The sequence below is a fragment of the Amborella trichopoda genome, chromosome 13, assembly GCF_054954075.1.
Source record: "Amborella trichopoda isolate Santa Cruz 75 chromosome 13, AtrichopodaSantaCruz75HAP2 v2.0, whole genome shotgun sequence".
Classification (NCBI taxonomy): domain Eukaryota; kingdom Viridiplantae; phylum Streptophyta; class Magnoliopsida; order Amborellales; family Amborellaceae; genus Amborella; species Amborella trichopoda.
Window position 1 is genome coordinate 41465154 of NC_142348.1, and position 72089 is coordinate 41537242.

Here is a 72089-nt window from a genome sequence, read left to right on the forward strand (position 1 = left end):
GAAGGTTCCTCAGATTCCTCAGATATGAATGCCACAAACTAATTTTTTTAAAAGAGTGATAGAGAGTGGGGAAAATCAAATTTTGATTTGAGGCCAGATCTACTCAGAAATGAGTAGATCAGCTTTCAAATCAGTGGCAGAGCCAGCATTGATCCAAAAAACATGAAATAATAAAATAAATATAAAATCCTAGATCTAACAAAATAACTAAAAAATAAAAGAAAAAAGAATGAGAAAAATAACTGGCCATACCAGTTGGTCTGGCAAACCAGAGGCTTCGAGGCCTCGCCTGTATCATAACCGATTGATTTTATGTCGTGCATCCTCTTTTGTCTCTCTTCAGGTTTTGACCAAGCATTGACTTGGTTGGATTTTTTGAACTAAGGGTGGCTTAAAGCTAGGGTTTGCTAACCGGTTTTTTCTCTCTCTAGGCTCTCTAACTTTCTCCCTCTCCGTCTCTTTCTTTTTCTAGCCTCCAACGTCCCACCTTCTTTTATTTTTAGCCTACACGTCCCACACAAAAGATTTTCTAAAAAGAGGTATGATATATTTTTTTTTCATAAACTCCAAAGGGTTGTGTAGCATGGATAACTACTAAAACCTGTAAGAATTCTTAGGTGTACAATGAATAATTACTAAAGACTCTAAGGGTTAGGTGTAGAATAGATAACTACTAAAACCTATGGGATTTGCTAGGTGTGTAATGGATAACTACTAAAAGCTACAAGATTTGCTAGGTGTGGATCATAGGATGAGACCATGGATTATGATGGTCTATGGTTTAGAGGTCTACTGAAATAGTTTAGTCCTATGGGTTTTCTAATATTAGGAAAATCATAAAATTTGCCAGTTTTTAAAAATGAGGTGTCTACCGACCTCTCACGTTATGCCATTAAAGGAAAATTACATTCATCATGTAAAACTCAAAATTACATAAGAAAGACATGGAAGAACCATACATACGGAATATGAAACAACGCATACCTTGTCTCAAGTTACCTCCAAGAACTCCATACACCCAAACCGGGTCTCCTGCACCTATGGCGCATGATATCCTGGTTCAAGAACACTCCTCACAAATAAGTAAGCCTTAGAGAGCATCACATGGGATTTCCTTGACCAAAGCTCAACGCATGAGCATGAGGCAAGAACCTAGAGCTAGGGCTTGTGTGGCTTGGGCGTGCCATCCCCCTTATGGTTAAACTCTTTCCTAAGCCCTAATTTGGATGAGAGAAGAAGAGAGAGAAGGCTTGAGTGGGGTGTGCCCCCTTTGGTTGCTTAGGGAGAGAGAGATATGAAATAGAACCCCCATAGCTAGTATTCATAGATAAGAGTCTAGGATATCTAGAATTAGGGTTTTTCCATCATCAGGAGGTTTAATATTGATTTTTTATCTTTGAGACATATGGGGTGAAGAGATCTCAATCATTCATTCCCTAAATCAGCCATCATGATTAAATGAATGATGTGAAACATTATCCCTCGGTTTCCATAACTCCACTCCCATCAAGTATTTTGTTTAAAGAAAATAATCAATCAATTCTTTACACATTCTTATTTTGAAATCAACCACAATCAATTTTTTATACCATCATATTTTGAAATCAATCACAATTAATTTCTTACACCTTCCTATTTTAAAATCAATCAAAATCTTTACACAAAAATGTTTCTTAAAATATTATGTCCACATATGGCATAATTGCCATCTTTTATTTTAAGAAAGTATGGAGGAGGTGGGTGGCCTCACACCTCCACAATATGGTGGGCCTAATGAGCTTAATCCCAATACCTTAAACATAATTTCCCGATAATAAAATAATTTTGATGAAACCTCCAAAAATTTTATTTTTCTTTATGATTAAAATAAATTCAGAAAATTGATTTTTCTCTTTTTAAAATCATATTTCAATAAAATAAAATACCTAGAAAGGTCTAAAAATTCATTTTAATTATCTAAAAAATAATTAAAACATGTATAATGGGAATTGGATCCATGGAGTTGGAATTATGACAAAAACACTGAGAACTCCATCCTCTATAGAGACCGCATTTCACTGCACTTTCTCCAACTGACCCAACCGATCCCATAACCCATAACCCATCGTACGGGTTCGACTATCAAAGCCAACCAATAAGTGGAGAATATATGATCCTAGACCATGGATTGCAAGTCCCTCATTGAGGACAAGTCCAAGACCCATTTTAGCAGTTTGCTCAATGGGTCATTCCAACACAATCTAGTGTTACAAGGAGTCATCTATTTTGCACACACACATCCTTATCCAAATGGTCACTTCCTGGATGGCTATCTAGTGTACATGTCATATGATGGTAATAATGAGGATTTAGGCCCTTGTCCTCTCAAGCCATCCATCACACACAATGGGTCAAATCCATGTCTCCTGGCCAACTTTCATGGGGATATCTCTGACCTCATCTAGGGATAACCCCACATCAAAATCCTTATTGATTATAGTTACATGATGCCCAGGACTATGGGTGTTAGACCCATATTGAGTCATAACTAGCCAAACGCATGTTAGTCTAAGACATTGTTAATGCCTTACAGCCCAAGTTGGACCATACTCCCACTAGAGTCAGTAATTCATTATATATTTTTAGTACATACTATTATAAAGCCTTTAAATGGTACAAAACCCCAACAGAGCTTTTCTCAACCCTGAGAGAGTGATGCAAATACCAATATATATATATATATATTTTTTTTTTTTTAATTTTTAATTTTTAATTTTTTTATAAGACTTAGAATATATTTTATTTGGATTTTTAGTTTCCTTAGGGTTATTCTTGATTTTTTTACTTGTAGAGATTTATGGGATAGAATAGAAAGTTCATTTTTTGTAAATAAAAGATGGATATTGATAGGGACTACCATAATTGGGCTAGTTAGGATATATTAGACTGGTTTTTAAGAGATAACAGAGAGATTAAGTTTAGTTTTTTATTTTGGGCAAGCTTTCTATGCTTCCCCTATAACATAGAAGTTTTATCCTCCCTCTTATCCAACCGTCCATTTTGAATGGAGGCCTAAGATTGTCCCAATCACAATGTCATGTCTTTATAGTATTTTATTTTTTATTTTTTTTTCTATAAACTATTTTGAAACCAAAGTTTGGAAATCCATTCCTCTATTAAACTTGCACTAGCAAAAAATATAAAAAAATATTTTCAATAAAATAAAATGACCAAAATAGCCCTGAAAATTTCAAGGGGTATTTTGGTCATTATATTTTATAGAAAAAATATTTATAATATTTTTTTATAGGTGTGCCCCATTGAGAAGATGACACTTACCAAATTTTATATTCATATAATTTGTAAAAAAAAACTAAAAAAAAAATACTTTGAGATGTCGGATCTAAAATCAAACGGTGAGTGGCTCTCTTGATCAAAATTAGACAGCTGGATGGTAAGGGGAGGATAGAACTTCTATGTTGTTGGGAAAGCATAGACACTTTTCCCTTTTATTTTTATTTTATTTATTGTTCCTTTTAGTTTGTATTTAAAGAGAAGATGCTCATTTTTTGTAGATAGTGATTGGTGATTGAGTAAAAAGTTTGACTTTGTAAAAAGATGTTGAGATGGACTCCTTTGCAGATCCAGAGATATGATATAATCTCTCAAACCCTTATTTTATTTTGTCAAAGAAAATAAAGAGCTTGAAAACAATGCGCAATTATGAAGTCTCCAAGAAAGTTTCATGCCCCACATCGAGAGACTTGAAAGCAATACGCAATAACCATGTCTCCAAGAGAGTTTCATGCCCCAAATTGAGAGAGAAAGTACCTTTAGCAAGTTCACCCAATGTGATTGTTTAATGCATTTAAAAGATGAAGAGTTGTCATACTTGCATGACCTTCTCTCCCAGTAGTTGTGTGAACACAATAAAAGAGGATAATCATGTATTCAAGGATGATTTCTCTTGTTCCGTTCTCTGATATGGGAAGGATACTACAAAACTACATTTTTCAAATAACATTTTCTCAAAGACCAAGATTTACAGAAAAACTATTTGGAATAACACGTAAATTTTTTTTTTTATATATATATATAATAAGGCTATTTTCTTTTAGTATAAGGAGGTCACTAATTTTACTAAGAGTTAGATATGAAATTCGGTGGTTGAAGATATTGCCAATAGACATAAAGACTAACATAAAATAGCTTAAACTTTGTGACACACCTCAAGCCATCATGTTTCACATTTGGCTAGGATTGATTAAGACCACCATCTACTAAAATACAATTGTCTTAAGATACAATCTAGCACAAAAACACTTACATGTTCCTCTTTGTTTCTATGAAACCCATTTAATGCCTACGACGTCATTAAAAATGCTACAAAAAGCCACTAAAAATTCTCAAGCCTCATTGCTGGCCTGCTCAAAATCCTGCAATAAAGCCATTGCTGCTCTATAATTATAATAAAGGAGAATGCAAATAAATTAATGGAGTTCTAGAATTTTTGGAGCCTTAAATCAATTCACCATTCCTTTCGTTTCAATTATGGTTATCAAATTAAGCTAAGCCCTGCTGATAAGACACTGAGATAAGGAGCAAGCCACGAGCGAGCTTCAAATTCAGAGAGAGAAATGTTGGGGACGATCGGTGAAAAATCAGTAAGGGTTTATAACATTCATAACTATTGTGTATTCGTATAAATATCAACAAGCAATGAAAACTACACAATATCAAAGCAAGAACATGGAATGAAAAATCCAATAACATGCTTTTACAGAGCACAACAATTTAATATGGTGAACGGTCACAAATCGTGACTTACATCTATGGGAAAATGGTGCGATGATTTATTTATTTATTTGAGAAGATTACAACATAAAATCGAGCTCAAAACATCAAATTCCAGCAACCCTTTATCACTCTAAATAGAGCAAAAAAACAGAACACCAAGAACACCAAAAAATGAGTTCTCTTTGATATTTTTTTTCACTAAACATGGCACAAATCAAACCCACAATGGAGTTCAAGTCTTTTGCTCACTTTCTCTTTCTAAAATAGAGCATACTAATTCCTCAAAAGAAAACCCAATTGCAGCTCAATCTCTCCATCTTTTTCTCACTCTTTCTATCTTTAAACAAAATAGTTTTAATCCATTTAAAAGAGTAAAGTTCCTACAACACTACAACCATTGTATGAGATGCAATTCAATGGCCAAAAATAAAAGAGATAAAAGTCAAATAAAATACTCACATATGTGATTTGTCTTTACATATATAGCAATCTCCTACTTGAAGACAAATCACAAAGTCTATGAAATAATCATCAATGCATCACTCTCCATCCACTCGAGGTGATGTTTCCTCCAACCCTGAAAGTCTTCTACACATTGTATTCTTTTCAGTTGAGACAACCTTTATAATTACATCAACAAGGTTCTTCTTAGTGTGAATCTTTTCCACCTGTAAATCTCTATGCTCGAGAGCCAACATAATAAAATGGTATCTGACCTATATATACTTTGTGTTTGAGTGATAAACTGCATTTTTAGCTAGATAAATAGCACTTTGATTATCACAATATACAACATATTTATCTTGTTTCACCCCAAACTGGCCAAGTAACCTTCGCAACTAAATCATTTCCTTCGCTGCCTCAGTCAATGCCACATACTCAGCTTCAGTTGATGACAAGGTAACAATATCCTACAACATTAACAGCCATGGCTGCACCATCACCAACATTAAAAACGTATCCAATAGTAAACCTTATAGTATTGTGGCATCCTACATAATCGCATCTACATAACCAAGAACTTCAATTATGAATTTTCGAAACACAAGCATACATTTTGTGTTCCCTCCAAATATTGAAGGATCCACTTAACTGCTTGTCAATGTTCCCAACCTGGATTAAGCATAAATCTGAAAACAACTCCCACTGTATGGGCAATATCAAGTATAATATAAACCATTGCACGCATCAAACTACCCACTGCAGAAGTTTATAGAACATTCTTCATCATACTTTTATCTATCTCGTTCATTGGACAGTCTTTATTAGACAGCTTAAAATGTGTAACTAATGACGTAGAAACAGACTTACAATCAATCATATTAAGGCACTCAAGAACTTTAGAAAAATACTTAGATTGACTTAATCAAGGCTTACCTTGCTTTTTATCTCTATGGATTTGCGTACAAAATCTTTTTGGCTTTATCCAAATCCTTGGTGGTAAAATGCTTGGAAGTTTGAAACGCTTGATTTTACTCAAATCATTGCAAACAACAAGTATATCATCAACATAAAACAATAAACTGTAAAAGAATCATATGTTGAACCTTTGAAGTACACACAATGATCAAATTCGCATCTAGAATAAAATTCACCCAGGATCAAATTCTTATACCACTGTTTAGATACTTGTTTCAAACCATACAATCCCTTTTTCAACTTGCAAACCCAGTTATCATTGATTTTGTTCTCAAAACCTTCAGGTTGATACATATAAATTTATTCATTAAGATCACCATGTAAGAATGCATTTTTAATATCAAGTTATTTTAGCTCCAAATTAAAGTTAGCAACCAAAGATAAAATAACTCTAATAGAGCTATCCTTAACAACAGAAGCAAAAATTTCATTAAAATTAACACCTGTTTTTTTCCCATAAACTTTCATCACAAGTCTAGCCTTATATCGCATAAGACCATTTGCCTCCCACTTAATATCATATACCCACATATTTTTTAATGCTTTCTTCCCATGTGGAGGTTCCACCAACTCTCATGTATCATTTTTATACGAAGCATCAATCTCCTCTATTGCCTTATGCCACTTTTCAACATTAGGGTAATAAATAGCATCCTAAAAAAACTGAAGTTCATCACTATCAGTATACAAAACATAATGCAAGGAAGAAGAATACCTTTGTGTGGGCTTGTGAGGGCATGTAGATTTTTTTAATTCTGGCTTAGGTGTAACTGATAGTCCTTCTTCATCTTGAATTACCCTTGCAGAATCAGGAATCCCGAATATCGAAATCCCACTTAAGATCGTGTACATGATTGACTAAATATGAAGTAGATGAATACAACTATAATTGTGCGAGAAATAAATCAAACATAAAAAGCACACACCACACCACACGAGTTACGTGGTTCAGTCCGTAGAACTACATTTACAACCTCGCCAAGTTGAAATCCACTATCACAATGAAAAATACAGTTTTGGATTACAAGAGATAATACCTATCTCTAAACGTCGGTAAAAGATCATAATCGATTTTCCCTTCTAAACTCGCTCTCTCGACCGAGTAACATCGTCGATCAATACCTTATTTTCTACCACAAAATTGCGGCTGGAGAGATAACCTCGAGAGCAACTGCAAGATTTTCTCTCTATAGAAGTGAAAGCCTTACCAACCCAAAGCTCATGGGAATATCGCCTCTTTCTTGGAGGCCATGTCTCCCTCTCTTGGAGACCAATCTTCATCTTTGGAGATCTGTTCCCATAACCCTAAAGGGGTGACCCTCAAAAGGATGATATTATGTCTTCGTTGATTCTCTTTTATGGAGATCACGTTGAGCTTCTTTTTTGCTTCCCAATAAACCCCTTTTTTTTTTTTTTTCATAATACCCTTAATCTTTTAATGAAAACATAGGTATGGTAATTTTGACTATCACCAAACCGAACAATAAACATGCCAAAAGCCAAGGACTAGCTTCTATAAAAAATGATATCCAAAGAAACGTAAACCACAAAATAATTTGAAAAACACTTTCCAACGCCTGTAGGTAAAGTGAGTAGTATTTTCGCCCCTGCTGTTGTGGTTTAACATAAAAAATCGACCGCCATGGACCTATTATGTCTGTGGCGCCACAAACATAATAGGCCCACGGCGGTCAATTATTTCCCACCGTCCAAAAAATCAGACGATGGCTAGTAGGGCTTTCCAAATAATTTTAATATTGAAAACCCCATCATGAAACATTTACTCAAAAAAAAAGAAAAAGAAAATGTAAAAAAGAAAAATAGATTCATATTTGTATCCAAACAAGAAGTTGCAATGAAAGAAGTGTTCGTTAGAACCCATTCTATGAAGGGTAGGTTTATGAGTCCATGCCGATATAAATCACCTTTAAAAATTTATTTTTGAGATGGATTTTTGGACCTAATTTATAAAGACAAAATCTCCAATATGGAGATCATGAATATAAAAATTAAAAAAAATTTAAAAACTAAAAATAATAATTATATTAAAAAAACATTTAGACTGTCAGTTTGAATTGTTTTTAAATGAATCACCTATTTGCATCAATCTTTTAAGATGGATGCTTTATACGTTGCGATTGCACTTGTATACGGCATACGGTCCCCGCTGCATGAAACAATTTTCCATTTAAGAAGCTGCGGCTTAATTAGCGAAATCTGTTCAATGCACTAGGACTTTACTTCATAGCCGTAACATTCATCCACATCGTCAATATCAACAAGAGACGGATAGATTATGTCCCTTTGGGCTTGTTTCAACGGCGTCCACACACCTGTCCTAGAAATCGACGATCCCTACAAAGCTGATGCTGAAATCAAGCGGTCGATGAGATTCTTTACTACTGTAGGAAGGTTTGGTTGGGCGCCTATGATCTCCCGGATTACCTCTACCAGTAGATAAGGTACCGTGCTTTGAACTTTGAAGCAGCCAAAGCCGGGCTAGATAACAAGTGTCACGGCTCACGCTGGTAGCACTTGGATTTGCTTTGGGTTTTAGGGTTAGGGCTTCAGCTTCAAATCTCATCGCTTTTTAACAGAGTGTCCATGAAGGTAAGTTTCCTCATCATCATTTAGTTGATGTATTTAGTGAGATTCATAGACAAGCCTATGGCTGGTTGGTGTTTTCTGAGGCCCATTTTCAATCTATTCATAGAAAGACTCTAACCAGGCCATTGCTACGCTATGATCATTTAATATTCTCTCTCTCTGTTTTTAGTCGAGAGTTGTGAGTAAAGTTAATTGAGGGGTTATAAATGGATTCCGAGGCTGTTTTTGATGTATTGTCTCCTGGATTTCATGTATTGAAAACAACATATTATATTGTATGCGAGATAGTGGGTCTTTTTTGGAAGTTGTAATGTGACGCAAGTAAGAGTTATGGTTCTTGCTAAATCAACACCACAGTTCATACAAACTTAGCAAATTAACAAGCCTTATGGGAAAACCAGAGTAGAGAATGAATAAAATTGGCTAAGTAAGGAGGAAGCCACCTCCAATTTTTATTAACTCAAAAGGTTTTTTTATTGGGGTAGTGGAGAAATTCAGTAGCAAGAATTAACTCAAAGTTGTTAAACAAAAAGTAGCAGACTAGCCCTGAACCCTTAATAACAGCTAATTAAGCAAATTCTAAACCTTGAAATCCTAGCCATCCATTATTAAATAAAAATAAACAGACCAAGGAAAAACCCAACTCTGTCCATCAGTTTTTTTTTGGGTAAATTAGTGGGGGGTGAGGCCCCATACCCGGGTTTTCATTAATAAAAGATAAGAAAAATTAGATCTTACTATTTTACAACCCTACAATGGGGTAATTGTGCCACATCATGAAGTAAAGAAAGAGAAAGAAAATCTGGAGGCCTAGAACGCCAAATGGTGGCATCTGAAAAAATTGTAGCCTTTTTGGCAAGTGCATCAGCCACCATATTAACCTCACTATAAACATGGCAGATAGACGATGAACGATTTGCAAGTCTAAATTGGCAATTAGCAGCTATAGTATGAAGTGCCCAAGGAGATTTGCAGCAGCCCTAAATAACTTGTACAAGAAGAGAGGTATCACTTTCAATCTGTAAGGAAAAGCAATCCATTTGGATAGCTAAGTCAACATCCGCTTTGAAAGCACGAAGTTCCACATAGTTATTCGATGCAACAATATGAGGGATGGGAAATGTAGTAACAAAAACACCATCATCTCTTCTAATGACTCCTCCACAATCTGCTATTCCTAGATCTTGAAAAGAAGATCCATCAATATTGAGCTCGAAATGTTGAGAATGAGGAAATGACCACACAATTGAAATGGTGGGCTTGATCCATCTGTGCTTGCATCAGCCTCCTCTAGTTGGAGAAAATGTGTCCTCCAGCTAAAATGAGTTCTAAGTGATATATACAACTCTCTTCAGCACTATTCTTTGTTGGCTCTCCAAGTATGAATGGTTGCGAAAATACCTGAGGAAATGGATCGAGATGCATAGAAGGGTGAATTAATGCAAACACATTAAAGTCAACGAACTTTTCATTGTTTATGGGTTTACCATCGATCCTTTCCTTCTCAAAATCCAACACTCACTTGAAATTAGGTTTTTCACAACATGGAGCTCACTATGCAACATGGAGTCCACTATGAAACTTGGGAATATCAATTTTCATTCCAATCTCCCTCTCCTTTTCAAACAATCAAAATGTTCACGGCTGCCCGATGCTTGTTAGGAACAGGATGAAAGTCACTTCCATCACCATCATTACTTTGATTTTTAATGCTGGTCTTTGGAATTTTTTATGTCGAAGCTCACTGGCCTCCTGCATGCATTTATCTACTCTCTCCATTAGGCTTGAACTATTTAGTCAAGTGGTTCACTTCTTTGTGGGTTGCCGCTTTTGGAGGAATCATAACTCACTCTATTACTGTTTGATTAATATTAGGGTTTTGATTATTCTCAAATCAGCACCGCAAAAAACTAAAACCCTCGAAAATAACTGGCCTTAATGGCAAACAAGAGTAGAGAAGGAAGAAAATGAGCAAGTAATGAGGAATCCACCTCCAGATTTTGTTAATTCAAAGTTCTCAAACAAGAGGTTGTAGACTAGCTTTGAAACTTCAATGTGAACTATTTAACCAAACCATAAACCCTAAAAGATCCTAGGAAATCCTAGCGTTTATTTTCTTTTAATCCTAGCCATCCAATATTAACTTAAAATAACAGACTAGCCCTGCCTCCAACAAAAACCAGAATAATAAACAACTAAAATGGAAAAAGGGAAATATACTTTTTGAATTCATATTTCCCAATTGCATATAGTATAAAAATACCAAAAATAGGCTCTAATCCCCAAAACGCTTCTATTAATCCCCTCAATCAAGATCCAAAGGGAAATCCAAATTTGTCCATCTTGTGCCTGCATCATAATGATTCTAGGGATCTTTTTTCAAATGATGTTTTTTTTAATTAAGTTTGGTTTCACTATGATGACATTCAAAGTCATTATTTTCTAATTACCATGCAATATAAAAAACTTGGGATGTTTGCTTTAGTTTCCTATTGTCAGAGAAATACCGTGTGATGAAAATATTTAAGTTTAACTTTTTCAAATATTACCTTTCGTTTTTTTGTTTGAACTAGGCATCATAAGACTCTTTTAGGACTGAATTGGGCTTGTAAAACCCATAACGAGTAATTTTTGATGCAAACTCATTTTTTTTCTACAAACATAAACATCATCAATGGAAAAGAAAGAAGTACCATGAAATTCATATATTATAATATCCTTATTTGATTTTTTTCCACTCATTCTTTGAGATATATAGGATTTTATAATAATATGCAAGGTTACAAAAGACATTGTGTGAGCCTTGGGTGCCCGGGGGGGTGGAGGGCGCCCAACACCTTGGCGGGTGCCTAGAACCTTATGTGTTCTGAGATATAAGATATATACATATATGCATCTTTGTGTTGTCCAAACACATATATATATCCACTATATATGTGTTAAATATCCATATCCATGCATTTATATGTATTCTAACTATTTACTCTATGGAAATACATGCTCATGAATGTTGAAACATGTTCAAATCATTGAAAATTTTGATTCTTTGAATAATTGATATAGTGAAAAACTCTAGAAGACACTGCTGTGTCGGCCACCCTTTGATGGCCGTCATGAACCCATTGTATTCAGGTCTCAAGCCTCTCGTGATGATACGTCTCATTCAGTGATCCGGGATTTCGGATCGAGTTTGGAGATCTCGTGGCAGAGAGATTTTACTTTTGAAAAATATTTGGCTAATGGACATCATACCTTGATACACGGATCCGAGCTCGTTTTCCAGGAACTGCAGCCCAGCATCATTTGTCTTGGCAAACAATGTTGCTAGCGCGTCCCAGGCTTTCTTCGAGGTAGTGGCTTCTCATATGTGGTCCAACAGTTCCTTTTGATTGTTGTTTTTAGCACGAACATGGCCTTCTCGGCCTTGATGCGCCATCGTCGCAGTGCCTCGAAATTCTCTCGTGCTGGTGCAGCAGTTTCGTTGTCGCCGATGACCTCTCAGATGTCATGTCCTTGCAGGTATGATTCTACGCACGAGCACCAGTCGTCGTAGTTGTGGTGGTTTAGTTTTTTGAGCCCTCTAGTTGCATTCGCAAAATCCGCCATTGTGATTGGTGTGATCGCAGGTCGATCTCAACACCAAGAAGCTCAGACTCTGACTGAGCTGCTTCACAACATAAAAACAAGTCCATAGTTTGTTAGTGATGTAGTGTCAAATACCCCACACTCCATATCCCACACTTCATAAAATGATACTCCTGGACTATTAAGTCTCCTATAAGACGAAATGACCAATATAAAACACAAGAAAGAGGAGAATTCAATTCTTCTTGTCATTGATTCAAGTTGCAAATAAGATTGGTAAGGTTTAATATTATTAAACTAACTTTTCAAAATTTTCTCAATTAAAAAAATCACAAAATAAATCCATTTTATGTGTTTCTAAGACATAGGAAGAGTATTTTTGCCTTGGGGATTAGAATACCCCCTCCCCCTTTTTCATGGGTCAAAATGATCAACAATGCCACCCAGAAAGAGTTTTTCCCCGCCAATTTTATGGCGGTTTTTAGGCCCCCTTTTGAGATTGGATGTTGTGCCTCTAGCCCCCTGAGCAGGCGCCCAAGAACTTCCACTCAGAAAGACCCGCCTAGGCTTATGGCCTTCTAGGCAGCCCCTCTTCTTGGGTGCCTAGGTGAACTCCTAGGCACTTGGGGGGCCGTTTTTTGAAACCTTGTTAGTATGTAAAGTTAAAACTTTTTAATTGCATTTACTTTTTTTTTTTCCAAGGGAAAAGTATACAAAAAGACCATTTACCTTTGGCAAAAGGAGGTTACAACCACTCTTGCTCATTAGATTTGAAATCAGGAGGCTCGGAGTGTGCCATTATCCTTGTGAAACATCCAAAGTTGTTGGTCTGACATTCTAAGGGCTGGGAGTGATTGTGACCTCCTAATACCAAAGTAAATGGTCTTATAGCACACAATCCCTCTTTTATATTGTAACTTCTGGATTATATTTACCCAAAAACCTCTAATTTTATCCATAGATCACTCTATTAGACTTCAAACAACACCACATATATGTACCATATGTCAGACTCAATATCATTGTCTGCATCACTTGGGACCCTTATAATTGGGGCACACTTCACTGGTCCTTAAAACTTAGTCGCTACACAATCATCATCATCATTGCCCCCCAACTTTTACCAAGCTCCTTTCTCTGATCTCATCATCATCACTGTTTATCAATATTGTTATTTCATTCGTTTTTTTACGTCTATTGTTAGTTATTCTTCAAAAGTATTGGTTTTGTCTATGTTCTCATTCATTATTTCTTCCACATTCATTGACAAACAAGAAGCACAAAAAACAATATGGACTTCATGTTTTTGTCAACAACTAGCAACCCCCATCCATAGTGTGTACCTATTGATCCTTTGAGTGATGGTATTTTAAATTCTCATATTCTTTGTCATCGCACTCAAATTTTTATGGGATTGAAAATTTGTGTGTTTATGATTGAGCTGTTCTTAGCTTCATATGTCTAATATGTTAATTCATATTGAGAAATGATAATTGCATTATTTGGGGCCTTTTGCGCAATCAAAGTTAGAACTTTTTGAAACAATCCAGTCTTCCATGAATCCTGTCTCTACTTGTTTTGATGATCACATGAAAAATAGGTTCTGAAACAAATTTTCTTCATTACATTTTTGCCCGAACCTGAAGATTGCAATCGAAGGTTGTATGCATGGTGAACTTGATAATGTCTACTCAACTCTATTGTATATCGAGAAAGTGGAGAACACAAAGATTGACTTGCTTATATGCTGTGGAGACTTTCAGGTATGGTTTCAAACTAACAATCCAAGATAGCTTCTTGCACTACTTTTTACAAGTGTTACGTGTGCGAATCTTTCTCTAAATTTCTTCATACTTGTTATATGTCATTTCCTTCATATGAATTGTTATCTATGAAAAAGAAGTGTCTGCATATGTTGGATTTTAATTTGTGATTGTTGGACGTAAATGATCTTTTTATGCTCATAAATTTCCTTGAATGTGTGCAAAGGTAGGCATGATATAATAATCAAATGTTCCATCTTTTCCCTTTTTAATTCATGTGGTATATGCTACCTTATTTCCATTTATTCTAGGATCATCATTTCTTTACTACCGATCAGAAAACTGTTCCATGTTATGGTTTTGTGCTGTAGATATCCTTGACTGCAGGGAGATACCTCTAGATATATAGGTTTGTCATATTTGTTTATTTTGTACTCAATATGTAATATTTGATGTTGCCGTGATGTATTGTTAACAATGCACACGCACACGCACACAAGGACGTCTAAGATCTGTTGCAGATTCAGCTACTCTGCTTCTCTACTAGTCCATATTCTCTATCCTCTTCTTCTTTCTCTCATGGTATCACAACTGGTTGGTTCGGCATTGGCCTAAGGGGCTTTCATCAAAAGGCGACACTAAACCCTACTTCTATTTCTTTCTTTTCTTGAATTATAAATTTTTCTCCTCAAATTGTAGGACGAAAATGATCCTTTCATGCTTATACATTTCCTTGAATGTGTGTAAAAGGTAGGCATGATAAAAAACTCAAATGTTCCATCTTTTCCCTTTTTAATTCATGCGGCATATGCTACCATCATTTCTTTACTACCTATCAGAAAAATGTTCCATGTTATGGTTTTGTGCTGTAGATATCAAGGATATAACTGCAGGGAGATACCTCTAGATATTTAGGTCTGTCATATTTGTTTATTTTGTACTCATATGTAATATTTGATATTACCATGATGTATTGTTAACAATACACACACACACACAGACACATCAGGACGTGTAAGATTTGTTGCAGATTCAGCTACTCTCCTTCTCTACTGGTCCATATTCTCTATCCTCTTCTTCTTTATTTCATGGTATCAAACTTGTTGGTTTGACATTGGCCTAAGAGGCTTTCATCAAAAGTCGAGACTAAACCCTACTTCTATTTCTTTCTTTTCTTGAATTATAACTTTTTCTCCTCAAATCTAAACTCTAATTGTACGCCTTTTTCTTCTTGATAAACCCTAAGTCTACTTTCTATTCTTGATTTTAATTCTTTTCTCTTTTACAAATCCTGATGTTCTAAACCCTAATTATATTTCTTTATCTTCCTGATTCTAATATTTTCTCTTCTCAAATTTTAACCCTAGTTCTCATATATTTTGTTTACAAACTTGTCTTCCAAGATTCACTCTCTCTTAGTTGGTAATGTTGTGAAATGATATCTCAGTTGTGTTTGATAGTTCTGTATTGCATTTTCTTCCGATGTACGGTTAAATTTATTTCTAAGGCCTTTGTTTTAATTTCTACATGTCACTAAATTTTCCTCAAATTTTTTTTTTTTTATCTTATTATCCTATAACTTGCCACGGGTACATTAGAGGGATAGTTTGTAGTGAGTGCGTTACGGACAGAGCATTATCTACTATTTTGTAAGCAATGCATTCAGCGGTACTGCTTGGAAAAAGTCTTGCTATATAAACTACTGATGACTTTATCTTTTCGATTGAATGTTTTAGCCTTACTAAATTTCTTTATTTGACAGGCCATTAGGAATAAGGATGATCTAAAAAGCGTAAATGTCAAACCCAAGTATTGGGACAACTGTATGAACAGCTTCTGGAAATATTACTCTGGAAAAGAAACAGCTCCTATTCCAACTATTTTTGTTGGTGGAAATCACGAGGCATCAAATTATCTGTGGGAACTGTAAGTGATGTTCATCTATTGTCATTTGCATTAGTTTTCTGTGAGTGGTGGAGAAGTAAACAAAACATTAGTGCATACTTCTCAAACTTTATTATGTTTTCTTTTTTGGGGTAACTTTATAATCCTATTACTTGAAAATTTTTGAGTAATATTTGATGCTTAAATGATTGGCTAGTGCATTGCTTCGTGAATTAGGTCTAAATTATGTCCTTCAAGATATTATGAGAGAAGCCTGTTGACTGCTGGTTTTTAAATTTAAGTTTTACTTCTTTTCCAACACCTGAATCCACTGATATAGGAAATGCTGATCAGTGACCAGATTAAGTACAATTGTGGTTTTCTGGCCATGGTAATTGATTGTTGGATTTCTGGGGGGGTTTGCTGACAAAATGATTTACTATTTTAGGAGTAGGGTAGTCCAACAAAAATGAGCATGACATTTATGTACATCTTGGAAGCAATATGCTAATAAAAAATGAAATTCATGATGGTTATGCTGCTTTTTTATGTAGAGCTTCTTCCTGAAGTAGGATAAGCAAATGTGGCATGGAATGTATATCAGGAAGCGAGAGTTGAGATTTACTATTCTATTTTTTGATTGAAGGATTTCTCTTCCCAAATGTCTTAAGCTAAGGTAAAAGAGCAACCTAACAACTATTGTAGCCGTTTCTTGAAGAACATTGTGCCATATTCGATGTACACTTTAGATGTGTTGCTGAAGCTGAAGCATGTAACCATGGTCTTTGTGAAGGTACTCCGTGAAAAACGTATGAATTGGAGTAGAAAATAAATGAAGTTCAGAATACTGGACTTGGCCTTGGACTCGGACTCGACATGGTCCCAAACCAAGTTGGCTGGATGTTACTCGCTAATTCTTGTCTTGGAAGGGAAGGTAGAAGTCCCAGAGGACCCAGCTGAGTCTCATAATAAATCATATTTATGTGATTTGGCTGAGTCTTTAAGGACCGGCTGTGGTTTGGTCATTTGTCAATGATGCATGCTTCATTAAATTCAGAAAGCTAGAGTCTATCTATTGGTAGTATTGTGAGAAGAATGTTATTGCATGGATATTTGTCCCGAGTCTCTGGTAACCTTCTCTCATTTATCTATAGAACTTTTTGTCCTTGTACCAAAGTTGTGCTTGCTGATCTCTTGATGCAAGACGTCTAGAAGTCTTCAATATTAATGTTAGAGGAGCCTAATAAGTGCTTGACATGGTCTAGCAACTTGTGCAAATGATGAGGGAAAGGTAAAAAGGAACTAAGGAGCTCAGAAACATCACATGCTATGCAGATTACAGCAGATTTGTTATCCGGTTGGGGATGTCCTAGAGAGCTTCATCCTTGGGGTTGAGGATTCTAAAGGCAAATATAAAGTTAATGTCGTGAAATAGAGGGATTTTGGGAATGGGGTAGAGGTGTAGAGGCATCGAAGATTTCTTCAGTAAGAATTGGGCAGTAGTAGTCATGAACCGGAGAAGGTAGACTACTTTGTGATTAGGTCTCTATTGGTAAATTGAACTGTGACTGGGACGCTCTCCAATCTCAAGGAACCTCATGAGGTATCATTATCATTGGTTGACCAGAATTACTTGGACATTTGTGAGGTGGCATGTGTTTCAGTTACAGTTAATCTTCATCAATTTGTAATGCCTTCTTGTGGACTATGTTGACAATATATGGACTCAACGACTGGTGCAAAATGAAAATTTTCTGGACAAAAAACTTTGGGAGAAGCCTCCCATTGTGCATTGGGGATGATTTAGTTGTCTTAAGATATTCGTGCAGAAATGGAGGAGACACTCAGGTCACAACTAGCATGGCTAATTCTAGGAGAGTGTTTGTTGCCATTCTGACGGATCTTCTTTTGAATGGGCAAACTTGACATGGTCAAAAAAATAGGAGGATCCCATGGGGAAACCTGATAGGTTTCTTATCTTGGTAATGGAGTCAAATATTCTCAGGTCCATAGACAATCATGGTGTAAAATAGTATTCCATCAAAAAAGAAAAAGAGGAGGAGAGGAGGTTTCAAATAGTATTGTATCATTCCTTGATTCATGAATATTATACATGGACATAAAGGACTTGTTTCTTTTTGCTTTGAGAATGACTTGTCTCAAATAATGTTCCGAGTTATGGCTAAGTTTGAGCGGTGAAGGATTAATGTGTCTAGTGGCTGATTCAATTTAAATGGTTTGAGAACTTAATAAGGGAGAAGGGTTTAGATCCATGTCAGGTATGGTCTCACATAGTAGTTTATCTTCTTGCCTCAATTGCGTTGTAATGTGGAACTGAGACGTGCGAGCAATTGAGGCATTTTTCAGGTGCATTAAGAACTCATTAAAGGGTTGTAGGCTTGGTTGCCAGAAGTTTAAGGAAGAATTGGCCATCTCAAAGAATCAATTTCTTTCCTTTGCTGAAGTGTGACCTTAGTTTGACTTTCTAATTTATATTTTATTTTGAAAACACCAATTCCAATCAAATTTATGAGGTATTCTTACAATTATGTGTTGGAGATTAAAAGAATAAGCTTTATTGTATTTGATGGACAGAACTGTCATTTATTTTTTCTTTAGTCCTTATTTGTCTTATGTCTCTGAATAAGGGCAATATTGTCCATATGCTGTAATAGGATTATTACTTAATGTTATAAGAGGGGTAGAGGTCACAAGGATCCCTAAGCCACTCACTTTTCCTTTGTATCTCTCGATATCTCGTATGTCTCGCTCTCCCTTCTTCTCCTTCATCATCATCATCATCATCTTTATTTTCTTTCCTCTCTTTCTCTCTCTAGATCCTACAAACTATTTATTCTCTAATTTCAACTTGGTATTAGAGCTCGACGAGCAGTAAGGATGGTACTTTGGCACGGTACTATAGCAAGGGGTGATCTTTAAAAAGTTGCTCATGAATTGTGTCTAGGGTTGCTGTCATCCTTTGGGTTAGATGCTGTCATCATGCCCTAAAACCCTAACTTTTTTTTCAGTAGTATCTGTGGCAATGGAGGTGAGGTTTTTTTTTTTTTAAATGATTCTAAGTGTCGATCAAGTATTTATTCGAAAACCTAGTTGTTGGATGGATTAAGGTTTGTATGCCTCAATTAAAGAAGTACTGTTAGTGCTATTTTTTATTTTTTCTGGAAAAACGGGAGTGTGATCAGATCTAAGGGTGTAACGAGATCTTAAAACTTTTTATTCGAAGAGATCAAAGGGTGTAACTTGATCTTAATTATTGATTAAGATATGAAGGTATAACCAGGATTTTAACTACAGTTGGATTTTAACTATAGTTGAGAATGTCTCTGCAAGCATCAAATGTGCGGTCATCTAGACCCTAAATTACCGCAGTCAGGTTTAATGGAACCAACTATTTAGAATGAGCAAGGTTGGTTGGACTATTTTTGGGTAGAAAGAAAAAACTAGGATATATCGACCGAAAAACTGGGATACATCGACAGAAAATCTTGGCATAAAGGATGCTAAATATGCAGACGGGGAGGTTGAAGATATGGTTATGATGAATTGGATACTGTTTTCTATGCAGCCTAATATGAGTCGATCCTTTATGAATTGCAATACCTTTAAGGAATTATGGGAGGCAGTCTTCGAGTCCTATCAAAAGAAAAAACTGCAAGGGTTTATTAATTAGAGTAGCAAATCAATGATTTTAAACATGGTGATTGTCACTGGGAGATTATTATGCTCATCTACGTGGTCTTCGGGATGGATTAAGCCAGCATTAGCCCATACAATGTTCTTGTACAAAGGAACAGAGAGAGAGAGAGAGAGAGAGAGAGAGAGAGAGAGAGAGAGAGAGAGAGAGAGAGAGAGAGAGAGATTTTGGAACAAAGGTAGATTTTTGGTCTTTTATGGGGAGTTAATGGAGAGTATGAAACAATTAGGGCAAATGTTTGCGGTGGCGAGAATTTTCCAGCACTTGGTAATTTTTTCTCCCTTCTTCAGTATGAAGAAACTCGACGCAAGATAATGACAGTGTCTATGGGTGAAACTGAAAGATCTGCCCTATTCACAATTTTTAGTAGTAATCGAGGTGGACGTTATAGGAGGTACGGTGGAGGCCGAGGTGGTGGATGTGGTTGTGGAAACCTCACATCTGATGAGAATGACAAATTAAAATGCATCGACTCAACACACAAGGGAAGCATATTAGAATCTAGTTCAGTGTTCGCAAAATCGATCTGAAACGGCTAACTTGACATGGGCTCGGAAGCGGTTTAACCGGCCTAACCGGTAATCGGCCGATTCAACCGCTCTAACCGGGCAAGTCCCGGGCGGTCAAAAAAGGGTTGCAAAAAATTAAAAAGATACAAAAAAAATCTACTATAATATGAAAAGCGTATAAAGAATGATTAAAACAAAACACATTCAAATGAAGCTAAAAATTAATGAAAAAATGGGTTTTAACGAAGCGATTTGTGCTCAGGGGTATTTTTAAAATTTGATGAAAAAGATGGGAAAATAAAAGTGAGTATTAATGACCAAAACAATTTTTAATCTTTACCATAATGTAAAGAATATTAAACAAATGCATTACAAATCAAATTCCTTATTTTTGGGAATTTATATACATTTTTTTGATATTTTTTTACATACCGGTTGATCACCAAAACCGCCCAAAATCGGAACCGGCCACTGGCCGGTTCTGATCTAACCGGGCGGTTAGCGGTTAGATTGCCTGGTTTTGTGAACATTGATCTAGTTAGACACCCAATGTGAAAATTACCAAAGGGCAAATTCAACAACAATATATGAAAGTACTGCCCTAGTTATTGAAGGGCAGCAAGATGCCATCTCCTTTGCACCTCAAGAAGAGTTGGTGACTATTTTTAAAAGAGAGGGCCTGGATCTCAAGCAACTGGCTTCCATTCTAGACCCTTCCTCCTCTAAGTCCCATATTGCACATTCAGGTATATCTGCATCAACGCATCATATCTCTGTAAATAGCTCTGAAACCCATGGATTATAGATTTGGATCAACATATGACTGGTATGGCTGATTTTTTCTCCACTTATATCCCTTGTTCTAGACATGAATTAGTAAAAATAACATATGGTTCTCTTATTCCAATCAAGGGAAAGGGAAGCATAAATGTTACTCTTTCTGTTAAGTTGTCATCCACCTTACATATTCCCAAGTTTTCTAATAACCTCTTGTCAGTTAGTAATTGCACAAAGACCCATACTACAATATAACCTTTTTTCTTTCTCACTGTGTATTTCAAAACTTGATGACGGGGAAGACATTTGGACATGGTCGTGAAAATAAAGAGTTGTATTTTTTGGAGACTCTTGATCGTGCATTGACTACAATAGTTACATCTTCTATTGCTAATAAAGAGGGTGTATTTGTGGTACACCTGACTTGGTCATGCATCATTTTTTCGTTTGTGTTCTTTTGTTCCTGAATTGTTTTGAGTCTCTGGGTCAAGTTTAATTGCATTTGACATTTGTGAGTTGTCAAAACATTGTAGAAGTTCATTTCCTATCAAATATTTATAAAAAGAGTGATGTTCCTTTCTCTTGTACACTGATATGTGGGGTCCTTCATCTATTACATTTGTGTTTCTATTTTGTTTCTTTGTTACATTTGTGGATGATTGTGCTAGATTTACAACTGTCTATCTAACGAAACACAAATATGAAGTTGCGAATCTATTCCAAGTCTATCACAAAATGGTTAAAATTCAATATGATGCACAAATCAAAGTCTTGCGGTCTCACAATGGGGGTGAGTATGTGTCGAACAAACTTAGAGATTATCTTCTTGATCAAGGGATTGAGTTCCAGGCAACGTGTCCATACACACCTCAGCAGAATGGTATAGCTTAGAGAAAAAACAAACACTTGTTGAAAATCACTTGTGCTTTTTTATTAGTAATGAAAGTTCCAATTTTTTTTTTTTGGTTTGAAGCAGTTCTATGCCTTTTTAATAAACCGCTTGCCCTCTTGTGTTCTTGAGAGAAAATCCCCCGCAAAATTTATTCATCCCAACTCATCCATGTTCCCTGTACCTCCTAAGTTGTTTGGTTGTCTATGTTTTGTCCACATCATTGGTCTAAATAGGGACAAGCTTGATGCTAAAACTGCCAAATGTATTTTTCTGGGGTATCCATCTCATCAAAAAGGGGTATCAGTGTTATGATGCTATTACTAAGGTCTGCTATGTTTCCATGGATGTCATTTTCTTTGAATTTGTTCCATACTTCTCCTCTACAGGTCATGAGTGATCTCTTCAGGGGGAGTTGAAGACCACTTTTTTCTGAAGAGAGAGGTTTATCTGAAAGGAATGGTGTGTATTTGGAGGAGTTGAAGACGTCCCTTAGGAGGTAGAAAATGGTACAACCCGAAGTTCTAAGCGATCACACCTTGTATGGTAACCCAGAATCAGAAACTGTTCCTGACCCAGGTAACTCTTTCACCCTCTCAGAGAATCCTAATTTGAACTTACCTATTGCTATTCGCAAGGATACACGTTCATACATTCATCATCCAATAGGAAATTTCATATCCTACAGTGTCTCCCTCTGATCGTGCCGTCATATCTGCTTTGTCTTCTATTAGAATACCTTTCAGTGTTGCAGAACCACTTTCACAACCTCAATGGAAAGCTGCTATGAGTAATGAGATGCGAGCAATTGAGCAGTATAATACATGGGAAATCGCTAACCTTCTTGATTAGTTGCAAAAGGTTTCATCTAGACTCCTAGTATAGACTACCAAGATACTTTTGCACCTGTGGCTAAGTTGAACACTTTGAGGATCATTCTTTCACTAGCTGTGAATAAATCCTGGCTACTCCATGATCTAGATATTAATAATGCATTCTTACATGGTAACATCCAAGAAGAAATCTATATGGCCATGCCTCTTGGTTTTTAGATTAAGGGGGAGATAGGAAAGGTTTGCAAGTTAACGAAGGCAGTGCATGGGCTTAAACAGTCTCCTAGAGAATGGTTTAAAAAATTCAGTAAGGCACTCCTGGAATTTGGGTTCAAAAGGAGTCAAGCTAAATCTACACTCTTTGTGAAGAAGGATACTGCTGGAATTACTTCCTTTATTGTGTAGATGATATTGTTGTGATAGGGGATAATGTGAAGGGTATTGAAGATCTTAAATCTTATTTAAACAAGGTGAAATATCAAAGATTTAAGACCCCTTAAGTATTGTTTGGGAATTGAAGTGGCGAGATCGAAGAAGGGATAGTCATCTCTTAGAGAAAATATGTGTTGAACTTGTTACAATAAATGGGGATGTTGGGATCTAGACCTGCAGATACTACTGTAGAAGTGAATCATAAACTTCTTGGAGATATGGGAGAGCTACTCAAAGATCCTAATCAGTATCAACGAATAGTGGGCAAGCTTATACATCTCACCAGCACTCGACTAGGCATTTCTTATGCAGTTAGCATGATAAACCAATTTATGCATGCACCACGTAAACCCTACCTCGATGCTGTGTATGGAATTTAAGATATCTCAAGTTCACTAGGAAAAGGGATATTTTTCTCAAATCAAGGACATCCTGGTGTTGTAGTTTACATAGATGCTGATTGGTTTGCCAAAGTGATAAAAGATTCACAATTGGCTATTGTACCTTCATTTTAGGAAACCTGGTTACTTGGAAAAGCAAGAGGCAAAATGTGGGGGCAAGATCAAGTTTTAAAGCAGAATACAGAGCAATTGCTCATGGTACATGCGAAGTAATGTGCATGAAAAGTGTTCATTTTGATTTGGGTGTTAGAGTTAAGCTTCCTATGACTCTATATTGTGACAATGACGCAGCCATTGATATCACAAAAAATCTTGTTTTTCATGAAAAGACTAAACACAATGAAATAGATTGTCACTTTATCAGAAAGAATGTTGCTGCCAAGATTATTTAGATTTCTCATGTGAAGTCTAAAAATGAACTAACAGATATTTTCACCAAAGCCGTTGGATAGGACAGATTACATGATATCACGAGCAAGCTAAGCATGATTGATATCTATGCACCAGCTTGAGGGGGAGTTCGAAAATAAAAGGAATAAGCTTTATTGTATTTGATGGACATATCTGTCATTTACCTTTTGTTTAGTCCTTGTTTGTCTTATGTATCTAAACTAAGGGCAATATTGTCCAGAAGTTGTTATTAGGGTTATTATTTAATGTTATAAGAGGGGTAGAGGTCACAAGTGACTCCTAAGCCACTCACTTTCCCTCTCTATACATCTATCTCTCATATGTCTCTCTCTCTCCCCCTTCTTCTTCATCATCTTTATTTTATTTCTTCTCTCTCTCTCTAGATCCTACCTTGCAGTTTTCTTCTTTACTTTAATTTCAACTTTTTGAGGTTTAGAGGTAGCTAGAGTTCTTTTTTTAAGGAAACTGTATCGAGCATTAGTTCCATTAGTGTTGGTTGAGCCCAATGCCGGGGATGAGGCTGTATTCGAGGGAGAGAGCTTGGCATGGATCGAAGTGCAAGAGGCGGTTGGTTTGGCATTGAGCCCTATGAAAGATACTAGATCCCAAACATAGAGAAGGGGGAAGGAAGTGGCCTAGGAAAAGGGAAAGGGGAAGGGGAAGGGGAAGGGGAAGAAAAAGGTGCAGACGAAGAGGAGGACCTTGATCTTGGAGGAAGAGGAGGACGATGATCTTTGTGGGGTGAAGAAGACTACTTTTCGTTGTTTATGGTCTTTGATTGTTGGAAGTGATTTTTTTTTAAAACTTGCTTTTGAGTATCTGTTGTGACTTGTGAAATTTAAACGACTTCTCGAGCTTGTTTTATCTTTTAATGTTGCTTTTGAGTTTTAACTATTTTATTTACAGCCTAAAGTCATAAATATTTATGTTCGATCTGTACTTTTGACTTCTGAACATTATATTATATACAAAACTTACTAATTTAGTAAAAAAAAAGTCATTTTTATATACAATAAAATGGGGGGAGGTGTGGGGGGTCCAACAAACCGCAAGGATCTACCCCTTCCACAATGCAGGCCACCTTTGTTTTTGGGCACCCGCTTAGGCGGGGCCGCCTTAGCGCCTAGGCGGCCTAGACTCCTGACCACCTAGGCGGCCGCATCCACGTTTTTGAACCTTGTCTGAGAGTGAATTTATCTTGATGGATGTAACCTTTTTTAAGTCCACGCCTTTCTTTCTTGCCCCTCTTTAAGGGAAGAATGGTGTGGAGAGAGGTTCTCTATTCCTCTTCTTGTAGAAGAGAGGGCCTCTGTCCTCTTCCTGTGAAAAAGAGAGGTCCTTTGTTCCTTTTTCGATCCCTATTGTTTTGGAATCTGGAACCCAAGATGATAGTGGCTGGCATTTTCATGGTGCTAAAAAGAAAGAATTGAAAGTCTGTATTCAGTAAAAACAGAGGTGGAGACCACTATGGCTAATGGGCCTTCATGCCAATTGCATACCTCCAATCCAGGTAATACTCCTAAACCCCAGTGTGATGATTCCGTTCTCCCTATTGCTGTGCTCCAAGGTAGATGAAGTTGCACAACAGCCCAATTAACAAATTTGTTACCTATTGAGTCCTTGTCTCCTTCCTATCGTGCTTTTGTATCTTCCACGTCTTCTCTTTCTATTCCTTCCAGTGTTACAGAAGCCTTAGCTCATTCCAAGTGGAAAGGGGCTTGCGTTAGGGAATGAGGTCCCTAATGAACAGTGGTACTTGGGAGTTGGGACCTGGTAGATCCTCCTAAAGAGAAGAATATGATTGTGGTTGCAAACGGGCTTACACTACAATGCACAAGGTTGATGGTACAATTGACAGATACATGGCATTGTTAGTTACTTAGGGGTTTGCTAGACTATCAAGAGACATTTGCTCCCATGGCCAAGATGAACTCTATTCTAGTCCTTTTATCTCTGCTAATATGGAGTGGGTGTTGCACCAACTAGATGTTAAGAATGCATTTCTTCACGGGAATTTGCAGGAAGACGTGTAGATGTTACCTCCACCTCGATTTAGGGCTCATGGAGATTGGGGAAAAGTGTGTAGATTGAAGAAGGCCATTTACGGGCTAAAGCAATCTCCCCGGGCATGGTTTGAAAGGTTTAGTGACGCTGTCAAAGAGTTCGATATATTCAGAGTCATACTAATCAAACTCTTTTTGTGAAACATACTATCTCAGTACCATTGCTCTGATTGTATAAGTATATGATATTGTTGCAGCAGGGAATTGTCTTAAAGAAATCCAACAACTCGAGCTTTCTGACGAGGGAATTTGAAATTAACGATCTTAAATATTTTCTTGGGATAAAACTTGCTAGAGCCTAGAAGAGGAATCTTTATCACACAAAGGGAGTATGTGTTGGATCTCCTTTAGGAAATAAGGAAGCTTGGTACAAAACCTGTTGATACTCTATGGAACAAAATCACAAGCTTGATGCCAATAGGGATGAAGTACTTAAAGATGTCGGTATGTTGCTAAGGTTGGTGGGTAGATCGATATATCTTTCACTTATGCTCCAAATAATGCACATGCTGTGAGTGTGATCTGTTAGTTCATGCTTGCTCCTAGAACTTCTCATCTTGAAGCTGCTTATAGAGTTCTTAGATATTTAAAATCATCATGAGGTAGAGGATTGTTGTTAGTGAATCATGGGCACTTATGAGTTGAGTCTTATACAAATACATATTGTGCTGGCTGTATTATGGACCGAAAATCAACACAAGGCTGATGCACTCTAGTTGGTGGGAACCTGGTGACTTGGAGGAGTTAAAAACAATCAGTTGTAGCCTGGTCAAGTGCAAAATTAGAGTACCATTCCATGGTTCATGGTGCATGTGAGTTGTTGTGGTTAAAAATCTTACTATGGGAACTTGGTTTTCTTGTGAAGGGATCAATGTCCTTATGCTGTGATAACTGCGCGACCATTAGTATAGCACACAATCCTGTTGAGCATGATTTGATCAAGCATATCGAGGTAGACTGACATTTTATTCGTGAAAGAGTTGCTACCAGATAAAATTTGTCTTCCTTTATGCAAAGACAGAAGATCAGCTAGCAACAAAGGCTGTTGGTAAACATAGACTACAAGTTATCTTAAGCAAGCTGGGCATGATTGATATCTATGCACTTGGGGGCAGTGTTATTAGAGTGATTATTGAAGGCTTGGTCATATTGTACATAAGTCTCTAAGGACTTATCTGTCCTTTTCTTCATAAAAGGGCACTCTTGTATAGTGAGTAAATTTTTTATAACTTATATATATATATATATATATATATATATATATATATAGAAAAGTCTTAAAAAAGCCATAGGGCGAAAATGAATAGTGTTTTCACCCGCAACGGCTCTCGTAGAGCTGTTGTGGTTTAGCCTGAAATGTCGCAACGACTCTTGTCCAGTGCAATTGATTTATTCATGACGTCCGAAAAAATCAGACGGTGCCGAGCCTTTGGGGGAAAATACTATTCATTTTTGCCCATAGACATTGCGTATGTGTGTGTGTATATATATATATATATATAATATGAGAGATACTGGAGGTTAGTATGACATAACATTACCCTCTCTTTCTGCCTATCTCAATATCCTCTTCCTTCATTTTTCTCTTGCTGAGCACTTGATCTCTTCTTCTTTTTTATTCCTTTTTCTCCTCCGTTCATTATTTATTTATGTATTGTAACTTAAATATGAAATAGTATATATTTTTACATTTATAAGCCCTTTTTATTAAATTCTAAAGAATTATATACACTAGAAAATAAATAAAATAAGAAATTAATTATTATCAGTAAAGATGAAAAAGTATCAGGACATATAACTATGCCATAGCTATAATGCATATGCTAAATTTCTTAGGTTGTCATTCAAAAAAAAATAAAAATTCTTAGGATGTAGATACGATAGTTATCACTAGGCAATAATGATTGTCAATTTGTTTTGTTGAATAACAAATTAGGATTTTCTCTCCCTCCTTGCAAACTAGAATATCTTCTTAATTTGAGTCTATGGATAAGGTTTCCTTACATAATTACGAGATAAGTTTCTGATTCCTATTTTTTTATCTTTACATTAAATTATAGATTACTAGGATACTTTCTTAGTTTTTTGTAGTTTAAATTATGAATTTCTTATTTAAAACATTTAAGCGTACCTAAAATACGAGAGATGAAACTTTGACTTCTAATAAGAATGTTAACTTGCATATATAGGATTAAGATATATATATATATATATATATATATATATATATATATATATATATATTTTTTTTTTTTTTTTTAAATTTTATTCAAGTAAAAGGTAAGCAATGTGAAACTTTGCTATGTTTTATATTTTAATTACAATTTTTGTGTAAAATAAGTTTTTGCAAATTCAAAGTAAGGGAGTTAAGATATGTTTTCTTCCCGATACAATGTGTAGTTAATCTATCTAAATCTAGTTAATTTCTCTAAGATTTAGATATAAAAATTTCCATGTTGATATCTGCATGATGCTTGCATGTGCATCTCATAGGCTGCGGATTAGTTTAAGTTTAAAATTTTATGCTGTGATCATGGTTTTGTAGGTTCCATGTATTTATCAAAGTTTGTGCTTTTTCTGGCGCCTTGAAGGGAATTATGGGAAATAGTTCAAGTTGTGGCAACATTACAGACCCAATTATGGCCTTAAGAAACTAGTTTTCAGCTGATAAAAATCTGGCTGCATACTCTCCTGAGTTGTGACTAGGGTGATCTTTCGTGTTACAGATATCATGTCTACTTGTGAAGTCTAATGGGCAGGTTTAGTTGACTTTGGCAAGTCATAAGTTGATTGTTAACTGCTGGAATATGATGCTATGCAATCATCAAAATGCGGTGATATGCAAATCATAAAAGTGATATATCTAGCCTACTCAACTGTCATGCTTCCTCTTCAGGGGTGGTTCCTTTTTAGGCTCTAGCTTCAGGTGCATTTCATCATTGAGATTAGTCTATGAGGTCTGTGTGATCATTGACAAATAGGTCTGCACTACTGAAGCATTCTTGCTCCTATTTTTTGCTGGGAATTAGTCTCTTGATGTGTTCTTTTCTGCAATGATGTGTTTCTTGCAATGATGTGTTGATATATATATATATATATATATATATATATATATATAATGATCCTATGAGACCCTCCCACACCCATGTGTGTAGGACCTCAAAGGATCACTATTAAATTTGGCACAGATCTCTAAAAAAGTTATCATATGGGTGTAGAACTTGATTTTTCTAGATATCTGTGCCAAATTTAATGGTGATCCTTTGGGGTCCTACACACATAGGTGTGGGAGGGTCTCACAAGGTCATTTCCCTATATATATATATATATTATTATTATTTTTGGCGTTGAGTAACCCTTTCAGATTTTCCTCGTTAAATGTAATTTTTTTTCTGGGATCGATTGTGCTAATACGGAGAATTTCTTGCTGATTGGTCTTTTAGGTATTATGGAGGATGGACGGCACCTAACATATATTTCTTGGGCTTTGCTGGAGTGGTCAAATTTGGAGACATTCGTATTGGGGGACTCTCTGGGATATATAAGGCACGTGATTACTATTCAGGCAAGTGAAACTGTTGCCTTGCTATTTTGGTCTTTTTTGACTGATCATTTTGCAATACTCTGCACCATCTATTATTTTTCTTGTACTAGAAAGGTTAGCTCCTCTTCTGCTCAATATTTGTTCCATCATATTCGCTGAGAGTTGTTTTGATTATGAGCAGTATGGTGCTTTAATTGGCTTTTGATTTCCTTAAAATTCCATTGGTGCAGTATAGCTGTTTTATCATGTATTTCCCTTGAAGTAATCTGGAATATTGTCAAATGAGCAGGACATTATGAGAGGACTCCTTATAATAGCAATGACATTCGGTCTATATATCATGTGCGTCAGTATGATGTTTATAAGCTCATGCAAATTGAGGAGAAAATTGATATATTTATTTCACATGATTGGCCTCTTGGCATCACTGATCACGGGAGCTGTAAGGAGCTTATTCAACAGAAGCCTTTTTTTGAGAGAGAGGTAATCTGCACTTACACTTGAGTTATATTCAGTTCCCTGGACATGATTATAAATCTCAAGTTTGGAATTTATTGTGTTTTATTTATTTATTGTTTGAATATTACATAATCAAAATTAGTTTATACTTAATAATATCGACACATTCTTTTTGGTATTGATATATTTAATATTCATTCACCTGTTCCACTAAGGTTGCTTTATTATTTCGTTTCATATTTCACATAGAAAAGCGAAAGATTGTGGCGGTGTAAATATTCAACCTGGAATTTTTCCTAAGTTTATGCCTTTAGATTGCATCTCTGTCGCAATCTGAGAAAACTGTTTTCCTCTAAATGGTAAAAATGGCAATCCGTTGCCTGGCTTGATACATGGGAGAGCCTGGAAATTTCTTGTGTCAAGGAGTTGTGTGTGTCAAGGCTTTAGGCATCACTAATGATAAAGAGAAGCAAGAACAAAATACAGTTGCTGAACGGTAGAAAGGAGAATTATGGGTGGAGATGAAGATGGAGAGGAGAAGATGAATTAAGGAAGAGAAAGCATGAGCTCCTCTGCGGTTGGATTCTTCAATCATTGCATGGCAGAAATACGGTACCACGGGTATATATATCCTCCAATAAAAACAAGAGCAAATTGTGAATCTTTAAAGATATTCTGAAGACCATTCAAGTCCAACTCACTGCACAAGCAAATGTACGTCAAGTACCCCTTAAACTCTAATTCTAGACCAGAGTATGTGCAAACTTAGACCAATATTTTTGTGGTATGTTCTTTCAAGCACAAACTCATGACTGCATGAAACTTTTAGTGTTAGAATCTTGAGCCTAATTGTGACTCAGAAAAATTGAAAGTGTTGAGCCTGACTTCCCTACACTTTTGTAAGACTAGCATTCTTATAAAAGTTAGATTAAACCGCAACCTTAAAATAATGACATAGAATAATCACATGTCCCTAGGGATGCTCTTGTCCCTTATTCTGGAGTGAACGGCAGCTGCAGATCTTTAAAGATTTGCTTCCTATATCAACTGTGTTGGATATGGATGACTTTGAGCAGTTTCTCAACTTTCATATTTAAGTGGTGGACCAGGAATGTGCTTTTTAATGGTTACCTTGGTCCCTCTTCTCTTTATCTGCTGATCATCTTTTAACCCAAGGAACTCAATTGCATTGCATGACAAGTGTGTCCAATTAATCCTATCCCAACTTGAATGACACTTGTGGGAATGTTCTTAGTAATAGCCAATCTCTTAAGATGTAGGGGCTTTTAATTTTTGACTCTATGGAAAAATAGTAGAAAATAAGATTTCTACATCTAAAATTCAGCATTTCTTGGAGGATCTCAAAGCCGTTTTTCTGAGGCCTACGAAGAGGCCAATTTTCTTGGAAATCTGCTTAGTAGCCACGAAACTAAGATTGAAAAATTTATTGCCAAAGGACCTTGGCAGTATCAATACACAATGTATCAAACAGTGGGGTTCTTGGGCAAACAGTATATGCCTTGAATGTATTAATATGTTCTTTCTTGGGATCATCTTCCTCTTCTGATTTTTTCCACTTATTTATTTATTTTCACTCTTGACCTTTATTCCTCTAGCAGTTAAGGCATATTGAACCATTGAGGAAGATCTGCTGGCATAAAATGTTCATGTTGAGCTTGTGTTCTAGCTATTTCCTGAAAGCAATTTCTCTAATGTAGCTCACTCATTTGTATGGTAGATTGTTGTGACAATGAACTTTTGATAATGAACTATCAAGGCAAGTACAACGCTCGTCAACAGTATTTTCACCTATTATTACATTCGAAGTTTTCAATACTTCCTGTGGAATCTGACATAATCTATTTTATTATATTTTTTCTTTTTACAATATAATTTACTCTGTTATCAACTCTTTTGGTGTGAATATCTAATATGTTTATTTTCTTTCTTATCAAAATATGACAGAATTCTTTCTTCTGTACTAGTGTTGATGGATTTTCTGAGGAAATGCCATCTAACTCTTCATACTTTCCATTCTCTTAGCTAACACAATGTGAGAATTATTGCAACTTGGGAAATCCCTACATAAGAATATCAATATCTCCCATGCAATCAAGTGGCTAGGAAGCAAGATTTCTTAGACTTTGTTTTGTGGATTCAGATATGTTCTCTGTTAATAATTTCAGATTAGGGAGAGAAGTCTTGGAAGTAAGCCCGCAGCAGAGTTGCTAGAGAAACTGAAACCGGCATATTGGTTCTCTGGTCATTTGCATTGCAAATTTCCAGCTATTGTTCAACATGGGGAGGATGGTCCCATCACAAAATTCCTTGCGCTGGATAAGTGTCTCCCAGGACGCAAATTTTTGCAGGTTGCCTTAAAACCTCTTGGGTACTCTGTTGACAGCATTAGAGCTAGAGTATTTATACCTGTGGGTTTCTTGAATTTCAGATCATTGAAATTGAATCCAATCCTGGACCTTTCGAAATTCATTATGACGAAGAATGGCTCGCAATAACACTGAAGTACAATCCTTTGCTTCCTCTGACAAGAAAGTCTGCTCAACTGGGGTATAGAAGTCTCTTGAGAATTGTCTTTATCTTGTGTTTATCTTGTCATACGTGGTTGTGATTGCTCCTTGAACCATGTTACTTGCATCAGGGGTGAAGAGCCAGGTCTCCAAGGTTACCGAGAAAGGGTCAAGAACCAGCTAATGGCTAGAGGATCAAAACCTTTTGAATTTTCACCTACGGTTCCAGCACATGATCCTGAATCATTTTCGGGTGACCCTTCTTTTCAAGGTAAATTTTCCTTTCTTATAATTTTTTGGCTAATTCATGTACTGATACTCAGGGGATTAGAATATTATAGCTTTTTCCCTTCAAATTTTTACTATGGGGTTGTTATTCAATTCCGTTGTGCTCCAAGTTGACGAGCCTAGTAAGGTATAATCATGCTGCAATATATGGTTAGCATCTCCTGCTTCCTGCTTTTCCTTTATACTCTCTGGAATCAGATCTATAACTAGTATTCTTGAAGGTTTACATATGTTTTTTGAGTTGTTACATATATTTTTTGAGTTGTTACATATATTTTTTGCACCATATCTTATGCATGCTATTGGTTTTTTCTTTATTTTTAGTATTTGATTGTTATGGCTTCCTAATTTTAATAGAGAACTTTACAAATGGCTTCCTAATTTTTGTTAAATGATACCACATTTGCTGCTTCAATTGGTTTGCAATCTTCATATTCATGGACATTTCTTTCTGCTTCTCGTCAGTTCGCATCATAACGTATTTGGTCTTTTGATTCAATCTTCTTTTTGTTGGAAGACTTGTTTTTGTATATTATTCCTGTTTTATATGTATTCTTTAAGATTTGCTTGTATTTGGAAATATGAATTTGTACGAAGGAGTTTTTGTGGAGCTGTTGCCCTAATAGAACACCACTCATTTAATATTAAGATTCGTTATCCTGGGGTTGATACAATAGCCCAGCTTTATTTTCACCTGAGCCAGCATGCCTCTTGTCTTCTCTCTCTTGTCTCCCTCTTGTTTGTGTTTCAGGTGCAAGATCTTATCAACATAAGTTAACATGGTATTAGAACAGATTTGAATACGCTCTTAGCATGATCAACTCTAATCATGGTGACCTATAGTTCCTCCTTGAAGATTCATTATCTCTTCCTCTTCTAAACCCTAATATTTATTTCTTCATCTTTACCCTCTTTCATCATTCTCACCCTTCCTTCCTAAACCCTATTTTTTCTATCTCATATTTTCTCCATATTAGGGGCACCTACTGATCATGCTACTGTTCATGTCACTATTCATTTTACTGTTCACACTAATATTCACATCACTGTTCACACTACTGTACTTTTCTTCATAGCCTCATATTTCAGCTGCAAACTTCTGATTCTCTCTTCATTCAATATAAAACCTAGATTTTGTTTGCAATCCTTAATACTGCTCTTGCTATTCTTCTTTTCAGTTCTTTAAAATCTAGTCCAACACCCTAACTGCTTTTCTCTCTCCTGCTCTATTCTTGCTCTCCAGCCCAGCCACCTTTTATATACTCTTTTGGTCTTATCTCTAGATTTTCTTATTCTCTATAGACCTCCTCTTATTCTCCTTTCTCCAGATCTGGTTTGATTATAATTCTACCCCATCTTCCTCATCATGGTACGATCATCAAGTTCTAATTCCTTTTCACTACTAAATCCTCAATATGTCTCCGTCAAACTTAAATCTGATTATTTAATTGTCTGGAATGGAACTGTTATTTCCTTCATTAGAGGTCACGTCTCTATGGCCATTTGGATGGATCCACCAGTTCACCACCAAAATATATTGTTCAAGAAAACACAAATTCAAATGAAAAGAAAGAGACCACTAGAGTGATCAATCCATCCTATGAAGAAGGGCTCGTTAAATATCAGAATCTTTTTGGCTGGATTATTGTATGAAACAATTTTGTCTCAAGTGTTGAATCTATGTACAACATATGATCTTTGGACAGCCCTCATTGAGTCCTACTCTCAGGAATTGGAGGCTTGTGTATGCAATTAAAATATTGAATTTCAAGATTGTAAGAAGGGGTAGACGTGAGGATTTGAATTTTACTTCCTGGATGACATGGGATTATCTCCCCTCTTTTGCCAACCTTCGATCCATGTTGCTCCAACATGAGGCATTGTTCTTTCGGAAAGAGGCACAAAACTCATCTCCCTATAATGAGAACCACAATGTCCTTGTTATTAACAGAAGCAATACTGCACAAAATTTCAATAATTTTTGGTGAAATAATAGAGGTCTTAGGGGTCAAGGTGGCAAAAATGGGCATGGTGGCAGAAACTTCTATGGTATGGTCGAGGTCTCTTATCTACTTCTAATGGAAATATAAATATACTCATCAGTCTTCGGGGAAATAACAGAGGTCACAATTGAGTCTTCTTTTGGTCCTATTATCTTGAATCTTCTTTTTCTTGTTCCAAATCTTAGTCATAATCTGATTTTTGTTTCCCAACTAGCGCGTGATAATGGGATTTACTGTTTATGTCACGACCCCGCTCCCTGCCGTCCCCACCAGACCCTAGAGGGCTAGGCCCAGGCCAGCCGGAGGATCGTAGGACGTGGGGCCACGACCGTTTATTTTCTCCTGATTGTGTTTTCTTGAAGGAACAATAATTGGGAATCATTTTTGCTAAGGGAACTCGTCGTCGACAGTTATATGTGATAGATTGCCTTGAAAGAAGCATCCGATGCTGGTCTCAAGTCTAAATGTTAATAAAGATGCCAATTTATGGCATCATCGGCTGGGTCATTATAATGAGTCATTCAATAAACTATGTAATGAGGTGTTGTACCCTCAAATGTCAAAAGATCTTAGTCAATTTATTTGTTATGGATGTCAATTGAGCAAAAGTTCTGAACTTCCCTTTTCTTCAATTAATAAGAGCTTCTTTGTCGTTTGAGTTAATTCATTCTGATGTGTAGGGTTTGGTCTTGTTTGTTCTTCTTGTCATTCTTACTATTATGTTACATTTCATTGATGATTACTCTCGATATACATGGGTGTTTTTTCTAAATAACCAATGTGAGCAAGGTATTCATAAAGTTCAAGTCATTTGTTGTATAGCATTATCGAAGTCCAATTTTATTTTTTCCTTGTGATGAAGGGTGATAGTGATCCTCGTTTTTGATAGAGAACCATATGATCCTCTCTTTGATATTGGTCATATTTTTGATAAAGAACCAGGTGATCCTATTTTTGAGAATAAAATTATTTTAGATAAAAAACTAGGTGATCCATCTTTGATGGTGAAGATGAAGAATTAGGAAATGTTGTCTATGACGAAGAACAAGTTACAAGTGATGGTGATGGTGGCAATGGTGGTAATGATGTGGATAGTGTTGGTGAAGATGTTCAAGAGGAGGCAGTTGGGGGCAACAGCTGTAAAGAGCTCTTATCTCTCTTCAATGGTGGGGTTGATCTTTCTTGTTTTCAATTTGAAGATTCCACCCAATAGTTGCACCTATAGTTGGTTCTGCGAAACCTTTAGTAATTGGTTCGAGGATATTTTAATCAGCCCATAACCTATGGGTCCTAGGTTCAAGGCCCAATGTCAATGAGCAATATTTGGGTTGAGAGAGACCTTGTGTTTAGAGGAGGATTTATATTAACACACTTCAGAACTCGATGATGAGTTTTCTCCAACCAGAGAACAAAGATGTAGGAAAAATTTATTCTAGGTTTTAATTTTTGTTTAATTTAAAAAATGTATATTTTATTTTTATTTTTAGGGTCTAGTTTTTAGAGCCTTTTCCCAATTTATGGCTTCGTTGAGGGTATGGCCCTTGATAGAGCATTATCGCTGAACATGATTCGTGTAGCTGACCCTCAATAGTTGGGAAGAGGCTCTGATGATGATGATGATTTACTATTCATTAGTTACTATTCATAGGTACAGTCCATGGGTATACTGTTCATGGGTACTATTCATGTGTCACTGTTCCCACCTTTCCTTCCTGCATTAGAGGGGCAAGCACTCATTCCATGCTTTAAAAATTATTTAAAAGGATCATGGGATGGCGCAACAGATCTCTTGTCCTCACAGTCCAGTCCAAAACAGAGTTGTTGTGAAAGAAAGAATCAACGTATTAATGAGGTAATATTGTCTCTTATGTTTTCTAGTATTGTGCCATAGTACTTATGCACTGAGGCATTTCACACAGCTATATACCTCATTAATAGGCCATTAAGTGCTCTTAATGGGATCAACCTCTACAGAGTATGCATTGGTAAACATCTAGATTGTTCTATGTTGAATGCATATGTGCACATAGATAGCAGCCAAAGAAATAAGCTTTTCCCTGAGGCAGAAATGTGCATATTTGTTGGCTATTCTGATGAGTATAAAGGATATGGATGTCACAATTCTAGCTTGAAAGGATATTAATGTCCAGGCATGTTGTTTTTGATGAAAGGCGCTTATGGAATCCTCCAAAGGAAATGTTTACAAGTGATGCAGGTTTTGAAGGAGATAAAATTCAAGGTGATACAGCTCGTTACCTGCCCTTGATAAATAGTTGGAAAATTAAAAAACTCTGTGGAGAAACAATAAAGTAATCAGGGAAACGATGCGAAGGAAATTGGAGATGATGCTGAAATAAAAGGGGTAGATGGAGACATGACTGCCCAAATCAGAAGGTGGTGAAGAAAGCATCCATGAAGAGGTACAATATGACCCAAGAGAAGATTTTGGCCCTTCTTTGATACCAATGAAGAAATGCAAAATAAACAAAGTAGCAAAAAACTAATCTTATATCAAAGAAGGTCAAAGATTGGACAACAAACTCATAATTTACAGCCTCAAGATAGAGAATGACATGAAAATGAGCAGCATGATGAAGTCAGTTTGAGAAGATCAGCAAGAGTGAAGCAGCCTATTGATAGATTGGTCAACTATGGAAGTTTTAGACATAATTTTCAAGTGTTTATGTGTGAAATGGCGAAGATAAAAGCACCCAAAAATTTCTTTGAAGTCAGAAGAGATGAGAGGTGTTTTAGAGACATGGCAGAAGAGATACAAGCCATGCATGTTAACCGTACTTGGTGCATTGTATGAAGGCTGAGATACAAGAATGCTGGAATTATGTCCTTTCAAGGCCTTAATTTTCGACATTTTCAATAGCTCTTAACTTCAATGGGAGTAAAAGAGGGACATGACTCTAGGATCTTGTCGCACTGGGACCAAGAGTCATGGAATCCTGAGTGAGTCATGAGGAGGATTTATATGCATGGGAGAATCGACAGGGTTGAGCATTACCTCTTGTCAGGGTCGGATATTATGTTTGTGCCTCATGACTGGGTAATGGGCCAGGGCGATACGATTTATGTGAGTATGTGATATGATCTTGATGATAAAATAGCCTTGTACAGGAAGGTTAGGGCCAATAGAGGTCATTGGTCTAAACCCTTGACTCTTAAAACTAGCATGTGCATATACAATCGCAATGCATGGGAAGCCACTCTTTCAGGGATCCATTGGTTGGAGGTATGCACATGTGCCAAGAGAGGAATCCCCACACCATTTGCGTGCATGTCCTCTAGGGGTGCACCTGAAATCCACTGATACTTAGGGATTCAAGGTCACTCAATGGTTTGACTTAGAAAAACTAGGATCATGAGCCCCTGATTATACACTATGGGTCATGAATCTGTTGAGTTATACCGAGAAGGTGGCTTTGGATTCGGGGTCTAGCTAAGTGAAATGCTTCAATTCACAATTCAACTCCAAGGATCCTAATTTCCCTTATAATTGTTTGTAAACGATGTCAAAATGATTTATTTCGATGGATAATCATTAAAATGATTTTTGTGGATTTTTGAGATTGGGGATGGTGAGCTAGGATCAATCCTCTTTTTTTAGCCATTGGATGATGCATGGAGGGTCAAGATTCATCAATCTAGAAGCATCTCTACACTCAAAGGTTAGAAGCCTATAAATACCCCCTTGAGCCTTCATTTTTCATAGGAGTTTACATCCACTTCACTCTCTCTCTCTCTCTTTAAGTGACACGCCTCTCTCTCTCTCTCTCTCTTTACTCATAGAGTGGCATACCCATGTCACTTCTCTTCTTCTCTTTCTCTATAAAATTGTCCTCATGTTAAGGTGAAAGAGAACTCCATTGTAGGTGATTCACAGCTCAAATTCAAGCTATGGATGATCTAGTCTTGAAGCCTTCAACAATTGAGTAAGATCTCTTCCAATTTCTTTGATTCTTATTGATTCTTCTTGCTGTAAATTCTCAATTACAACAAGTTATTTCATCCTTGGTGAATAGATCATTGATCTTTTGAATCTGCTTCGATCCCTCTTGATCCAAATAGTTGAAGGTATCATCCATGCATAATTTGATCTAGCTTCCAAGAGCTTTTCCCTTTGAGTTTTGGAGTATTTTTGGCTGATAGTTCTATGAGTTTTTCATGACCAAATCAGTCAATTAGATCATCATTTTGATTCCTTGAATTGTTGATTTTATAAGAGGAGACTATACCGAAGTTGTGTGGCTCAATTTGTGAACTCAATTGAACCATTTTTGTGTTTTAAGAGCCTCATTTTCTCCCACAATATTTCCACTTAATTTGATATTAAAATCTCTGAAAATCCTTCCATGTTTTCACTGTATATCAGTAGATGCTTGGCTTCCCACTCTTGAGACGATGGATTTAGTCGGATTTTGTATTATGCCATCACATGTCACCCAATGGCACATAGCTAAGACCCAAGGCTGTAAACCGGGCACTCGAGAGCTCCGATCGGCTTCCCATGGTCATGACGCATTGCGCACTTGAGTATATGTATGTTTTTATGTTGGAGATCATGTCATGTTGAGTTTTATGGAGTTTATTGTTGTATAATTTTTCGTTGTAATTTTGAGTGGTGCAGAATTTTCAGAAGCACCCTATACATGTGTAGTTTGATGATCTCCATGAGTATTTTGATTTGTTTATAAACAAGGGACCCTACTTGAGTTGTATCCTCTAATTTGAGTGTATTTTGAAGTCAATCATTCACTGTAGTGACAATGACCTTGCTGTAATTTCATTTTGCAAGTTGAATCTCTAGTGTATTGTATAAATTTCAAGGTGCATTGTCTTTTCTTGTCTCTATTGTGCTACCAAGTTCAAGAGATTTGGTTTCGATACACACTCAAATGTGGTGAGTTGTAATGTGTATAGAAAGTGAAATATAAACCTGATGGAAGCATTGAAAGATTAAGGCAAGACCTGCGGTAAGAGGAATTAACCAACGGCATGGCTTGGACCATGAGGAAATCTTTAGTCCAGTTGTTAAAATTGTTACAATAATGGTTGTTATATCCTTTGCCCTCATGCACAATTGGCCACTTTATCATTTGGATGTTCAAAATGATTTCTTGCATGGAGAATTAAATGAGCAAGTATATAGGGATCAACTGCCTGGGTTGGATGAAGCAAACCCAGTTGAATATGTTTGTAAGTAAAAGAGATCTGTATATGGGCTGAAGCAGGCCTCTAGAACCTGGTTTTATAGTTCTTATGAAGCATTAAACGGGAGAGGTTTTATCAGCCAATGGTAATTCTCTACTCGTTTTGAAAGGTGAGAAAGGTTCTATAGTTAACTTGTTATATGTGGATGGCATTGTTTTGGAATCTATATGAGGATGATAAATGAAGTAAATGAGCTCTTCAATGAAAGGTTTCAGATGAAGGACCTAGGAGAATTGAGGTATTTTCTAGGAATTGAAGTGGATATTTCTTGTGATGAGATTTGCCTTTCATAGCAAAAATATGCTTTAGATATGCTGGTAAGGGCCAATATGTTGAATTGTAAATCTTATAGCACTCTAGGAGCTTTAAATAGAAGATTATGTGCCGATCAAGGTGATCCATTATCAGAGCCAGAGAAATACAAGAGTATGGCAGGGACATTATAGTATTTTACATACTGGTTATCAATTATGTCATTACATGCACGCACCAATCACTGTACGCATGGGGGCATTGAAAAGGATTATGAGGTGTGTGAAAGGTTCCCTTGGCAGTGGTTTGATGTATAAGAAAAATAAACAAGTTAGTCTAGATTTGGGGACTGCAATTGGATATTCAAATGCAGATTGGACAAGAGCTCCAGATTCTAGAAAATCAGTTTTGGGTTATTGTGTTTTTTCTAGGAGATAATTTCATATCTTGGAGAAGCAGAAAGCGAAAAATGGTTGCCTGATCAAGCATTGAAGCAGAATACAGAGCTCTTGTTGCAATGGGGATAGTTATTACATGGGTTCGTAATCTCATTTCTTGGTTGGGTTATAAAGTTGGCAGATCATCTATCCACTGTGACAATAGAAGTGCTTTAGCAATTGCTGCAAACCCAATATTCCATGATGGAACAAAACACATTGAGATTGATTATCATTTTATCTGAGAAAAGATAGAGGCTGAAGAGGTTGAACCAAAATTCATTGGTACAGAAAATCATATCGTGGATATATTTGCAAAAGTTTTATCAAGGAAAAAGGCATGATTACTTAAAAAGCAAGTTGTACATGTTTGAACACGATGCACAACCTGAAGGGGAGTCTTAAAAGACTTGTTTTATGTATATTCTTTAAGATTTGCTTGTAGTTGGAAAAATGTATTTGTACAAGGGCATTTTTGTATAGCTGTTACCCTAATGTTACACCTCTCATTTAATATAAGGATTTAATATCCTAGGCGTGATGAAAGAGCCGCTCCAGTTTTATTCTTGCTTAAGCCCAACGTGCCTCTTTGTCTTCCTCTTGTTTGCGTTCCAGGTGCAAGATCTTATCAACATAAGTAAAATTATATACTGGCCATCAGCCCTGTAAGATTATCTAGGTCTTTGTGGGATCATTGTTACTAGTTCATTTTTAGAAAGTGATTCTCTCTTTTCGTAAACAGTGTTATGACAATTCATTTCTTACAATAACTTGTTGAATATTGCATAACATGTGACTTGGGTTCATCCACATTTACCTCATTTAAATTTTGGTAGTTAGGTTTTTCTGTAAATTCTATGATCACAACATTGAGAGGCACGTAATAGAATCTGTTTGTACGTGCAAAGCTTGGTTCTACCAGAGGGGCATGAGAATGTGTAATAAAGTGTAAATTTTCTCATTAGTACCCTTCAAATATTACGTTATATAATGAAATTGCACATGGATATAGTCGACAACATGGAATATGAGTCTGTTGTCCTTATCGTAGGGTATATCATGAGGATCTCTTCATGGTATTAAAGCTGTAAACAATTGTTAATTGTTATGGATTAGTGATGTCTAAAGCTTGTAATCAATATATTCTTCATATTGACAGGATGTCGTACTAGTTTTGGATAATTCTAGGTTGGTTGCAATTATAAATGATTTAAATATGAAAATAGAAATGAAGAAAATAAAAAATTATGAATAACATTCTGAACCCACGATGTGTCTGGTAAAATGTGTTGCGATATTACCAAACTATAATGGGTAGTGATTTCATGCAATGGTTGTATAGTAATATAATGCAACAATCTTTAAGGTCCTCATCCTCATTTCTCTCTTATTGAGCACTTGAACTCTTCATTTAATTTCTTCCTTTTTCTACTCCTTTCATTATTTACTGCTATATTTAACTGTTCTATGCAGTCAAACCTCAAAGCGCAAGAATATACACACACAGATACATGCACACACTCATACATCTATATACGCGTCTATAAATGTATGTATGTACGCGTGTATATGAAATCCTGTGGTTGGTCTAGGACTTAACAGACTGCTTTGGCAGTTTAATGTTAGCGTATAATAATATTAGTGTTGCATCTTCAAAAAGGAACAACTTTATTCGAACTACTTTAAGATTGTAATAGAAGTGGTTAAATCACAGCACTTTAATTTGAATTTGATTAGAGCCCCAGGCATTGGAATAGATTAGCTGTGCAACTTCTGGGGGAGTATTCTTGGAAGATCGTGAATGATAAATTTCTCCTTTATCTGCTGGCAGGCTCTCTGCCATTTGGTTTTGAGACACTTGTAAAGTTCCATTTCATAGTTACCGGAATCTCTCACCCAAGGTCACGATTCCGAAACGGAATCCCAATTCCACAATTCTGACAACGAATCTTCACAGAATCTGTTTTCGCGAAGTTAGGATTTTCGATTCTTTATTTTAGGAATTTCGATTCCAACACTTACCATATCGTTTCTAGTATTTAATGATCCTCAATTTCGCAATTGTTGAATCTTGATTCCATATTTATTGAATCTGGATTCCAAATGTAATGATACTCTGGCCAGCAAATTAGAAACATAAACATAGGGCCATGAACTACAAAATAAACAATTTAGAGCTTCTGAGAGACATCAAATTAGACACTTGATTCCAAAGATATTGGAATGCTGATTGCATATATGAAGAAATCTCGATTCCATATGGGTTGATTCCAAATAAGTTAGAAACTTGATTTCAAAGATGATAGAATCTCAATTCCATAAAAGTAGGGATCTCGATTGCATTTGGGTCGAATCTTGATTCTTAAAAAGTAGGATTCTCGTTTCCTGCAATTTGCCTTGTACTGACATCGATTATGAAAATATGAATCTTCTAGCTAGCCGCGATTTTGTGATTCCGATTCATAGATTGATTCAGAATCTTAAGTGTTTCCAACAACTATGTTCTATTTAGTGTTAAAAATTTGAGGCCAAGTTGTGGAGTGTGGAGGTCACCTTCACTACTATGAAATTAGAATTGGTTTCTCTTGGCAAGCTTAGTCCCCGCCACTTATTGTAACTTCATGGACGAAATTGGATCAGAAGTAGATATGTCCACCATCATTATCCCTCATTATCATATTGGAGGGCCTGTTCTCTTTGATTTTCTGGATGGCAAATAACTATAGTAGTGTTCGATTTCATCCAACCTTGAGTGGCTTTTGGGCACACAACTTGCAAGTGGGACCTTTAGGCAGCAAAGGCAACCTTAGAAATGCCCCCCTGTATATGAGGGCACCGGGCATATGATTTAAGTTGTTGACTTCAGAAAACTCCTCCCAATGTTAACCATCAAAAAACCAAACTGTTGCTAAGGCAAGTTTCATGGGAGCATTATCACCCTTATGTAAGCTAAAATCACTGGCTCTTTGATAATAATAGGGAAATTGATAGAGCAGTAAAATAAGCAAGAAATTAAGCCAAACACTAGCAATAACTAGGAGAAACCTAGTGTCTTTTCCTCACACCCAAGCTAGGGTTCAAAAGCCTAAAGCTCTCACTTTCTTTTCTGAAAACAAACTCACGTGGTATGCCCCCCCTAGGGCCTACACATCTCGTAAATAATATTATTTAATATTCAAGGACATTAAATGTCTATAGAATAATGAAAATGATCCCAAAAGTCCTAACTTATATGAAAATTTGTTAATGACAGTTTTACCTCTAATAAAACAAGTAATTCCACAAGTACTCTAGCCACTTTTCTAAACATCTCCCAAAATCCTAAATAGTATAAAAGAATCCTAGAATCCCAAAAAACTTAAAAACCCTTAAAATAAACCTTAAACTATATTAAAAATTTCAGAAATACCTTTGTTAATTAACAATAACTCATGAATAGTACCGTTGAACAGTACTCATGAACAATACTCTGAATAGTACTCATGAATAGTAAAAAAATAATTAAATTTGTCCTGCATCAATCTTCTATGGTTAGAGAAAACTTGTCCTTGAGTTTTGGAGTGTGTGCTAAGATGAAATCAACAACAAAACTTGGTATAGATAGTAAATAATTGATACAAACTCATTAAATTCGGCTATCCTTCAATGCACTTTGAAAATTTTGTAGGAAAGTCCAAACTCAATTTTCTGGCCTTTAGAGGCTTTTTCGACATTTATTTCATTCCTTTTTGAAATTAGGGCTGCAATTTGCAGTTTGTGAGTTGATCATGCTTCCACTATGCTACTCTAGTTCCAATGCCCTAAATCTCTTGTATGCTCCACCTCTTCAATATCTTTGAGATCTTCAAAAGCCATGATTTTGATCAGTCCCCCTTGCCTTCTCTCCACATTCTTCTCGATCTAGATCCTCTTTTGAAGCATCTTCATCTTTATCTTGATCTTTGTCATAGAACGGATCTCTTAGGAGATGTTGCTATTCATAGGAGGACGTATTGAAGATTGGTAGGAAATTCCCATCTATAACATGCAGATTTTTTATACGGCCTGCATTAAAATCAATAATGTCCTCCCAATTCTAGGCCTTCTGTCTTTGCTCTCATCACTCAACTCCACATGCGGAGCGTGCGGTAAAAAGTGAAAGATATGGCTGCAGAAATCATTGCCATAGAATCAAAAAAATTTCGTCTTTTCTTTATTAATGAATCTGAATTCTACTTACAAGTACCACAAAACACTGCTGCAAGCGAAAGAAATACAACTTAGGACATGTCCTTTTACAACGAAAACAAATGAACACAATCCAGGAATAAAACCCATTCTTCGAATAAAAACCAACCTTCCGTACACAATTTAATACAGATAAATGTTCCTGGAAAATCGCAGTAGATATGGTCATATGATTGAAAAACAAAAGTAAATAGCCGGAAAGACTTACTCGATTGTGTTAAAGGTTACCCCCATAGGACTTATTGGTCTTGCTGGAATTTCAGTGCCGGATGCTTGTATAGGAAATATCTCTCAAACTGGGGTTTTAGAGCGCATCAAAACACAATTAGGGTTTGTAGGAACCCTTTTGGAATATCTAGGGCATGCCTTCGGTGCCTTTTAGGGCTACGCGTGCCCCTTACTCATCAAACCCTCATTAGGGTTTCTTTGGCATACCACTCTCTTAGTATTCTTTTAGGGTGGTGTGCCACTTCTATTGAGAGAGAGAGAGGAGAGAGACAGGAACTTAAGAGAGTTAAGAGAGAATTTTGGGGCGTGGTGGAGAGAGAGAGAGATAAATAGGGGAGAAAGAGAGATCAGAGAATTGTAGAGAATGAGGTATATAGGCATCAAGACCCCCCTAAGTATACCTATCCAATGACAATGACTCTCCTTGACTAATAGGAATTTAGAAAATCTGCGGTGAGAAACAAATCTAGGCCATCCATCCTATAAATCGATCATCATGATTTAGGAAGGCATATTAGGAACATTATCCCCTTAATATATGGCCCATATCCACTTCTATTCAATTTAAGATTAAACTAATTTAAAATCCTTTTAGAACTACCTTTTATTATCTTAAAATTATAGGAAGCCAAATAATATAATTTTGGTCAGATCCAATTCCCACACATAATCTCTTTAAAAAGATTATCTTTAACTAACTTAAAAACATCTTTAATTAAAAAATAACAAAACATAAGAGAGATGGGGGCATGCCACTCCATGTGGGACATTTGGCCCCATAGGCCCTACGGCCCACCCATGGTGTGTGGCACACCTGTGGGGCTGGATCCAAGGGCCGACATGTGCCCTTTCTAACTCACAAAATTCAAAAACACCCATTTGGAAGGAAAATATAGTAGAAGTAAAATTTAACAATTTGAAAAAATTTGTAAAATTTACAGAAGCATTTCTAGTGCTGAAATCTAGAGGTGGACTGGTACCAATGGTTAAAATAAACATCTATAAGGGCACTTTACCCAACCTAGTGACCATGATTCACAACTAACTTCTCAAACCAACCCAACGAAATCTATGACCCACAGTCTTATGAAGGGGCTCATGATTGGCTTGTCAAAGCTGGCCAATAAACAGTGGGACCAGAGTTACGAAAAGTGGATTACAGTTTTCTCGTTATGCGCAAGTCAATCACATGTCACTACAATCCAAGGGGGACTCTCTCTATTCTCATGTATAGATTTCCCTTTTTAGGGATGCTTCCTGGTAATGCAGCCGTCATATGTACATATTGTGTGGACGTTTGTTGAAGATTTAACCTTGATTCTCACAGGCTTACCTCCACACATAGGAGACGACACAACTCTTTTGGCCTATAAACCATCGCTGGATATCTCTCTAACCTCGATAAGGGATGACTCACTGTAAAACCCCTTTCAGTACTGTCACATGCTTAGGTAAGGGTTTTGGACATGACCAAGGCCATAGACCCTTAATCAGTCAAACAATACACACTCCCACTGAAGTGTATAATTCACTGTAAATGTCTTTTTACATGTTCTCACGGCCTTTAAAGGTCAAACCCCAACATCTCCCACTGGGCCCTTGAAAGACAATAACTCCCTCTTAGTCTCTCTCAAGCCCATCCCATGTACATGGTTGCAAATATATTTGCCACCAATCCTTTTGTCAAAGGATCTGATAACATAGTCTTTGTAGGGATATAAGCAACCTCGAGCCTTCTTGCTCAGATCTCGTTACAATATGGTTGTAGTCCGCCTTAATGTGTCTTGATTTCTTGTGAAACCGTGATTCTTTGGTCACACAAATTGTTGCCTAGTTGTCGCAGAAGATTCTTACACAGGCAATTCATCGGATAAAATTTGAGTTTATTTAGGAACTTCCTCAATCAGACTAATTCTTTTGCTACGAGACAACGAGCTACATATTCTGATTCCATAGTCGAGAGTGCAACAACATCCTGTCTCGTTTCGCACAATGAAACAATTGTACCGGCAAGAGTGAAAATATACCCAAATGTAGACTTCATCTCATCTAGATCACCATGATAGTGCTCATCTGCATATCCCTGTATCTATATATTCGAGACTCCTCCATAAGTGAACATGTGACTAACCGATTCATTTAAGTATTGCAAAACTCTTTTGATTGCCTTCTAGTGCTCCATGCGTAGATTACTCTAGAACCTGCTAATCATATTCATTGCAAGTAATAAGTTTGGTCTTGTCCCTGACATACCATACGTTAGTGACCTAAGTACTTCTGTACGAGATTCTTTGCATGGCTTCTTTTCTTCTGAAGTTAGTGGGACACATGGCTAGGTTTAGGTTGGTCTTCTTTTCAATGGGGGTTAATATGGGCCGGCAATCTCCATTTCAAATCTTTTCAGAATTTTCTTATAGTATCTCTTGAGATAACTGAATGTTTCTCTCTCTTCTATTTCTGGTGAACTTGATTCTCAAACATATGATGCGTTTGCAAGATCTTTCATATCAAAATTCTGTGACAAGAAAGCTTTTGTTTCCAATATGAGAGTCATCGAACTACTGGTAATTAACATGCCATCCACATATAGAGAAATGAATAGAGCATCACTTCAAATGACCTTAACATATACACAATAATCCTTCTGGTTAGGCACAAAACTAGCTTTCGACAAGCTCTCCTGAAATTTAATGTACCTCTTCCTTGATGTTTGTCTAAGGCATAGTGGGACTTCCTAAATTTACACACGAGCATGTTCTTTGCCTTTTCTGTGAAGTCCTCTGATTGTTTCATGTAAATTTGTTCTTCTAGGACGGTAGCACCCCATTTAGAAATGCAGTCTTAACATCCATCTGGTGGAGCTCGAAATCGAAATGGGCTGTTATGGCTATTAGGATCTTAATGGAGGGGAACTTAGCTACATGAGAGAAGGTCTCACCATAATCTATTCCTTCTTTCTGGGTCCCTTTGGTATTTGTCTAGCTTTATATTTTTCTAATTTCCCTTCCAAGTGTAATTTCTTCATATAGATTCACTTGCAGCCTATGGATTTTCTATCGGCAAGTAAGTTTACTAAGTCCCAAACATGGTTTTGTTTAATCGAGTTAAGTTCATCAATCATGGCTTTTTCCAACTGTATATTTTCATGGCAGTTTATGGCTTCTTGATAGGAAAAATGTTCATGTAGGGATTTTTCTTCAATCCTCTCATAAAATTCTCCAAAGTCGGTAAAGAATTCAGGTTTTCTTGTAATTCGGTTACTTCTCCTATGACGAGGTGATTCGGGATCTTGAGCCTGATTCTTGTCACTTGTTATCTCATAAAGTTCAACTTGTTTATGATAGGCACGACCTTCAAGGAACCCTTCCTCATGGAAATGGGCATCCCTGCTCTCAAGGACAGACTCTGTGTCAGGATTGTATAGCCAATATCCCTTACCATGTGGTGGGTATCTTGTGAAGATGGACTTAACTGTTTTGGGTTTCAGTTTGTCCTATTTTGATGGGTATTATGACATGGGCTGAACATCCCCACACTCTTAGATGATCAAGGTGGAGTACGACTAGTCAAAGTCTCATGAGGAGACAGTGGGACTGCCTTTATACGAGTTTGGTTAAGAGCGTAACCGGCTGTCAAAACTGCTTCTCCTCAGAACTCTTGGGAGAGTTTAGCATGACCCATCATACTCTTTACCATTTCCACCAAGGTCCCTTTTCATGTCTCGAGTAACCCATTTTCTTAAGGAATGTATGGCATACTATACTAGTGTATAACCATACTCAATACAAAATTCTTTAAATAATTGTGAGGAATATTCTCCGCCCCTATTGGTTCTAAGTATTTTAATTTTCTAGTTTGTTTGGGTTTCTACCTTGGCTTTTATTCTTTGAAGTGGTCTAGGGCTTCCGACATTTCCCATAATAGGTATACATGGCCAAAATAGGAGTAGTCATCAATGAAAGTGATAAAGTACCTCTTGCGGCCTTTAGTGGTCACATTCATAGGTCCACAAATGTCATTATGGACAGCTTCTAAAATGTCAGTAGCTCTCTAATCATTCGCAAAAGATTTTGTTACCAACTTTTCTTGAATACTTGATTCACAGACTTTAGTTAAGTTTCCATTGAAAATTTTCAATAATCCTTTTCTCTTTAATCTCTCCATTTGTTTATAATCTATATGCCCCAATCTCATATGCCATAATGTATGCATCATCATCATCATCATCATTATAACATGGGACATAAGAAATGGAATTCTTTATTGCAACTGTAAAGAAACTGTCTACAAGAAGACCATTCATGACCAATTCATCCTCAAATTTTACCTCCACCTATTGCCAAAGAAAATGGAGGATTTTTCAGCCTTAGCCAATCTAGCAATCGAAACCAAAATATTGGTTGTAAGTGTTTTAATTTTCTAGTTTGTTTGGGTTTCTACCTTGGCTTTTGTTCTTTGAAGTGGTCTAGGGCTTCATACATTTCCCATAATAGGTATACATGGCCAAAATGGGAGTAGTCGTCAATGAAAGTGATAAAGTACCTCTTGTGGCCTTTAGTGGTCACTTTCATAGGTCCACAAATATCATTATGGACAACTTCTAAAATGTCAATAGCTCTCTAATCTTTCGCAATGGATTTCTTAACCAACTTTTCTTGAATACATGATTCACAGACTTTGGTTAAGTTTCCATTGAAAATTTTCAATAATCCTTTTCTCTTTAATCTCTCCATTCTTTTAATCTATATGCCCCAATCTCATATGCCATAATGTATGCATCCTCATCATCATCATTATAACATGGGACATAAGAAATGGAATTCTTTATTGCAACTGTAAAGAAGCTGTTAACAAGAAGACCATTCATGACCAATTCATCCTCAAATTTTACCTCCACCTTATTGCTATAGAAAATGGAGGAATGTTCAGCCTTAGCCAATCTAGCGACCGAAACCAAAATATTTATCTTATTAGGAGCATAGAAAGTTTGCTTTAGGACCATGCTCTTGCCCTTTTCGAACTGAAGGCGTAATCTCCAATACCCAAAACCTTAGTTTTCTGGTTCCCATCTTATAAAGATATGCTTCTTGATGTCGAGATGATCAATTTGAGGATATTTGGGCATCAAAGCAACTTCTTCTAGCAAAAGTTTTGAGTTGGGCTCTAATTTGATTGTTTAGAGCGTCGGCTCTATATAAATTTTTTCCTAAAAGTAAACCCTAAACAAGATTAGGAATTCCAAAACCCATGAACGATACACATGAATAGTAGTCATGAGTAGTTACTCGTTAATAGTATAAAAATAGATTAAATAAAAATTTAAAATAGGAATAATTTTGTCCTGACTGCATCATTTTTTGGATTTTATGGTGCATAGATCGTAGAGCCATCAACTTGTAATGTTTTGACCTTTTCCCTGATTTTTAGGATAAAATTTAGTTAATATTTGGTTGTCATGATACTGGGAAAGGACAATATCTTTAGTATTTTTCAAGCAAATCATGGAGGCTTTAATGTCATGCTAATGAGGCTGTAATGTCATCCTTTAGTTATGACCTACGAGTTGAGGCTTAAGATTGTTTTTTACTTCCTGGCTGCATGCTGATATTAAGTCAAAATCTATATTATCCAGGACACATTCGGAATCCACAAATAGAATCCTTTCTGCAGTTATTGGGACTTCCATATCTTCTTGATAGCAATCAAGAATCTGATGCTTTTCTCCGTAGTTCCTCATCCTTGGAGTTTAGAGGTAACTGTTTTGTACTTTTTTAATTCCAGGTTTTTAAGGGTGTTTTCCATGTTTCAAAATACTTTATTTCTTCGCATATTCATTTGCTGTATTGTTTTGTTTGCATTCTATTGGGATTGTCGTTTAATTAACATATTTATGTCTTTTATCTGCTACTAGTGTTCAACTTCATTATGTTTTGTTGTATGAGCTGTAAATGCATCATTTGCATTTTTCAGTTCTATATCTCTTCTTCTCGGCTACTTGGAATTTGTAATGTTAGCCTGATCAATTATGCATGTCTTCCTGATCCATAAATGAGTAAAAGAAAATAGTTTTTGAAGGTTGCAACTTAAATGGATTGGCTGAAACAAAGGTTGTAATTCTAAAACTATGTGAAGGATCTTATAATGGTATAGCTTTGTGCAAATTGCTTGAATTTGAATACAAGTTGATGCTAATGCATCTATAATAGTTTTCTTCTTTTTTGTTTTTAATCAATAACCATTTTCATTTATAGTGTCAAAATTACTCTCTCTCTCTCTCGATCTCTAAATTGCTCTTTAAGAGAGCTTGATATATTTTTTTCTCTCTACCCTGTCCTAATGTTCAATTTAAAGCAAAATAAAATTAGTTTTTAATAAAACAAAATTAAATTCAATTTAAAGGAGAATAAGGGTTTGGATGACTAAACAATGTTGCGGTCGCGTAGGAGTTTTGGGTGCCTGGCCGCCTAGAGACAGGGTGCCCTCACCAAAATTGAAACCCCCCGCCCCCTTTCCCAAAAAAAACAAGGGAGTCCTTAGGGCATGGTTTTAAGCCTTAGGGAGTTTTCAGGGCAATTTTACAGCCCCAAACTCCTCGTGAAATAGACGAAAATGTAATAGTACAATCACAAAATAGATTTACGAATACAAGTCTCAAAAAGATTGTAACTTGTAAGACACAAAAATGCTTGAAGTCCCAAATGTCATTGTACGAAACTAGAAGTCTAGACTAGAAACGCAAAAACACATGATTCATCATCCAGGTGAGAAAAAATTCATTTAATCACAAAAAAATCAATCTTTTTACTATAAACATGTAAATATATTGTAAAAGAAAAAAAAAAAGGTAAAAGAAAAAAGACATGATTCACAACATAATATATTTAGCAAAATCAAATCAAATCCCTCTTTCTAATATAATAATAATTTTAAAATAGCAAAATCAAATCAATGTCGATGCAAACCTCATCTATTGGGTCACCAAAAGTCCTCAAAATCAACTATTAGAAGCTCCAAATCCACCCATAAACTATTGCCTTTGTTTTGAAAAGAAATTTAAAAAATAAAAAAGTCATTGATCTCTCGATAAATCTCAAAAGAGTGGTTTTTGGGGATTTTTTCTTACCCTAAAAGCCACGGTTTTGGTTTTGGGGGTTTAGAATACCTCCCAAAACCCTTTCCCCCCTTGTTTTGGGGGAAAAAATGACTTTGTTTAATCCTCAACGAGACCCATTTTTCACGTTTTCTCAACTTCTCACGAGGCCGTGCCTAGGCGGGCGCCTAGACTGTAGCACCTAGGCTGCGCCTTGCCCGTGCAGGAGGGCGCCTAGACGCAAGATGCATAATGAACCCACCTAGCAAGCGCCTAGTCGTTTTTAAAAAATTTCCGCCTAGGTGGTCGGGCTGGCAAATTTTTGAACATGGTGACTAAGGGATAAAGGTGTAATTTCAGGCCTTCATTCATGATAGCTGATCAAGGTAGTGGATAGTTTGATTTGAAGTCTCTCTTCACTCCTTTTATCACCATATTTATTGGCTATAATCATTTATTGAAATTGTAACGAGGTCTTGTAAGACGTATATCCAAAACATTAGTCATTGCAATTTCTTCATTTGTTTGAGTGTAGTGTTGTCATGTTATTGTACAGGGATGGGTATTCATCTACTTCGTACGTCCCAAACATAAGTTTCTCAAATTCTAACAATATTTACGTAGGCAATTGTAGAAGGGAGATTACAATGCATTTTTCTTGAGGGACAAATCAGGCATGAGAGATCACAGACCAACTTGAGGGGGAGTGATATGAAGATTTAGATAGGGATTAACATTGTGGAATTACAATTTAATAAGTGATTTTTTAGAAGCTGCAAATGATTTTTCTATATTTTGTGTTTTTGGGCAATGGATAAGCCGAAAAGGTAAAATTGTAATTTCTTTTTAGGCCGTTATGGATAAATGTGTTATGTTTAGAAAGCATAAACACAGTGAATGAGTACTGAACCCAACTTAAATTAAACATGTGTGACCTTCCAAAAAATGTGTTCGTATATCTTCGTTCTCTCTCTTCTATTTTCTTCTTTTGCTTGGGTTTAGTGCTATTGGATTACAACGTATGTACATATCATGCCAGTATGTCATGGTTTGATGCAAGGAAAATTGAGAGAACAATAAAATTAGCAAGAAACAAGCCAACACAGGCAATTTTGGAGAAACCCTAAGGCTTTCTTCGACCTATGGCTCAAGCGCTAGACTTCTTTTACAAGACAAAATTTTTGTTTTCTTAATGCGGAATGCATGAATGCTTCTCCTTCACATTTATGCCCTTATTTATAATAGAAAATTGTTGTTTTGGACCATATTTGTCCATACAATTGAAACTTGACCAAAAGGTTCTAACTTAAGTCTAAATATTGAATGAAAGTTTTACCCTTGTGAATTGTACCCATGAACAATACTTATGAATAGTACTCATGAAATAAATAAAAAAACTATAAAAACCCTAGAATTCCTAAGAATTAAAAACCTTAGAAATAAACCCTAAAACTATAACTATAATATACATCTTTTAATGTTGAATAAAGATAAAGCATAAGAACAATTTTTCCCTCCATCATTCTCCCCTGGTTGGAGAAAACTCGTCTTCGAGTTTTGAAGTGTGCCAAAATGATAATTCATGGTTTTTCTTTATTGGCTCAAATATAATTCATGGTAAAGATAATTCCTCGAGAAACTAATGTAGAGAAATTTGAGGGAAATAATAAAACCAGCAAAGATCAAGCCAAACACAAGCAATTTTGGAGTAACCTTAAGGTTTTCTCCCACCCAGGGCTCAAGTCTTAGGCTTTTTTTTAAAGAAAAAGTCTTTATTTTATGAATGAGGAACACGTGAATCACGTTCCAGCCCATTCACGCCCTTATTTATAATAGAAAATTGTTGTTTTGGATAATATTTGTCCATATAATTAATTTTTGATCAAAAGGTCCTAATTGAAGTATAATTTGAAACTAAATGCCCTAATTTAAATTTAAATTTTGTAATGACAAATTTACCCTTATGAATTGTACCCATGAATAGTATTCATGAATTGTACTTCTGGATAGTTCCCATGAAATAAACAAAAAAATATAAAAACCTTAGAATCCCTAAAAACTAAAAACCCTAGAAATAAGCCCTAAAAGCAAACTATAATATACATCCTTTAAAGTTAAATAAAAATGGAGAATAAGAACAAATTTTTCCTTCATCATTCTCCCCTAGTTGGAGAAAACTTGTCCTTGAGTTTTGAAGTGTGCCAAGATGAATTCAGCAACAAAATCACCCTCTTCAATCTTCTTTTTCTTTGTTGGCTAATATTATTTGCGGTAAAGATAATTCCTCGAGAAATGGATCCTGATATGTATATCGAGTACATAGGGCCACAATTTGCAAATTCTGAATCGACCCTGCTTCCATTGCACTACTCTGATTCCAGTACCCTGAATTTCTTGAATGCTCTATCTCTTCAATATTAATGACATCTTCAAAGGTCATGATTTGGATCAGTCCTCCTGTTGCCTTCTCTGAATATTCTTCACCCTCTTACAAGATATCTTCATCATCATCTTGATCTTTATCATAGATCGGATCTCCAAAGAAATCTTGTTGTTCGTTTACGTATATATCGAAGATTGGTGGTGAATCCCAATTTACAATTTGTTGAATTTTCGTGCACTGTGTCGAAATAAAAAATTTCATCCTCTAAATCGAAAACCCTAGAGTGATGTTTCCTATATCTAGGTCTTTTGTCACTATCGTTATCACTCAACTCCTCACTTGGAGCGCAAAAGTGAAAGGGCTTATACTCGAGATCCCCTGTGACTGAAAGATCGTCTTGTCCATTACAGAGGTTCGCGAATTGCTGCTCCAGTTGTTGTACTTGCATTTCAAGTTCTTCAATTATGTCATCTATGAGATCTCGGAGTGGATATATGAAAATCCCCCTTCTATAGTTCCTTTTCGCTGTCATGGGTTCGTCAAAAGCACATACCCTAGGCAATTAATCAACAAAAACTGCTAAAATCAGCAAGATCCAGGTTGTTTTGACAAACTTTGGCCAAAATCAGCAAACCCTATACCCCACTATAACTTCCCTTCTTTGTTGTTGACCTATGGCACCGGTGCTACAGTAACTCCGTACTTACTACAGTAACTTCCATGTAGATCGCGGGTCTGATACCACTTGATGCAGGGAAAATTGAAGGAACAATAAAATTAGCAAGAAACAAACCAAGCACAAGCAATTTTGGAGAAACCCTAAGGCTTTCTCCTACCTATGGCTCAAGCGTCAGGCTTCTTTTACAGGACAAAGTCTTTGTTTTCTTAAAGAGGAATACATGAATGCCTCTCCAGCCCATCCACACCCTTATTTATAATAGAAAATTATTGTTTTGGACAATATTTGTCCATGCAATTAACTTTTGATCAAAAGGTTCTAACTTAAGTCTAAATTTGGTAATGTTAGTTTTACACCTATGAATGGTACACATGAACAATACTCATGAATAGTATTTATGAATAGTACTCATGGAATAAATAAAAAAAATATAAAAGCCTTGGAATTCCTAAAAAATAAAACCCTAGAAATAAACCCTAAAACTATAATTATAATATACATCCTTTAAAGTTGAATAAAAATAAAGAATAAGAACAATTTTACCCTCCATCATGGTTGCTAACTAGATGGAATTGCCATGATGAGGCACAACCAACTTCTTGTTACGAGACCATGCATTTCATGTGGCCTTCTCATATCAATCCAACTCACATGTCATTCATTGCTGTAGCAATGCTTGCTTTCCTTTTGGATAATTTGTGTTTTCTTTAAGCTGGTGACACTTGGTTTGTATCCATTTTGTGTCTTAGTGTCTTGGTTGTACTTGATGATCTTTAGGGATCACCAAGCTGATTTATAAATTTTTATTGTATGCCAATATGGCATGAAAAATGATGCGTTTTCCTTTCAATAAAAGTTGTTTTTTGGATTTTTTAAATAGATGCCTTTTACTGGATCTTTTGGCCCATGTTGATTTGACGATCCGTTCCTGATTTGGAGCCATTCTTGCACTGGATCCCGGTAATTATGATATCAACATCCTTATCTCAGCTGCACTTATCTTATGAATATTTTGTTTCTTGAGCGCCCAACATTCCGTCCCATAAAACAATGCTGGGCTTACAATTGTCCTATAAAACTTCTCTTTTAGTTTCATTGGTATGCGGCGATCACATAAAGCTTTAGTTGCACTTTCCATTTCGCGTGGCCAGCTCTAATTCTTTGCATGACATGTTCCTCAATTTCTCAATTCTCTTGGATTATCGACCCAAGTTATAAAAATAATCTCGTTTAGGTATTTCTTTTCTATCAATCCTAATTAGTTCCTCGTTTTTACTCTTATTATTACTAAACTTGCATTCCATATATTCTGTTTTAGTTCAGCTAAGTTTAAAACTTTTAGATTCTAAAGCGTCCCTCCAAAGTTCTAACTTTGCGTTGACACCGCCTCTAGTCTCATCAATCAAAACTTTTAGATACCGATTTAACTTGTACATAACCAAAATAAAGAGAAAATATGTTAATGTACTTTCAAAGTAACATGTGTCTCGCAAATATTTGGCTAAAATTTTAATTTGTTAATAGAATTTCTCAAATATTTGAAAAATAACTATATTGTATTTTCTTCAAAAGATAGGAAACCAATTATGTTTCTTTATTAAATTTTGAAATACCTCATTTAATTACAAAATTTTATATTTTAAATTTAGTTTACCTCTAATATTTTATTTATGATTTATCAATGTTTTAAAAATTATGTCCACGCTTTTCTACTCTTCCAGTATTTTAAGCTCGCCTTTCTAATCAAAATTTCAAAATAGTAGATCATGTTTAAACTCGTGTTATATTTTTAAAGTTTTAATATTTATTGCTTTTTAAATTTTATAGACGACTCATTTTCCTCTTTTTTTAAGAAATGTTGAAGTAGAAAGGTATTTTATTTTATTTTTTATTTTTGGCAAAACTTATATGGTTTGAAAATGGTTTATGGCCGATTTTCAAATTTCTGAAATTTTTTGAAATGCTTTATTACTTTTATGTAGAATATTCTGCAAATAGGCAAGGTTTATTTCCAATTTTCAAATTTCTCAATTTGTTTTAGATGCTTCATAACTTTTATGTAGAATTTTCTGTATATTGGCAATAAGGAACCATTTTTATTTCCTTTTTCCAATTAGTCAAAGAAGCTTAGACTCTCTATTACTTTTATGCTATTAAAATTTGTACTAACTAATTTGCAGAATTTTTAAATAATAAAATATTCTATCTGAATTATGTAAGGTTTAGAATTAGAAATATTGTCTTTAGACTAGAGAAAAAAAGCAAAAAACAAAAAAACCTGTTTTTTGGATATTTAAAGAAATACCTTGTTCCATTTTCTTTTTATAATTGCAAATTCGTTATTTAAAACTAAACATTTGTGTGTTTTTGCTTCTTAAAATTGTTGTTATTAGTATTTTTTTACATTTTTTACATATCTAAGATTCATTGTCTTCTAAATTTTTAATTTATAAAATATTGTTAGAGAGACAAATATTTATGCTAAACTTTAACTTTTATTGAAACTTCTGCTAAACTTTCTGGGCAGTCAAGGGTAGATATGTTATGTTAGAATGTATAAAACACATTGATTGAAGCATGGAACGTAGCTTAAATTAAGCGTATGTTATCTTCTGAAAATGTGTTTTTGATTCTTTGTTCTCCTGTTTTTACTTCTTTTGATCTGGGGTTTAGTGCTTATTGCACGGTATAAACGTGTGCTAAACTTTCTAGGCAGTCGAGGGTAAATGTGTTATTTTTAGGATGTAGAAAACACATTGAGTGAAGCATGGAATGTAACTTAAATTAAGCAAATGTTATCTTCCAAAAATGTGTTTTTGATTCTTTATTTTCTCTTCTTTTTGCTACTTTTGATCTGGGGTTTAGTGCTTATGGATTGCATGGTATGCATATATCATGTGAGTGTGTCATCATTGCTTACCTGATGGAGTTGCCACGGAGGAGCACAACCAATTTCTTCCTACCAGATCATGTGTTGCAATGTTTCATGTCGTTTTCTCTTATCAATCCAGCCCACAAGTCAATTCATTTGTGCAGCAATGCTTGCTTTCCTTTGGATAATCTATGTTTTCTTTAAGCTGGAGGCACTTGGTGTGTATTCCAATTTGTGTCTCAATGTCTCAGTTCTAGTTGTATCTGAAGGGACCCCAGAGCCGATGAGAAACGTATTTCATAGGCCAATCTGGCATTAAAAATGGCGTGTTTACGGTCATCAGTAGATAATGAATGAGGAACAATTGTTAGAGCTTTATTGTCTTTTCAGAGTTAATCTGTATGTCTACAACTTAGTCAGAAATGGATAAAGGGTGCATTGGTCATGTTTTCTTTGCTAAGGTTTTCCTCGAGAATTTATTAAATGTCTCACTTTCTTGATTTCAGTATTCAATTTTGCAAATGATAATTGGTACGGAGATCATAGGAATTTCGTCTTACCCCAGAGATGAAGTGCCAAGTATTCTGTTTTCTATGTTACGTGATCAACTCAATAATTATAATAATTTTAGTCACATCATTATTATCTATTTTCATTCTGTTGCTGTTTTTGCTTAGTATTTGTCAACTTGTGTTTTCTTATTCCATAGCTTATTGGTAACATAGGTGATGTTCCCCCTTTTGATTTATGGTTTCTTCTTATCAGGTCAAAATGATCAAGCTTTTGATAATGATGGTGATGACGATGATGTCGATGACATTGAAGCCCTTGCAGGAGGTGAATTTTGAGGACCTTGATTCTTGGCAGTTCTCTTTGTGAATGGCGAGCAAAGCCACAAAGCAGTTCAATGGATACCCCAAGAGTGCCAGACTGGTACCAGTACTGGTCTATCACCTCCCGTTCCTTAAGAAATGACCTACAATCAGCGTGGTGACATGCCTCCATGATTCATGTAGAGGATGCAAAAATACAATTACAAAACACTATTCTTATCAGAACTCGTGATACCAATTGTCCATTTGGTAGTAGCTGATTTAGAATTTGTATCCTAACATTTGCTATCACAACCTGTCCTTTACCTCCCCAAAAGCAAAAGGCAAAGAACAGCCAAAATGGCATTGAAACTTTGAGATGATGCCTTTATTACAATTTCACAACACTTGCAGCACAGCATGTTGGCAGTTTTATACCTGTGGGGCCTTGCATTATGTTGTTACGTTCTCACAATGTGGCGACAAGAAAAAGCTCCCTTTAGTTGTCTAAAATATGCTGAAAATTTGGGCTTGACTTCTTGACATGAATTTTTCATTTTTGATATTAGTTTTCAAGTTGGGAAAGTTGCTGTGCGTAAGAAATATTGGATTGATTGGGAGGTGAGTTCACAGCTGTAAAATGTGTGGTGTGGGTTTTTTTTGGATAAGTCAGTGGGGAGAGGGCCCTTACCCTTGGTAGCGCTATCAATTAAGCCCGAGCTCTTTCCCCAGATGTGTGGTATTTCTTCTTTGCATATGTGCCTAGATGCATTCATGTTCAAATTTCATGTTCAGATCCCTTGCTTGCTTGCTTGATGTCGACTTTTATGCTTTTGATTTTTTTTTTTTTCTTGATCAACAATTACACAGATTTCGTTTGATCTGTTCATTGAAAACTCATGCCTGAAAAAAAAAAAGAAAAAAAAAAAAAGATGAAAACAAAATGTATTAGTCTAGAAACCTATCCAAAGAGGACACAGGGAAAGGAGAATAAAGAAATGAAATTATTGCACGGTTGTCTGGTACAGATTGGCTGCTAATGCATTGCTTCGAATTCTCCTCAAGGGTACGATGGGTATGAAGGGGTGGTACATGAACCAGGCTACAGTACTCAGCTGCTTTTGAATTTTTGGGTGACATTCTAGCTTGTTGAACCGTCCCAAGTTGTCCCCTGGGTGTTAATTGGTTTGGATGGCTGAAGCATCTCAAAATCTGCATGGCCTCCTGATATTCTTAAAAGAGAAAAAATTAGCTTTACTCATTTGTAAATTGTGGAAAAGGTTAAAATAGGGCTTAGGCCATGTAAGAAAAAGCAAAGCCTCACTCCCAAAAAATTGTAGTTATATTCTAACACACTATCTAGACCGTCTATTTTCAAGTGTTCATAGATCTACGAGATTTGCATTGTTTTTTTAGATGCAAATTTGATAATTAATGGTGGAAATAGATTTTAGAGCTATTTTTATGCCCAAAATGTTTTTCAGATGAAGTTTCAAGGTGCGGTTTTATGTTTATTTTTCCCCATGGGTTTTGTCCCACATCCATGTAATTTTAGTGGTATTTAGCAATAGTTAATGAATTCGCATGTGTTTTCGAATAGGTCAAATATGCATGGCTGGCCTCAGTTGATTTCTCTCGGGTTTTTTTGTCGAACCTGGCTGCATTTCAATTTTTCAACAGCTAGGTACCCTTTCTTGAACCTTTACGAACCATATACTCCTGGGTCAAATTATTTTCAAACCATTTTTGTGTGATTTGCATTGGTCAGGGTTTGAGCCTACGTCAAGTCTCAAGTCCAGGTCTAGATCCAATCCTAGTCCAGATCTAGTTCTACTCTAGGTCAAGTCCGAGCTCAGGTCCCAATCTAGGTCTAGGCCCGAGTCTAGCTCTAGGTCCCAGTTTTGGTCTTAAGTCCCGGCCCAAGCCCTAGTCCAAGCTAAGTCCATAAGTCCAAGTATAGAAGTTATGGCCGAGGATCAAGCCAGTGTGAGATCCGAACCTATGGCGTTAGTCCAGGGCACCAGGTCAACATCCTGAGAGGCACCACCAAGATCCTTCCCAAACCCATAGTGTCCATGTGGCCATAGTGTCCATGTGGGTGAGTCCAATCTTAACCTGCATGCAGTCATGCTCAGTAGTCTAGGTGTCGATGCTAGTTGTCCTCAGAAACATTGTTTAGGACCACATACCACCAGGTCCATAACTCGTACCATCTTGCTTAGTCAGGGCATTAGTCCAGGTGCATAACTCGTAGCATCTCAGGGTATTATTCTAGGGGCAATCCTGCAAGACACGAGGATTAGCTTTAGGTCCAGTTGGCATGGCCAAGGTAAAGCATATGTTCAAGCCCCTCAAAACCTTAGGTCAGCTAACCCCTGCCAGGTTCAAGCCCACCCTTAGGGGAGCTAACCCCTGTTAGGTTAACCTCGATTGTCAGTCACCTAACCCTAACGACCACTGGTTAGAGTTCAAGTGAGTCGGAGACCGCATAGGTCGAGGGCAATCCACCTACTCACCCTAGCACTAGTAGGAGCTAGTGTCTCGACCTAACTCAGTTTCAAGGGGCAACAACCCAGATTCTCCGAGACATCAGTTTATTAGAAAAATTTGATTAACTCTCTCTTAGATTGCAGCACATGGGCCAAGATTGGGAGATGAAGGAGTACTAAATGATTCTTTATCTTAAATATATCAGCAAGACACGACATGCTAGCGTCACCCAACGGTCACAGGAGGTTAAATTGTAAGACTCACACATTTTAATAAGACTTTTCCAAATACCTCTTCAAAAAAAAAAAAAGAACTTCTTTTAAAAGTTCTTTAACAAGAGAAAAAAAATTCAAATTTTTTTGTCTTGTGATTTAATAAACTTTTGTGTTTTTGTTAAAATTATAACCTAATACTGTATTCTATTTAAAAAAATTTCTCCCCATTTCCAAAATCTCTCTTAAAAAATGTTTTTAAAAATTAAGAAGTTGAAGGATTCGCCCAAGAATATCTCATCGAGGAGCAATCTACTGCCGGGAGATGAGGACGTATTGCTAATGATGGAAAAGTCTGAATCCAAGACCCAAGAGATTGCTTGAATCAGAGACATATCAAAGCAAACTATCTCCAGTGAAACCTTAAACCTCAAGTCAAAACATATAGTTGTAGTTATGGGAAGACCTAAAAAGGGAAAGGGAACTTTGGAAAAGTAGCGAAATTCAAATTTCAAGAATTCATAAATTCAAAATTTGAGAAATTGATAGCCTAAGATTAAATGGCATGGCCAGAAAATGCAGTTCAAGGTTCGATAGAGACCAATGCGAAAATATATCACAAGAAAATCTCATATCAAAAACCCTAGAATAAAAATGCCATAGATGACTGAATGGGATGACATGGCATCTCGCGTAAATGCTCTAAAAATGAGTTGGTGAGGCCCTTGGTCATTTGATCTTAGGGAAAAAAAAGGTTAATAAATATTACGGTTGCCTACTTTGCCTTTCACCTATTCTTCAAATAATAGGGTGCACCAAAGAGGAGCAACGGTAGACACCCAATTTAGCATTGATTAATTTTCTTAGGTTCTGAAACCTTAGGGACCACGATAGTAAACCCTAATCCACCATAGCCTATAACCCATAACCAGTTCAGATAAATCTAGACCGATAGATAACGTTATAGATACCTAGGAACACTTGAATTAGACATAAAAAAAAAAGTCAAAATTAAATCAAACTGCCACTCGAAGGTTTAGACGATAGTTTAACTAAATCTTGTAAAAAGTCGAGGCATACTTGGTTTGGACCAGTGGTTTAAAAAACGGATCGGTGACCCGGATTGGGCACTTTAAAAACCCATCCAGATTCGGACCTGAATCGGCGATTCGGACCTGAAATCAGCTGAATCGGTCGGATTAAAACTTAAAAACATTTCGAAAAAATTATTAAAATTCATTATAAATGTTGTTTTTTAGGAATCTAATAAGAAATGAGGGTACTCCATTAAGAATTTTCATTTCTTTGCATGAATATGCAAATATTGATATGTTCTTTCCCTGCATGAACTATTGTTTACCATTTAATTTACATCACACAAAATGATAAATATAGAATTATCATGGATTAAGTATATCATCATACATGGACTATAATAAAGCATACAATTCGTAACATACGACCTAAAAATAAAATGACAGACGACGTCGTTCTTCATCTTGGTCACACTAGTGCCTTTGATTGAATTCGCGTGACAATTCATTGACTCATTCTAAAAACGAATCATCCAAATTAGTGAGCATCTGACTATACCCAAATCCTTGAGTGTTAGTGTTTTGTTGTGATCCTAATCCAAAGTCTCTGAAGCTTGTCCATCCTTCATGCTCACCTACACTGTTGTGCTCGTCCCTACCCTCTTGCTGTTGGGACTCGATATGTGAATAATTTGGCTGGGATTGGGTGGTCTCAGAATCATCATTTCTCTCATTTTCCCTTAGACCCCCTTTCCCACTCTCCCTCATTAAGTGTAATATCACCAATATCTCCGACGAATTGTGGATATGTTGGCAGGCTGCTTCATCTTTCATGCTGTTCATCAATTTATTCAAGATCTTCCTCACCGATAGCCTCAAGGACCACTCTCTTGTGCAACACTGGTTCCTCTTCCTCTACTATCCATTGTTCTGTTGTGTTTGTGACAAATATTGTGTCCAAGTCTATCGGCCCGTAGCCTTCAAGCTTCCGTCTTATTTGTCACTCTCAGAGGTTTAAGTTGTAATGAACGTAGACTATTTTATTAAGCCTCTCCGAAGCGAGCTGATTCCTCCTAGTAGTATGCAACCATTGGAACGTACTCCAGTTTCACTCACACCCAGTAGCAGAACATGTCTGGGACAACACCTTGATTGTTATTCTCTTTAGGTGAGGTGCATCACTACCATATATCTCCCACCATTCAGCTGAATTAAAGTGCAAAAAGCATTATAAAGGCACGAATAATTCATAAGACTAAATATATGAATGAATAAAATATTAGTTAGGGGATAACCTGGATCCATCTTAGTTTGAGAATTCTTGGCAAGTCTAGTTCTGAAAGATCCTATAGCATCCCTATACATAGCAAGCTAAAACAAAATATTTCGTTTTAGTGCATTATTCTTCACAAACATAACAACTCAATGAAATTCTTACGAAAATATTAAATATTACCTCTTGTGTTGCTGCTACTTGGTTTCGATGGCTTCTCTCGAGCCTCTGACCCCTTCCATAATCTTGTGAGGAAGGTGTCAAATAAAAATATTTTAGGTTGAAGTAGTAACTTAGAAAATGCATAGATACAGAAAGGTAATTTAAAATTTTATAAAAAAATAATTTAGAAATTAAACATTCTATTGATATAAATATATATGTACCTGCATAATGAATTGGATGTCTAAATTTGGTGTTTCAGCTTTTTTCTATAATCTCGATCACGTTACTAACAAAACTACACTTCTTCTCAATAGCTGATTTGACCATCTTGATACTTTCGTAAAGGATGCCCATGGTAGCTTTCTTGTCAGCGTCCACCATTCTTAACTCCATGACCAAAGGGGCAGTGGCCTCTACGACACTAGAACATCGAGACTAGAACTTCCTATTTGAGACTATGCCGTACACGTTTAGCCCTGTACTGGACTTCGAGAGGCGATCATTTAACCACTATTCACTGGTAAACAATCTCTTTAATGCACTTTCAGATTCTCGAATGGAGTCCACAGCTAAATAATCTGTCGCAAAGTGGGTTATGACAGGCATGATTATCTCTTTTTTTTAAAAACTATTCTCTGAACAAAAATAAAATTTTAGAGTGGTTATATATAAATCTTGACACCAACCTCGTTTCCTGTAGAGTCTCCTTCACAATTTTGATTTCACCGATTTCCTCAAACATTATATCGATACTGTGTGCAGCACACGGGGTTCATACTAGATGCATCATCTTATTCATCAACTTGCTGCCTGTAGAAACACATGCACGCACATTGTCCGTAATAAACTGGACTACATGCTTATCTCCCACCTCCTCCACTATCTGATCATATAGTCGTACCAAGAAGTTTGCATCCCTCTTTATTCTTGATACGTCTTTGCTAGCCAAAAAAGCAGTACCTTTTGGGGAATAGACCAAGAAGCTAAAAAACTCTTTTTTGGTAACTTTATTCAACCAACCACCACTCATGAGAGTAATGTTTGTTCTTGGCCAACTCTATTTATATTCTTCAATCCACTTTCTAACTTCCTCCACCTCTTCATCCAAGATTGGCCCACTGAGTTCATATGCCGTTAGGGCTTTACCCCGGGCTTGGCTCTCTGGATTGCGTTGACTGTATGTGAGAAATATGGGCTATTGGCTGTATCAAAGGAGATCCCTTTATTATAGAACAATTTACCAATATATCTGCCCAACATGTTCTTCGTACCTTTCACCATGCCTTTGAGGGTAATCTGTTGTGACTTAGTCTTTGAGAGAAATGGGTCTATACAACTGTGACCCGCAATACTGGCACTCCTAGATAAGCCAGAAACAATTTCTTCAACGTCTGATTCCTCTTGATACATATTGCCACTAACCCCTCCATACATATTTGAGCTGGGCCCGCCATACATGTTCGAGCGGGGCCCACTATGTATGCTCGAGCTGGGCCCTCCATGCATGTTTGAGCTAAGCCCACCATGCATGCCTAGGTCATAACCACCAGGCATTCTAAACCCGCTTTCCCTCTAGTATGTTTCATGTAAACTCATTCTTGTCGCCATCTCCAAGTCATTATTATATTGCTCTTCTAGATCATTCCCGCTCGATGACATATATAAACCAGCTATCTTTTCATCCGCCCTCTGCTTTGTAATTTTTTTATCTTTGGTAGCATTGAGAAATGCTGCTATCTACTTTTTTACATTACTAGAGATACTATTGCACGTAGAAACATCTCCCTTAACCCTTACTAAGTGTAGCTTGAACTTATGTACCCCACTACTTATCACTTTTTGGCAGTAATTATAAATAATTTTGTTCTTTTTGTTGGGATCAAGTCTGACCCCATGTTGCCATGCTTGGTCTTCCCTAAATCTTGCCATGCTTCAACTGTTTTAATATGTAAATGGTTAAAAATTAACCTGACAATTCAACATGAAAAATAATCACCATGTGTAGGGATAATATGTAGGGGTAGTTCATGAAGTTATCTTTGTTGTTAATGCAAAATACTTCTACTGGAAAAAAATATTTTAGTTCCTACTGGCAAAAATAATTCATTTATGCAACATTATAGATAAAAATAGTCTATATCAGCCATTATAATAATATAGTCATCCATAATGCCACTACATGTACATTTGGCACAAAAAATATTTATAATGATATAGTCATTCACAATGCCATAAATAACATTTACAATAATATATGGGCACAGTCCCAACTCAATTAAAATGATCACAAATAGTCGTGCATCTCAATTACAAAAATACAAGATAATATAATAAAAAATACAAGCTCCAAACATGCCTACAACTCAATTATCAAGAATATATATACAATTTATGTATCAACATACATTTTTTTGCATTAAAAATTTAATAATAAAATTGAAAAATACAAGATAATATATTTATCATACATGCCACGATTTTTTTACAATGATATTCGTACAATTAATACCAAGAATATACATACATGCCACAAATAATATTTACAATGATATAATCATTCAAGATAATATAATGATAAAATATTTGTCAATCACATACATACATTTTATGCATTAAAATTTAAAAAATACAGCTTTGCAATAAAAATTTAACAACATGTATTTTTTTGCATCAATAATTTATCAACATGCAATTTTTTGTATTAAACATTTAACAATAAAAATTAAAAATATAGTTTAATTCATCATGATAATCAAAACCTAGTCACGATTTTCACAATTTTTCAGAAAACCACGATTTCTTGAATAAATCGATCATCAATTTTTTTATTATAAAAATGCATCTTCACAGACCCACCTGGCATCAATCATTCCAAATAAAAATTATGCTCCAAATCGAATAAATTACATCAAATTGAATATATGTTATGATAAACAACATTATAAGGAATCAAAGCCCTATAATATTAATACATTATTATCAAAATATTGAATAAAATCGATTCAATAGCAGAAAAAAGAAAAAAGAAAACGCAGTTCTTTACAGACCTGACATCAGTCATTCCATCTCAAAAATCAAGCTCAAATTGAATAAATCAAATCTAATTGAATACATGTGATGATAAACAACACTATAAGGAATCAAAACCTTATAAAAATTAACACATTATTTGTAAATAATTGACTAAAATATATTGAATGACGAAAAAAAGAAAAGAAAAGAAAAAACAGTTCTTCATAGACATCAGTCATTTTTTCTCAAAAATCAAACTCAAATTGAATAAATCAGATCAAATTGAATACATGTGATGTTAAACAACACTATAAGGAATCAAAACCCTATAAATTTAAAACATTATTTGCAAATAATTGAGTAATAACAATTGAAGTGCAGGAAAAAAAAAACGCAGTTCGTCACAAACATCAGTCATTTTTTCTCGAAAATCAACCTTGAATTGAATAAATCATATCAAATTGAATACATTTGATGATAAAACAACACTATAAGGAATCAAAACCCTACAATATTAACACATTATTTGTAAAATATTGAATAAAATTGATAGAATGGCGGAAAAAAAAAAAACCCCGTAGTTCTTACCTATTTTTCTTGCACCTGTGGCTTCAAATTCAAATCTCAGATGTAATCGTCCAAAATACTTACAAATTATGAACAACTTCTTCTAAACAACACTCTTAAGATCAATAACCATCAGATTTTACAAAAAATGATGCCTTATTTTGCTTGAAATCAGAGAAATGGCGGATCCCTAAAACTCACGCTTTGTTCTTCACATATCCAAATATTTGTGATCAAAATCGATGATTTCTACTACAATTTATTGACTGAAATGTCTGAAAAGATTAAAGTAAAGGCTGAAAGATTTGATTACAAAGCTGAAATCGATGAAAAATGATAAAAAAATGACAAAAAACTATAAATCTCTTGAAGAACACTGTGCAGCCCGTGTTTTACTATTGGGAACCGGGTTGACTCGACGATTCACTGTTGGGAATTACTTGGTTCTCTTTGGACACGGGCGATTCCCGGTATTTCACTGGAACCGGCACGGATATGTCAGTTCCAGTGTCGAACAGGGCGAGTCCGGTTCGACACGTCGAGTTTTGAATCATTGGTTTGGACGATGTGAGGCATGTTGTCGAGCCTAGTAAATCAAACACGTGAAACACATCGTCCAGACCTAGACGATATTAATCACATCATCTAGTGATTTTTCTAGAGAATAATTCCAAATTTTAAGAAATAGTTACTTTGGAAACTTCTTGAAAGTGTAAAGGAGTTTATAAAAGGACAATTCATGATCCGATTCAAAATCCAAGCCATCTTAGAGATTTAGGACATTTTAAAACCTTAAACCCTAATCTTAGAGAGAATAAACGCTAGAGAGAAACCCATACATAGCCTAACGCCCTAGGTGCATTAAGGCCCCAACCCTAGATCTAACAGAAATTCTAAGGGGGCGTTTGATAACCATGCAAATCAGTGAAAATGCATGCCTTTCCTTGTTACTGTAGTTTTCATATGTTTGAGAACAGTTAAAATAGGGACAAGTTGAAACACAAGTTCTCCCCATTTACTATTCCCTTAAGGAATGGTGCAGTCGGCATACAGACGCATCCATAGAGGTAACATGCACCTTCAAATTTTATCATGGTATATAATTTTGATGTAAAATTTTCTTAGGATTATCTCAAAATCTATTTTTATATCTAATTATAAAATTTTAAATTTCAAAAATGGTTAAAATCAAGTAGGTCTATAAACATATGAATATCTTGAAAATGGACGGTGTAGATAATATGTTGTAAAATGCACTATTTCTGAGACTTAAAATATTTTTATTTTTCTTGGTCATACATCTCGATCTCGAGATAATCAATCAAAAGGTTTTCCACATTAAAACTACATTTTCAGATGGATTTTTGAGGTGTATCGGTGGTCCTACATTATAAGGTTGCATCCTTATATAAACTTTTTCCCTTAAGAAAAGCTACTGCTTTGGGGTACCCTAGCTTGGCTATTTTCAACGAAACTCATGCCCAACCATAAGACAATGGTGTTTTATTATAATATTATTTTATAATATATTCTAATAATAATATAATATATACTATATTATAAGATTATTATAATATAATATAATATAATTATATTATATGATATTATAATATATGATTATAATATAATATAATTTAATAATATTATATATAATATTAATATTATTATATAGGGTTATGTTAGGGTGCTCATGTTATAGGGCATTTTATAATTATATTCAACAAATTTAAGACATTTATATACTCTTGTTTTGTAATACATTATGTTTTTAATAAGGGTATTTTTGGCCATTAAGAGGGGTGTGACATCATGTACATAAGGGTGTGACAACACCTACATGAAGCATTAAATGCCTCGTGTGTTCCATATAGGAGATGTCAGGCCCCATGTAGATAATATCACACTCCTCCTAATGATAAAAAATATTTTTATTAAAAATAATGCTCCATCAACAAAGCAAAGATATATAAGTTTTTAATATATATATATATATATATATATATATATATATATATATATATATATATATATATATATATATATATATATATATATATATATATATATATATATATATATATATATATATATAATATAATATAATGAAATCACATTTTTAAAAAACTATGTTTGTGATATTTGTATGACCCAAAATTTTGCTCACATTCTCTTCATTTTAATAATCGATGTAAAAATAAAATAAAATAATTTGAATCCCCATATATGATCAAAATGAATCCCTCCAACAATTAATGTACGTGACCATGTTGGTCAAAAGATAAATAACTTCATGATATAGAGAGAGAGAAAAGAGAGGGAGGGTGGGAATTTTCTAAAAAGAGATAGCGAGAGTAGTCATTTTCTTGAATTTGATGATAACATTTCGTTGCTCAAGTGACTTGTTGACTAGTTCTACTCTTGGGAGTTGCCGAGGGAGACCATTGTCCCCAACATACCAAACCCTGTGCCTCTCTCCGATAACATTACGTATCTCTCTATTTGTGCCTCCCAAAAGGACCAGACAACCATGCCCAAAAGCATCACCCCACCCTCTTCTTCCTTATCTTGCCTCCCCATTACTCTCTCATCGACTTTCAAAACTTCCCTCATTTGATGACTAAAACAAAAGGGAAAATAATTCTCTTGCAATGGAAACCCTATCAAACACGTATTCCTCCTATTCTGCTCTTCTACAGTGACTGTAGATAAAAAGAAAGATGGTCTTCAACTCTCTTTCCATGGACTCAAAAAGTGACCAGGGAATGTGCACGTCACACTTCCTTTAAGAGAAAATGACAAAATGCAAGTCAAAGTTCAAACCCTTATGCTTCAATTATTAAAAATTAGGAAAGGGGATGGATCGTCCTGGTAGCACCCACATACTTAGTTATATCCCGTTGCTGTTTTCAATCCTACTGACACCGAGACATCTTAAAAAAAGCTGACTCTCTAATTTATAGGAAAAACAAGGTAGGGGCCTGTCTTTCTCTATTGAATTGCTCAAAAACATAGAAAAGTTATTAAAGCTCACATTAAATCTTGAAAGTACTTTTCGGTAGAAAAATATCTATTATAGTTTTAAAATTAATTTCTAATTACGATAATAAAATTTGAAACTCAAAAAATCACACAGATCTTGTGGAGCTTTGAACACTTACTTTTAAGATGAAATAGATAATTTATTAAAATATATACTGTTTTTTACAATTTGAAATCCTATTTTTTTCGACAACTATAATGTTCAAATCGAGATAATCAATATAAAGGTTTTTCAAAGCTTGTGTTACAATTTTCAATGAGTTATCAGGTCAAGCTTTACTTATTTGCACATATATGCAGCCCTATCGAAATATTTTCCTTTTAAAAAAACATAGTGAAAGTCCATTTTTCTTTCAGCACTCCCCAATTAAACAACAAAAATGCCCTTTATCCTCACATTAAGCACTAGATGAAAAAAAAAAAAAAAAACTCCCCAACAACCCAAATATTTCTTTCCTCAATTGATTGGCTAGCACCCCACATTCTCAACAATAAACATTAATGATACTTGCAAAAAAATGTTAGTTGCATAATTAAAAAAAAAACCTTTACAGTGAACGTTTAACACGCCAAGTAGGAATGTAGAAGAGGAAGAAGCAAAAATCAACTTTCGGTCGACCATCGATGATTCCAAAACCCTATTTCACACCCGTGCTGTGCACGTCTCAAACTTTCTATGAGTTGACAAATGTCAATCCGTCCCTCCAAACAATACAATTCCTCGTTTTTAGAGCTGTTCCAAGGGTGGCCACATTTTGGGTCTTGCTTTAATGGAGATAAGGGGCACTAAATGGCTTTTGGGTCCAAAAGGTTTCAAAATTAATGTGAAATGGAGAACAAGATTCTCTAGAGAGAGAGAGAGAGAGATAGTTAGAGGAAGAGACAGAGATAGAGAGAGAGAGATAGATAGAGGAAGAGACAGATAGAGAGAGAAAGAGTCAATGGAACAAACAATTTAGTTTCAAATTTGGAAACATATGCCTTTGATATTTTAAGAAAAGTTCAACACCTTAGAGACCAATTGCATTACGGTTTTTAGAAAGAGAAGCACATCCACCTGCAATACAAAAAAAAGAAATATATATATATATATATATATATATATATATATATATATATATATATATATATATATATATATATATATATATATATATATATATATATATATATTTATGAAGGGGAACTTTTTCTCTCCTCTTCTTTATTTC

At 35.7% G+C, this 72089-nt stretch overlaps 1 protein-coding gene across 16 annotated transcripts; it reads left to right on the top strand.

The window, feature by feature from the left end:
- Window positions 1-8681: 8681 nt before the first annotated feature.
- DBR1 (debranching enzyme 1) lies at window positions 8682-59671 on the top strand. Of its 16 annotated transcripts, none has more exons than XR_016046968.1 (13): window positions 8682-8805; window positions 11935-12152; window positions 12247-12321; window positions 14034-14150; window positions 15913-16076; window positions 29508-29629; window positions 29898-30091; window positions 30317-30781; window positions 32254-32436; window positions 32517-32635; window positions 32727-32866; window positions 50883-51002; window positions 59040-59671. XR_016046968.1 is itself a non-coding variant. In XM_088855020.1 (13 exons), exons 3-12 carry the CDS (start codon window positions 12310-12312, stop codon window positions 56318-56320), a joined length of 1209 nt encoding a protein of 402 aa, XP_088711146.1. In that variant the 5' UTR covers window positions 8682-8805; window positions 11935-12152; window positions 12247-12309; the 3' UTR covers window positions 56321-56362; window positions 59040-59671. The 16 variants fall into 16 exon arrangements, 12 of the variants coding, with proteins under 12 accessions (XP_088711146.1, XP_020528150.1, XP_088711153.1 ...); XM_088855020.1 differs by lacking the exon at window positions 30317-30781 and adding an exon at window positions 56283-56362; XR_016046969.1 differs by lacking the exon at window positions 50883-51002 and having other exon boundaries at window positions 59040-59504.
- The last annotated feature ends 12418 nt before the right edge of the window (window positions 59672-72089 follow it).

Excerpts from the sequence above, each read along its gene's own strand:
- DBR1 (XM_020672491.2), top strand. Across the intron at positions 30,092-32,253 it reads AGCCTTTTTTTGAGAGAGAG|ATTAGGGAGAGAAGTCTTGG; the intron begins GTAATCTGCACT and ends TAATAATTTCAG. Across the intron at positions 32,437-32,516 it reads CAGGACGCAAATTTTTGCAG|ATCATTGAAATTGAATCCAA; the intron begins GTTGCCTTAAAA and ends CTTGAATTTCAG.